This window comes from Dromiciops gliroides, chromosome 3 (assembly GCF_019393635.1).
Source record: "Dromiciops gliroides isolate mDroGli1 chromosome 3, mDroGli1.pri, whole genome shotgun sequence".
Classification (NCBI taxonomy): Eukaryota; Metazoa; Chordata; class Mammalia; order Microbiotheria; family Microbiotheriidae; genus Dromiciops; species Dromiciops gliroides.
In genome coordinates this window covers 473,181,440-473,253,528 of record NC_057863.1, presented here as the reverse complement: position 1 = coordinate 473,253,528, position 72,089 = coordinate 473,181,440, and positions in this window count along the sequence as shown.

Sequence of the window (72,089 nt, the reverse complement as noted above, 5' to 3'; positions counted from 1 at the left end):
TCAATTTGGTAATAAAAAGTCTTTATATACTAATACATATTATGTTATTATATATTATAATGTTATATGTAACATACACAACATACAATATATAGTAATTTTTAAAGAGAGTAGATTATTTAGCGTCATGGAGAAAGAGACTACCAGGGTCTAAGGATGGAGTGGGTAGAAAGGAAGCAGAAACATTGGGTGAGGACCAATTTTTCAAAGAAATTTGGAGATAAAAAATAGAAAGATGGGATGATTTGATCATATTATATTTGGTGTAGTTGCAATTTAATGAATGATTATCATGATATCAGCAAGATAGGATAATGCATCATTTCCTAAATTGTGTCCCACATAGTTGCTAGGGACCTTGGCGTTTTATGCCTTATGATTAAGGGTTTTGTGTGAGAATTTTAGGGCTAGCAATATTTTACTTCTAAAATATTAAATATAGAACCTTGCATGAACCAAAAATACTTGTTACGGGTATTGGGTTTTTAGGATAAAAAGAGGCTCCTTTTAACCCCAAACTTCCCCAATTTATTTATAGAGCAATAATATCTCATGCTAAAAATTGACATTTATGTGATATGATATATTGTCACATTTGAGTTTTAGAACAGCCCTCTGAAGCCAGGGATGCAGGTATTATTAGCCTAATTTTACAGAAAAGGAGACTGAGGCAGAGTTATTAAGTGAATTGTCCATGATAACACAGCTAGTAAATGTTAGAAGTAGAAAAAGTGTTAGAAGTAGGCCTTCTGACTCTAGGTCTAGTAATCTCTCCATAGTTCCAACTTTAACAAATATATTCTATTTATATATTTCAAACCTTAAATTCTCTCATGGCCAAATTAGTTTTAGAAGTGCTGGTCTGAATGAAAGAACACAGGCTGGGAGCCAAGAGATCTGGCTCTCACTACTCATGCTTCTAACTAGATGTGTGAGTGGCCTTCCTCTACATTTTTTCCAATTCTTTGCCTGCAAGATAGATGAAATTAAATTGTTTAATTCCTTGCATTTGCATTTCTAGATCCTAAAACAGTATATAGCATGTGGTAGGTTCTTAATAAATGTTTGTTCATTGATTTGGTAGTACATTTCCTATACTTGTGGGATAATGGTAAGGACAAAATAAATTAAGTGTGAAGTTGCATTGAAAAAAATGGAAAGTGCTCTATAAATAACTTGGAGGATGATGACAATGATGAGGATCATGATCATGATTGTGGTCATGATTATAATAATGATGATGACATTGGCAATGATGGTCACTGAAAGAGCACAGGATTTGGAATTAAAAGACCTATATTCACTCTCTCTCTCTCTCTCTCTCTCTCTCTCTCTCTCTCTCTCTCTCTCTCCCTCTCTCCCTCTCTCTCAAAAATAATAACCATTTTAATTTAAAGTTTTGAGTTCCAAATTCTTTGCCTCCCTCCCTTCCTTTTCCCCTCCCTGTATAAGCAGATAGAGATTATATATGTGCAATTATGTAAAACATTACCATATTAGTCATTTTGAATAAGAAAATGTGAATAAAAAAAGAAATTAAATTAAATGAAAATAGCATGATTCAGTCTGTTTTCAAGCAATATCAGTTCTTTCTTTGGAGGTGGATAGTATGCTTTATCATTAGTCCTTTGGGATTGTTTTGGATCATTGTAATCCTGAGAATAGTTTAGAAATTCACAGTTATTCATGAAATAATATTGCTGTCACTGTGTACAACATTCTCCTGGTTCTGCTCATTTCACTATACATCAGTTCATATAAGAATTTATAGGCCTTTCTGAAATCATCCCATTTGTCATTTCTTATAGCACAATAATATTACACACACATACACACACACACATCACAGCTTGTTTAGCCATTCCCCAATTGATGGGCATTCCTTTGATTTCCAATTCTTAACCATCACAAAAACAGCTGCTATAAATATTTTTGTACAAATAGGTCTTTTTCTCTTTTGGGTGATGTCTTTGGGGTATAAACCTAGCAGTGGTATTGCTGGATCAAAGAGTATGCACAGTTTTATAGCCCTTTGGGCATAGTTCCAAATTGATCTTCAGAATGGTTGGATGAGTTCACAACTCCACCAACAGTGGATTAGCATCCCAGTTTTCTAACATCCCCTCCAACATTCAGTGTTTTCCATTTTTGTTATATTTGCCAGTCTGATAGGTGTGTGGTGATGCCTCAGAGTTTTTTTTTTAATTTGCATTTATCTAATCAATAGTGAAAGAGCATTTTTTCATATGACTATAGACAGCTTTCTTTAAGACCTATTCTCTGACAACTATTTGGTGTAACCTGGAACCATTCTCCCAAAGTCACTAATCTACAGAAGCCCTCTGTACCCTGTTATATCACTGCTAGGTCTATATACCAAAAAAATCAAAGAAAGAGGAAAAAGATGCACATGCACAAAAATCTTTATAAGCAGCTTTTTTGTCAAAGAACTGGAAGCTCACAGGATCTCTATCAATTGGGTGAATAGTTAAAGAAATTATGGCATGTGAATGTAATATTATTATACCATAAATATCAAAATAGACTCTATTAGAGAAATCTGGGATGATTTATGTGAAATGATATAGAATGTGAGCAGAACCAGCACAATTTAGACAATAATAACATTATAAAGAGAAACAACTTTGAAAGACTTTAAAATTCTAATCAATGCAATGCCCAACTGATGATGATGAAACATGTTACCCTCCTTTTGAATAAAAGGCAATGAGACCCAAGATACAGAATAAGGCCTGTATTTCAGACACAACCAATGGAGGAATTTGTTTTGCTTAATTATGCATATTTGTTAAAAGGGCTTTGTTTTTATTGTTTTCCACCTCAGAGCAGAGCGGGACACTTGTGGGGACAGGGATAGAATAACCTCTCCAGAGAAAAGAAAGGGGGCAGGGGAGGGAGTGAGGGGGGAGGGAGAAAGGAAGGAAAGAAGGAAGGAGAAAGAATAGAAGGTTGCTAAAGTATATTTTTAAACACATGCTAAGAAGATAACAGAAGGGAAGACAGAAAGAATCAAAACCAGGACAGCTTTGAAGCTTACATATTGAATTTATGATATATGGGGTATCCCAAATGGCTTAGTGCATTTACATGTGTACCATATTTATAGCTTATTTATAAATATTAATATATACACATGTACACATGCATGTATATATATACAATGCATATACTTATATATAAATACAGGGTTTTCCTAATGTTTTAGTACAGTTTTAAGTTTATACCTTTAAATTTTGGGCAGCCAGGTAGCACAGTGGATACAGTGCTGAATCTGGAGTCGGGAATACTCATCTTCCTGAGATCAAATAAAGACATTTACTAGCCCTGGGCAAGTCACTTAACCCTGTTTGCCTCAGTTTTCTCATCCGTAAAATGAGCTGGAGAAGAAAACAGCAAACCATTCCATTATTTTTGCCAAGAAAACCTCAAATGGCACCATGAAAATACAAATATGACTAAAAACAACTCAACAACAAGATGCTTAAACTTAAAACTGCACTAAGACATTTGGGACACCCTGTATTTTTTTAAAATAAGATAATAGAGTTCTGAAATTTCATAAACAACCTTCTTCTTATGTTATACTGTTTATAGAAGAGTCCATTTTATTTTGGAGTTTACTTTTCTTTTTAGGTTCAAAATTTAAACAATAAAAAATAACCAACCGAAGATATAACTATTTGATGTGTTACCTTAAGTGAGTTAGTTCACGTTTCTATGTCTCTGTTTTCTCATCTAATAAAATGCAATACTAATAGTTACAGGACATCAAACAAGGATATTGTTGTTGTTTTTTTACTTAATAGTATTTTTTCCAATTACATGTAAAGATAGTTCTTGACATTCATTTTTGTAAGATTTTGAGTTCCAAATTTTTCTCCCATCTTCCCTTCCTTCCCTTCTCCCCAAGACAGCAAACAATCTGATATAACTTACATATGTACAATCTTGTTAAGCATTTCCACATTAGTCATGTTGTGAAAGAGGAATCAGAACAAAAGGGAAAAACCACAAGAAATAAGAAATAAAAAAGCAACAAAAAAAGTGAAAATAGTAAGTTTGAAATGCATTCAGACACCATTGTTCTTTTTCTGGATGTGGAGAGCATTTTCTATCATGAGCCTTTTGGAATTAGATCATTGAATTGCTGAGAAGTGCTAAGTCTATCACAGTTGATCATTGTACAATGTTACTATTACTGTGTACTGTGTTCTCCTGGTTCTGCTCACTTCACTCAGCATTAGTTCATGTAAGTCTTTTCAGGTTTTTCTAAAATCTGCCTACTCATTATTTCTTATAGCACAATAGTATTTCATTACATTAATGTAACACAATGTATTCAGCAATTCTCCAGTTGATGGCCATCCCCTCAGTTTCCAATTCTTTGTCATCACAACAAGAGTTACAATAAATATTTTTGTACATGTGTATCACTTTCCCTTTTTATGATCTCTTTGGGATACAAACCTAGTAGTGGTATTTCTGGGTCAAAGGGTATTCCCAGTTTTATAGACCTTTGGACATAGTTCTAAATTGTTCTCCAGAATACTTGGTTCAGTTTACAACTCCACCAACAATGAATTAGTCTTCCAATTTTCCCCACATCTTCTCCAACCTTTATTATTTTCCTTTTTTGTCATATTAGCTCAGCTGATAGGTATAGGTGGTACCTCAGAGTTGTTTTAATTTACATTTCTCTATTTAATAGTGATTGAGAAGATTTTTTTAGATAGCTTTAATTTCTTTACCTGAAAACTGCCTGTTCATATCCTCTGACCATTTCTCAATTGGGGAATGTCTTGTATTCTTATAAATTTGACTCAGTTCTCTATATATTTGAGAAATGAGGCCTTTATTAGAAACATTGGACAAAAAAGGATATTGTGAAGAAAACATCTTGCAAACCACAATCAATTTGATTGTCTATTATTACATCATACATTCTTGGAGTTAGAGTCTTCTCTTGGGTTAGACAATCTCCCTTAGTAAATGGTCATGTCTGAAAATTCTCTCGAAGTGAGGTAGGATATAAGAAGCCCAGAACACACTACTAGAACCCTGGCTTTGGGGAATCAGAAAACCTGGTGTTACCTCCTGGCCCTGCCATTATCTTGTGGTATAATTTGGGTAAACTCCTTCACCATTCTGGACCTCATCTTCCTCAAATGTCAAGTCAAGATTTTAGGATATATCATTTCTAAAGACCCATCTATCTTGGAAAATTTATTATTTTGTAATTTCTATATCTGCTATTGTCATTTCAGAAAAATACCTTTGAAGAACAGTCCATAGATTTCAAATAAGTTGATTTTTAAAACAGTTGTTTAGAATTATATATATATATATATATTCTCATAGAAACCATGTTAATATGTTAGCTATGTCCTCATGCCAGTCCACAAACATTTATTTCAACTATAAGGTACATGTACCACAGTGCTGCCCTACTAATACAAAACTTAATCACCATCTGTAAACAGTGTTTCTATTTTTAAAAAAATGCATTCCACATTCTAGCTGAGGATGCCAGGAATACATCCCTCTCTGATGTATTATTGATAGTAGGATCAGAGATTCCAATTACCCTCCTTACCCTTACCTGCTGGACACAAGAAAGGAATTCCTTCCTACTCCAGTGAAGCGGTAGGGCTGGGAGAGAATGAGTATGAGGAGGGGCCTTCAGCAGTTCAAAGACTGAAAAGTTATAGGCAACTGGACCCCCATCTCTTTGTAACCCTGAAGGATTCTTTTCAGTCTGGGTTGATTTCCTGCCAATTCCCTTTGTTTTCTTCCATATGCTGACATTATCTCCCTACCCGAGTCCCTTTTCATTGCTACCAACTATACTTTCTTTCCTCCCCTGTCCACCATGAAACAGAAGAGTTTCCTAGCTTCTTCCTCTCTCCTTGTCCTGGTCTCTTAGAGGTTTAATATGAGCTGTTACTGTTAGCAACAAAGGATTGCTAAGAAAAGAGGGCTAACAAAAAATAACACTCTTTCCTTATGTCACACACCCTTATTTTCTCCCCACTCATACCATGTTAGACAAATGTTAAAACAGATGTTAAAGGACTGAAATCCAGACTCAGTGAGCCTCTTGGGCATTTTGACACCATTGCAGGATAGGGTCTCTAAGGAAAGAGGTGGCGAAAGGTGGTGGGATCCTGTCCATGAAACTGATAATGAGACCTCCAAAGAGGGTTGACATTCTCCTTATCCTTTGCCACTTCTAGTTCTGTCACCCAAAGGACTTTCCTGGAACCTGCAGTACATTTCAGTGAGACATCTGAGCTTGTTGGATGTTTGAGGGATGTGTGGATAGTAGTTAAATCATAACAGGATAGGGTAAGGAAAAGGGAGAAAAAGGGAAACAGAAAAGAGAAGAAAGGGAAACCAAAAGGAATCAATGTGGAGTGAGGGGAAGAAACTGAAACCCATGAAGGATATGTATGACCAGTCTCTGAGCTCAATAATAAGAGGGAGAGTCAGAATTTGAATACAAGTTTTCTGACTCCAGATCCAGTTTTCCCCACATCCCCCTTACTGAAAGTAAGTATAGGCAGATTTTGCAAGGGGAAAAAGGTGGAGCATTCTGATTGGTATTGGGAATGGTGTCCTTTTCATAGCATAGAAATAGGGAAAACTTAGTTAAGACACCTGGAAGTATCTATGACTAAGGGATAGTCGGGAAGACCTATTACCCTCTCAGTCCCCTCCTTTCTTGGGTGCTCAGAAGACTGCCTTTTTGTTACTGGGGGCAGGGGTGATATGTGTGGATGGGGGGGTTGGGTCAGATGGGTAAAGTTGACTGAGCCAATGAAGTTATGGCTGGAGAAGAAAGATTTAAGGCCTGATGTGAAAAGAAGCTCTGGAGGAGAAATGAATGCCTGGGCAATCAGATATTTGATGATGTTGGAATTATAAGAAAGACCTGGGCTTGGATCCCAAGTCTTCCACTTACTAGGTAGGTATATAGCTGGGCTGTATGGGGTGTTAAGGAATAACTAGAACTTCTGGTATGAGGGCTTGCTAGGGCCTTTTCAAGGCTGTTCATTTACCTTTGGTGTCCACCCACACCTGTGGCTCTAAGAAGCTGTAGTATGCACAGTAACCATACTTCGGTAAAACTGCCTCCACAGACTGGCTAAACCAGGTTGAGAGCAACCTGCAGGCCTCAAATCTGTCAGTGAATTAAGAGGATCTCAACCCCAAGTATATGAAGGCTTCCCCTGGGGAATGGACATATAAAAACAATTTGTTACAACATCCATGAAGGAGCTGAAGCAGGCATTATGGAGGGCTTAGAACTTGGTCAGACATCAAAGATGCCAAGGTGATCCACTGCATCCTGTGCCATTGCCAATCATCCTGACTTTTGGCTTGCCACTGAACTTCAATGACTCTGGAAGAGAGAATGAAGCTGATGACAGTGCAATTCTGACTCATTTAAATCCAATTCAAGAATAAGACATCTACCAGTGATATCATTGATCCTCTTTGAAAATGAAGGACAAAGAACAACGTGTATATAGCTATGTAATTTCTTCGTCTGTAAAATGGGAATATTGTACTTGCATTATATTCAGGGTTGTTCTGAGGACAGTATTCCATAAAACTCAAATCATTATATATATTTGAGTTATTATAATAACTATCATTATTATCCCCACCCCATTATGGAAAATAAAATAGCAGCAGGATGGAGGAGAAAAATTATGCTAGCAAATATGGTAATATCTTACTCAAAACCAGCCCATTTATTTTCATTTTTATAATTAAAAAGAGGACTAATGCAAATGTCTTTGTTTGTGCATATCATATTCAAAAGCCAATAACTAGAGAAACGGGAGCATTCTGTGTCTTTGGAGAAGGCTGGAGAAAGCTTTATAGGATCTGCGCAAATTTAGATAATGTAATAAAATGAATGCATCTCACATTGGAATAATTGAGAGCAGTTATTTTCAAATGCCATAGGGCAATTACCAAATGAAAAAAATAGATCTAAAATTAGTCTGCAGTTCCACTGGAATATCGATATAGAATTTTGGAAACAGTTTTTTTTAGTTGGAATTGAAATGTTTTGGGATAGCAGCTGTCCAGTATAGATGTTTGAAGGGAACCCTTTTGGAATTAGAATTCTAGAGATACATGCTGAATAATGAGCCCTTAATTACCAGATCCTAGGCTTGTGTTACCCTGTGTTCATAATAAAAAGTGATTTGGGGTTTCTGGAATACAAAGGTGTTACAAAAACTTTGATTTGATTTTCTAAGTAATCCCATGAAACTTGAAGCAATTTATTTTCTTTTGGTAACTTATTGAGCCTCTGTTCCCATGACCTGAACTGTAACACATCAAAATGGAACTTAGAGGAAAGGCTGGAAGCATAACCCCCATGTAGTGAGAATGAGTCACAGTGAGCTCTTACTTAGACAAGCATCTGATTGAAGAACAATAATATTGATTTTTCTTTCCTGTATGACACTGCTACCCAATGCTTCTGTGCAATAACTATATTGACTTGGACGTCTTTATTTATGTATTTTCTTTTTCTTCTTTTTTTCCTCTTTTTTTCTTTTTTTTTTTTCCCACGGGGAAATGAGGGTTAAGTGACTTGCCCAGGGTCACACAGCTAGTAAGTGTCAAGTGTCTAAGGCTGAATTTAAACTCAAGTTCTCCTGAATTAAGGGCCTGTGCTTTATCCACTGTGCCCTATTTATGTATTTTCAATATTGAAGCAGAAAGCTACTAGGCTTACAATCAGGAACACCCAGGTTCAAGTTATGCTCCTGTTGATAGGTACTAGTTTAACCTTTCAGTTCCTGAGGCAAATTATAGGGCAGTGCACTTGACTTTGGTTTGATCATTCCTGATTCTCCCTGTAGTTAGTGTTTCCTCTCTAGTCCCAATCATTGTGGATTTATTTATTTTGTTTATTTATTTGTTTGTATGTATTTACCTGTGGAGATATTGTATTTTCTTAGTAGGCTCTTTGAGGGTAGTGACTGTATACCTTTTACATTTATATACAGTGTGTGCTCATAAATATTTAACTGTCTCTCTTAAAAATGTATTCACAGCACCCTTTCCAGTTTATTCTCATTATTACTATTTTCCCATCACTTTCTGAAGTCTAGACAAGAAATAACACAATAGATCAAGCCCTGATTTGTACCATTTGCTAGTTTTTAAGGTATAAATGTTCACATTGAAAAATTTAACAATTGGCTCTTGAACAGGTTCAAGTTAGCTCCTGTACACTCCTCTATAATTCCTAGAAGTTAGCACAGTGCCACATAGTAGACACTTAATGAATACTTGTTGGTAGGTTGATTGAAAACAGTGTGCTAAGAATTGAAGATGCAAAAGCAAGCATGAAAAATGGTCCCTCCCCTCAAGAAATGTAAGATATTTTTGGAAAATGTATCTGCTTTCCTTATTTCTGTAGACAAAATGAAACTTATTTTAGAAGAATTTTGGAAGGCAATAATCTTCAGTCTCTACCTTAATTTCTCTCCCATTTTCCACTATCATACAAAAATGAATTTAACAACCTGATTTTGAGTCCATCAATAATTCTTTGTTATTATGATCTTAATTGTTAGGGAATTGAAGTTTCAGAACAATCAATGGATGAAAAGGGAGATTGGGGATTTGAGATTATATGCACCCATTGTCAGACTGGTACCTATTCTGCAATTTCTAGTCTCAAAGAATATATTGCTTGATTGGCTTGGAACCTGAGATAAGAATTAATAAGGTAATGAATCAAGCAGCAGGCAGAGAATTGGGATTTTCTGCGGTCTTCAAGTAGCATAGTGTATCATATAGCCCTCCAGACTATATATGGAATTAGTCATTAATAAAACCCTGTTTCATCTGGGGATTTACAGGTATTTTCTCTCTCATTATAAACCCACTGCAATTCATGGAAATATAAGTATGCAGAATACCTGATAGTGCTATTATGCTACATATGACTTTTGTTTTGAGTTAATGAATATACAACTTGCTATCTACTTAGACCTGTAAAGAGGCAATGAATGGGATAAGGTAAGTGCCCCTTGCCTAGAATCTTTAGAGACATAAGGAAGTCTTGCATAGATTTTGTAGGTTCTCAGTTCAATTCAGAATATTTTCTAAGAATTTGTTCTCATTTATTTGTTTTTCTAATGAATATTAATTAAGGACCTGGGCAATATACAGACCACTGTGCTGGGTTTTGGGAGAGGTAATAAGTTTATGAGAGACAATCCCCCCTTCCTCTCCCCCACCCCCATGGAGCTTATAGTCTTGTGAAAATGTAATGGTCTTTCTCATTAGTGCAGTACTCTAAGGTTTCCAAAGTGTTTTCCTCACAACAACCTTGACAGAGAGGTGGTTCAAATGTTTATCTTCCCATTTTACATATGAAGAAACTGAGACTTAAAAGGGTAAAGTTTATATAGCTAGGTAGTGGAAGAACCAGGTTTCAAATTCATGTCCTTTGATGCTAAACATACTCATTTCAGTGAATTATGACAAATTTCCTCTTAAGGTAATGTCATCTCAAGAGGAAATAAATACTGAGTTGCCATATCTTTCATTTCAGATATTACTCTTACTTGCCAAGGGGCAATTCCCATTTGAGGAAAACTGGGAAGGGAATGTAATTACTATAATTACATGTTGGGAAAGCTCACTTCAGTGCTGTAGAAGTACTTTCATAGTAGAAGCATGTCTGTTCTAAAATCTGAGAGGGGAGCAGCTAGATGGTGAAGTGGATTAACCACTGGCCCTGGATTCAGGAGGATGTGAGTTCAAATTTGACCTCAGACACTTGATACTTACTAGCTGTGTGACCCTGGACAAGTCTGTTAACCCTCATTGCCCTGCAAAATAAAAATTAAATTTAAAATCTATAAGAGGCAGTATTCTATGAAGAACACTAATATGGACTGATACAGATCATAATAAGTAGCATCAGAAGAGCATAGTGACTATAAAAATGTCAATGGAGCCCAGTAAAAGGGAGTCAAACTCTCAATAATTGAAAATCCAGTAATGATACTAGAGCCTTGGTAATTAAACATGGAGTCCTATTGGCAGGGGGATGGAAGACTATGATGATATTGTTGGATTCAATAACTGTATCATTTGTTTTTGCTGTTTTTTTCTGTTGTTGCAAAGGAGGGTACTATTCTAGCGGGTTGGAGAAGTAGGTTTTCTGAAATGACTATCTTGTAAAAAACATAATGCATTAATACAACTTTTTTCTGACAAAAATCACTGAACTAAATGAAGAACTTGAAATTCTGGGCTTGATTCTGCCACCAAATAGCAGTGTGACCTTAGAATAGTAATTTAACCTACTCAGGCCTCAATTGCTTTACCTGCAAAATGAAGGGGTTGGACCAAGATGATCTGTCAAGACCTCTTCCAGCTTTAAAATTCTGTGATTCTAATTTGGAACAGCGTTGCTATGGAAATGTAGTATTCACCCAAGCAATAACCATGGTAGCAAATGTGTTTATAACTGTTGGAGGAAGAAATCACACCTGTTCCTGAGTGGGCTTAAGTTACTCACTAGCCTTTCTTTGCCAAACTGAAATTGTTCAGAACCCAGGATCCTTGCAAATGAATCCAGCATTCCTATTTTCATCACCAAATGTTTATTGCATGCATGCAATATGTGGAGGAGGTGGGGGTTTTAGTTGGGTTTTGAATGAGAAGAAGGTAGCTTAGCAAATGTGATGTGGGAGGATTTTCTAGGAGCCTAGGATGGTGTGGGAAGAGGCATTAGGGTAGCTTGTGGGAAGAGAATGAAGGAGCTGGAAGATGGAGCATGTGGGGGCACAGAGAACATGGGAGAATTTTAATAAATGGGAGCACATTGACAAAAGACCTTGAGGCTAAGAGTCAGAAATCTAAAACATTAAAGACAAAAGACAGGAGCTATTGGCCAGAGCCATAAGAAAAATAACTGGTGGGAGAGATCTTTATTTGATTTTTCTCTGTTTGTTTTACCAATCCATGTGGCTTAAGATAGGCAAGGTTTGAGAATGGATTTGTACTCATGAGTCCTCAGGGCACAGAAAAGGCAGCTGGGTGCACAGTGAATAAACATGTTGGATTTGGAGTCTGGAAGACATGAGTTCATTCATATCTGCCCTCAGACACTTACTAGCTATATGATTAAGAGGAAGTCACTTCTCAGTTTCCTCATCTTTTAAAATGGGTATAAGAAAACAACTATTTTCTAGGGTTATCAAATACTGAAGCTTAAGCTTAAATATCTTGGTCCCATGATGAGAAGACAGAACTCATTAGAAAAGACCCTGATTTGTGAAAGATTGAAAGCAAAAGAAGAGGATGGCAGAGGATGGAATGGATAGGTAGTGTCATGGAAGCAATGAGCATGAGCTTAGACAGATTTCAGAAAATACTGCAGGATAGAAGGGCCCAGTATGCTATGTTCTATTGGGTCATGAAGAGAGTTGGACATGACTGGACAATAACCCACGGTTATTATGAAGATAAAATGAGACAATATTTCCAAAGCACTTTGCAAATCTTTCTTTTTTTTGGGGGGGGGGAGGGAGGGGGCAGGGCCCTGAGGGTTAAGTGATTTGCCTAGGGTCACACAGCTAGTAAGTATCAAGTGTCTGAGGCTGGATTTGAACTCAGGTACTCCTGACTTCAGGGCCAGTGCTTTATCCACCTAGCTGTCCCCACACTTTTCTTTTTCTTTCTTTCTTTCTTTCTTTCTTTCTTTCTTTCTTTCTTTCTTTCTTTCTTTCTTTCTTTCTTTCTTTCTTTCTTTCTTTCTTTCCTTCCTTCCTTCCTTCCTTCCTTCCTTCCTTCCTTCCTTCCTTCCTTCCTTCCTTCCTTCCTTCCTTCCTTCCTTCCTTCCTTCCTTCCTTCCTTCCTTCCTTCCTTCCTTCCTTCCTTCCTTCCTTCTTCTTCTTCTTCTTTCTTTCTTTCTTTCTTTCTTCTTTCTTTCTTTCTTTCTTTCTTTCTTTCTTTCTTTCTTTCTTTCTTTCTTTCTTTCTTTCTTTCTTTCTTTCTTTCTTTCTTTCTTTCTTTCTTTCTTTCTTTCTTTCTTTCTTTCTTTCTTTCTTTCTTTCTTTCTTTCTTGTTTTTTGGTGAGGCAATTGGGGTTAAGTGACTTGGCCAGAGTCACACAGCTGGTAAGTGTTAAGTGTCAAGTGTCTGAGGCTGGATTTGAACTCAGGTCTTCCTGACTACAGGGCTGGTGCTCTACTGTGCCACCTAGCTGCCCCCCATACTTTTCAAATATTAAAGAGTTATGTAAATGCTGTGGCTGCTACTACAACTACTATGACCTACTAGTGCTAGATTCAAATCCAGCTTCAGATATTTACTATTTGATTCTAGATGAGTCTGTCCCAGTTTCTTCATCTGTAAAATGAAGATAAGAATATTTACCTCCCAGAGGGGTTGTGAAGATAAAATAAAATACTACTTACAAATGCTTTGCAAAACTTCTAGCACCGTTTAAGTGCTAGCTACTTTTCATTATTATTATTAATCTAGAAAAGTTGAAATTCTTGAGGTTGGTGGTGAGGAATCATTGGAAAGAATAACTGCATTGAAGTAGGGAGAAATATAACTGAACAGGTGAGGCAGAAGCCAGTTTAGAGGATCCCAGGGATATCTCTGGATGACTGAAAATGGATCTACCAGGTAATATACAACAACTCAGGGTTGTGGGGGTTTTTTTTTGCATCATTTATTGCTTTTATGGTTTTTATTAATTACAAAAGGTAAAAGTTTGACAAAAAATTTTCTCTACATAATTTAGGCTTAATTTAAAAAATATATATTTTAAAGGGTGGGGATGTGGGCTAGTTTGTTAGATCAATAAGTTAGCATTCAGTGTTTCTCTTTGCAATATGAACCACTATTTAAAAAGGGGGATGGAAGTCTTGAATAGATCAGAAATGAGATTCTCATAAAAATCATAACAGAAGTTGGTCCCCAAAATTAATTGTTTTTAACTTTAGTTTGAAGCATAGACCTAACAAATTAACAAACACAACAAGCAAACGAAAACAGGGAATGCAGAGATATTGATTCCATCTTCAGAGTGGATTCCCGAAGGAAGTATGGTAATGTTTACTTAACAATCCAACATATGCAGAATGCTACAGGTGCCTTCATCTTTCACTGGGCATTTTAAATCTCAAGAATTGGCTTATAGAAGGACCCAGTGACAAAGTAAAATGGAAAATTGAGTCAATCATCCCAGGAGCATAATAGGTTTAGAGCTGGTAAGGACCGGAGAAGTCATCAAGCCCCAAACTCCACTACTTTCCAGTTGTATAGTTGAGAAAAAGGAGGCCCAGAGGGGTAAAAATTCTGCCCCCCAAGGAAACAGAGGTAGATGTCACAGGACAAGATTTGAACCCACATCTTCTGACTCTAAAGTAAGTACTCTGTTCATGTTATGTTGCCTTCCTAATTCATGCTCAAGTTACTTTGCCTGCAATTTTTTTTAATATAAAGGGTGTATGTGTGTGTGTGTGTGTGTGTGTGTGTGTGTGCGCGCGCGCGCGTGAGGCAATTGGGGTTAAGTGACTTGCCCAGGGTCACACAGCTAGTAAGTATTAAGTGTCTGAGGTCGGATTTGAACTCAGGTCCTCCTGAATCCAGGGCCAGTGCTCTATCCACTATACCACCTAGCTGCCCCTGCATGTTTTTTAATGGACCTGTGATTTCATTAGTATAGAGAACTCCCAATAAATAAATTATTCCCTTAAGGTCACACTGGTACCCATCCTGCAATTTATAATCTTAGAAAGTTGCCCAGGGAGACTAACTAGTTGTAAATTTCCCAGATTCACATAGCTAGTATTGGTCAGAGGTAAGATTTGAACCCGGGTCTTCCTGGTTGTGACAGAAGTTCTCTATTCAACCCTACCAGGCATTTTCTCTTATCTATCCTTAGCTTTTGTTTTTTTTTTATTTTTAATAAATAACTTTGGTTTTAATGTTCTCTCACAGGTAGAAGACACAGGGGGCCTGCCTGGTATTGTTCTGTGAAGTATCTCTTAAGAGTTTAATACTGAATCCAATGGGGAGATACTTGCCCCAAAAGATTCTTAATCAGTGTATGACAAAGTATGACCTTTGTATTGGGATGACTATTTGGCTATAGAGGAGGCTGGATTGGAGAAAGACTAATTTGTTCTGTGAATTATTTGTTTCTCCTCTTACTAGTTTAATAATGAAGACTGTTTTTTTTTTTCCCTAGAGACCTCGTGAGAAATCACAAAATGTTTGCTTTGGAAGGGAACTCAGAGAAAATTTAGTCCAAGTCATAGCCCAAATGACTCTCTGCTTTAACATTCCCTGATAGTGGTTGGACAGACTCTGCTTAAGGATCTCTAAGGAGCTGGAAGCCAGTACCTCCCCAGGAACCCATTCCATACCTCTAACTGTTAGGACATTTTCCTCCCTGATATCATTAAAGATGAATTGGGAGGGACTTCTGAGGGCAGAGTCAAGATGGTACAGGAAAGACATTAAACGCACAGAGCTCCTGACACAATTACCCTGCAAACAGCCATAAAACAACTCCTAGAGCAGCAAAACCCACAAAAAGATGGGGTGAGATTATTTTCCAGCCAAAGACAGCTTAGAGGGGGCTGGGCTGGACTTCAGGAAGAGTCCAACACCACGATCATGCCAACACAGTCCCCAGGCAGGCTATGCCAAAGAAACTTACCCCCAAGCTTCTGTCTCAGCTGCAGCACCAGTGTCTTCTGGAACTAAGCTTATGGTTGGGTGAGAGGGCTGAATGTCTGGCCAGGGGGCATGGGGTGGAAAAATACAGGAGTGTCTGTAGGACCTAAGGAGGAATTTGGCTATCCCACACCAGCAGGGAACCAGGAAGAAATCTTGAGTGGTGGGGGAGGGGCACAGGCTCATTGGAGCTAAAAACCACAGCACACAAAGTTTTGCTGGCTGGTTAATTAGCAAGTTAGCTTGAGGTTATCTTCAGACTAGAGAACAGGCCAGGTGAGAGAAAAACCCATCCTTCCTCAAACCGAAACTCCTGGGACCTTCTGAAGCTTGGGACAGTGTAGCTTGGAAGCAGGGTCCCACTGTAAGAGGAAGTTAAAAGTCAAGTAAAAAATAGCAAAATGAGCAAGCAAAGAAAGTTGAGAACTATAGAAAATTTCTTCAGTGACAAGATTGAGGTGCACCCTCAGAAGAAGATAACAACCTCAGGGTCCCTACAGCTAAAGCTTCCAAGAAAAATATGAATTGGTCTCAGGCCATGGAAGAGCTCAAATGGGAATGAAAGAAATCCAAAAAGGAAAACCTCCAGGAAGATTATAGCCAAATTCAAGAGCTCCCAGGTCAAGGAGAAAATATTGCAAGGAACTAGAAAAAAAGAATTCAAATATTGTGGAGCTACAGAAAGGACAAAACAAGATCTAGCAGCATCGACATTAAAGGACCAGAGGTCATGGAATATGATATTCCAGAGGACAAAGTAACTGGGACTACAGCCAAAAAACACCTACCCAGCAAAACTGACTATAATCTTTCAGAGGAAAAATGGGACTTCAATGAAAAAGAGGAATTTCAGGCATTTGTGAACTGAAAGGAATAGAACATTTGACTTTCAAATACAAGACCCTAGAGAAGCATAAAAAAGTAAATAGGAAAAAGAAATCATGAGGAATATTAAAAGATTAAACTGTTTACATTCCTATATGGGAAGATAATAGTTCTAACTTATAAAAGCTTTCTCAGTATTAGGGCATCTGAAAGGAACATACTTAGACAGAAGGCACAGGTCTGAACTGAATATGAAGGTGTAATATCTGTAAAGCATTTATTTTTTGTCTATCCTTGTTTTTTGTGGGGAAGGCAGGGTGGGGTGGCTTATGTCTGGGGCTGGATATGGGCTCAGGCCTCCTTGGTCCAGGGCTGGTGCTTTGTCCACTGTATCACCTAGCTAACCCATGATGATATCTTAAAATAAAGTTAAAAGGTAAGAGGAATGCATTTGAAGAAAGGGAAAGAGAGAGGTGGAGTAGGGAAAAGTAGCTCACAAAGAAGAAAAAAGAAAAAGCTTATGAAGGGGAGGGGAAAGGAGTGGGAGAGTGAGTGAACCTTACTATCATCAGAATTGGCTCAAAGAGGGAAGAACATGCATACTCAAGTGGGTATAATAATATATTGTGCCCTGAGGGAAAGTGAAAAGGGAAGGAAATAAGGAGGGGGAGGGGAAGGAAGGAAGGGCAGATTGGTGGAGGAAGCATTAAAAAGCAAAACACTCCTCAGGAAGTTGAAGATGTTCTGCATAACTGCACATGTATGACCTATATTGAGTTGCATGATTTAATAGGGAGAGTTGAAGAGGGAGGGAGGAAGAAAATTAAGAACACAGAATTAGATCAAAGACCTTAATCTCATCAGAGTTGGCTCAAGGAGGGAATAACAAACACACCCAATTGAGAGGATTAATCTATCTAACCCTGCAGGAAAGTAGAAGGGGAAGAGGATAAGGAGGGAAGTGTGGAAAAGGGAGGGCAGAGCAGGGGAGGGGGTAGTCAGAAGCAAAACACTTCTGAGGAGGAATAGGTTAAAGGAAGATACAAAATAGAATAAATATCATGGGAAGGGAACAGGATAGAGGGAAATAGTTATGATGATTGATTATAATAGCAAAATGTATGATACCTACTTTGCTGGGCTATTATTGAGTTTAAGGTACTATATAAAGGTTATGATGAACAGGATGCTATCAGAAAAACCTGGAAAGACCTACATGAACTGAAGCAGAGTGAAATGAACTGTACACAAAAGAACAGCAATAGTGTAAGATGATCTGCTAGGAAGGACATGGTTATTTTCAGCAATTCAATGATCCAATATAACTCTGTAGGACTTATGAAAATTGCAGTCCATCTACAGAGAAAGAACTGATAGTATCTGAAAACAGATTGAAGTGGATTGAAAGTGCTTACATTCTAAAGAGGAGACTATTTAGATATATACAATACATATATATTGTTAACCAAAAACTCCCAGGCCCATAAAAAGACCTGAAATGAAACAGTCTCATAACTCCTATTAAAAGCATTTATTGTCTGGAAAAAAAGACTTGTAGAAGAAAGAAGATCCTACAAAGGAGCGGAGAGAGAGAGGGTTTTTAGCTGCTCAAAAGGGGAGTTGGTGAGATAATACAGTTTCTAGAAGCTTTTGATCAGGGAGCAAAGGGGGTAGGGGTAGGGGGTGATTAAGGAAGAATATGCCTGTAGATATGATAAGCCAGGGAGTAAGGTGTTTGGAAAGTTCTGAGTTTGTAGTTGCTGCTCAAGGACATTTAAACTGTTCAAGGCTGCTCTGACCTCTGCAGACATCTCCAAGTTCATCTAGAGTTCACTTTGCAAAGGATCACTGGTATGTCAAGCAGTTGTGAGCCTCAGAAATCCTTCTAATTTTCTGGTTGTTGTGTAACTCCATTGTCCTGCTCCCCATAAAGAAAAGAAGCTTCAGCAAGTTATTATACTCATTATAGAGCCCATATCCACAATACATATATTCACATACATATAGATTATATACATAATCTATAAATACACATAGATGGTACATACAGAATAGGTAGAAGATAACTTTAAAAGAAAGGCTCTCATTAAGGGGGGAACAAGGAAAGACCTCCTTTGAAAGATGGTGGCATTGAGCTGAATGTTTTTATTTTGTTTTATTCTAAATTCTAAACTGAAGACATCTCTATACAAAGTAGGTCGGAAAAAAGGATTATGTATGAAGATGTGAAAATCTATTATCATACAGTTTGCTTTAAAAAAAAGATAATAAATTCAACATTTCAAAGCTGTCCTGTTTGTTTCCTTCTGATCTTCCTTTAATTCTCTTCTACGTGCCTTTAAAAATGCTTTAGTGACTCTCTTTTCTTTCTTTCTTGGGGATGCCCCCAAAATAGCTTCCCTCTATCCTTAAAATCCTACCTCATACTTGAAAAACAGAATTCTCATAAATAATTATAGTCAAACAAAAGAAATCCACTAATTGGCGACATCCAAAAATGTACATCTCATTCTGTATAGATGGGGTGGGTAGTGTGCTTTTGTATCAGTCTTCTGTTATTATTATTGGTCCTTGCATTGATTGGAATTTTGAAATATTTCTAAGTTGTTTTTCTTTACAATGCTGTTGTTACTGAATAAGTTGTTCTCTTGGTGCTGTTGAAAGGAGATAGGTGTAGTCTGTTCCACAGTTTCATAGAGAAGGGGCATCAGTAGGGCTGAAGTGTTTGCTGTAGGCTACCTAGGGAAAGTAGGGCCTTCTGGAGGATGAGGGGGAAGATTCAGATAGGTGGAGAAAGGGGAACATTACAAACAGAAAAGACTTTTTCCAGTCTTCTTTTCTAAGTTTATTAATTCCTCCTTTTCTTTTTCTCTGCAATCAATCTACTTCTTCCCCCATGGCACTCCTGACCATTCCAGGAATTACCACTCAGTGCCGGGTTGTGGGTCAGAAAGAGTAGGTGGAAATACTAGCTAATTCTTACAGACTGAACAAGAAGCTAACTTTTGAAAAAATCTCCATGTAGATTAAAAGTGATCATTAGTGTTTCCTGACAATCCTTTGCCAGAGGGTTAGATGAGATCAGCAATTTGTGAGTACACTATGATGTGATCCTACTGCAGACTCAATTAGATCAAAGCATCCTGGCTTCCAATGTCCAGTTTTAATTTCATATCAGTGCCAGAAGGGATGAGAAAAGATATGGAAGCACAAATGTTTCATGCTTATAACTGGGCCATTCAAGACTCCAAATACCTAGGAATTGAAGACCATAATAGGAGCTGTAGGGATTTTTAATTAGCACCTCCATAAATTCATTTTTTTCTCTAACAAAACCTACTCTTTTTCACGTTGGATTTGTCTCAAACAGTAGTTGGTGGTGGTGGCAGTGGCATTTTTTGGATTAATCTATCTATCTACCTATCTATCTATCTATCTATCTATCTATCTATCTATCTATCTATCTATCTATCTATCTATCTATCTATGTGTCCCTTCAATCATTCCTTCATTTGTTTATTTATTTATTCTTTGCTTGCCAGTGATTTTTTTTTTTGCTTATGATTATCAGAGATGAACATTAAATAGAGAATATTGGAACATTCAAAATAAATTCATGAAATCAAATACTTGTTCAACTGGAAATGTGAATGTTTATAAAATGAGTTTTTAAATAAGAAACATTATTAAGGCAGAAGGAAGATTTTATTCAGCTTTGCTTCTTTCAGTTGTTTTAAATGGGTGATGTGTTGCCACAGAAATAGAGTGAATTGTCAGAAAGAAGCATTCATCTTGTATTAGTAGCTTTGCACTTACCCATAATTATTCATTTAATGCCATGAGTTTGGTGGAACTTACCTTACAACCTACACTGTTTATTGAGGATTTTTTTTGTTCCAGACATTTTTTTTTCTTCCCATATGTTTTTTAAATGGTTTTTAATACACTAAAACATTTTCTATGATCACAAGTTATATTTTCCTTTGATTTATACCCTTTGGGCAGCCATTTAATGATCATTCTATAAATGCACAAAGTTCTTTGAATTTGCATTAATTTCTCAGAAATGCTCAGTCAATATCTTCACAATATTTTTGTGCAGCTAGCTCAAAATACCAGAAGAAAGTCCTTGTACAAACTACTGATGCATGTTTAGCACATTCTTTGTTTTTTTAATTAATAAAGTATTTTATTTTTTTCCCGTTACATGTAAAGGTAGTTCTCAACTTTTGTTTATACAAGCTTTACAATTTCAGATTTTTCTCCCTCCTTCCCCTCCCTTCCCTCTCTCCCCTCCTTCCCCCTCCCCTAGACAGCAGGTAATCTGATATAGGTTTTATTTATATATATCTATATAATAACATTCTGCATTAGTCATGTTATAAGAGAAAAATCAGAGCAATGATGAAAAACCTCAAAATAGAAAACAAAAACAAAAGAAATAGTATGGTTCATTCAGCATCTATACTCCACAGTTCTTTTTTTTTTTTTTTCTTGGATTTGGAGATCCTCTTCTATCATGAGTTACCTGGAACTCTTCTGTACCATTGCATTGGTGAGAGGAATATAGTCCATCACAGTAGATCAACACTCATTGTTGATGATACTGTGTACATTGTTCTTCTGGTTCTGCTCATCTCACTCATCATCAGCCCAGGCAAGACCCTCCAGGTTTCTCTGAACGCCTCCTGCTCATCGTTTCTTACAGCACAATAGTATTCCATTGTATTTATATACCACAACTTGTCCAGCCATTCTCCAATGGATGGGCATCTCCTCAACTTCCAATTCCTTGCCACCACATAAAGAGCAACTATAAATATTTTTGTACACGTGGGTCCCTTTTCCCTTTCCATGATTTCTGTGGGAAAAAGACCCAAAAGTGGTATCGCTGGGTCAAAGTGTATGGACAGCTTTATTGCCCTTTGGACATAATTCCAAATTGCTCTCCAGAATGATTGGATCAGTTCATAGCTCCACCAACAATGCATTAGTGTTCTAATTTTCCCACAGCTTCTCCAACATTTATTATTTTCCTTTTTTGTCATTTTAGCCAATCTGATAGGTGTCAGGTGGTACCTCAGAGTTGTTTTAATTTGCATCTCTCTAATCATTAGAGATTTAGAGCATTTTTTCAAATGGGAATAGAAATCTTTGGTTTCTTCATCAGAAAACTGCCTGTTCATATCCTTTGACCATTTCTCAATTGGGGAATGACTTGGATTCTTATAAATTTGATTTAGTTCCCTATATATTTTAGAGATGAGGCCTTTATCAGAAGTACTGGCCTCAAAAATTGTTTCCCAGCTTTCTGCCTCCCTTCTAATTTTGGATGCATTGCTTCTGTTTGTACAGAAATTTTTAAATTTAATATAATCAAAATCATCCATTTTGCATTTTATAATATACTCTATCTCTTGTTTGGTCAAAAACTGTTTTCCTTTCCAAAGATCTGATAGGTAGACTATTCCTTTCTCTCCTAATTTACCTATGGTATCACCTCTTATGTCTAAATTGTGTATCCATTTTGACCTTATTTTAGTATAAGGTGTAAGATGTTGGTCTATGCCTAATTTCTGCCATACTATCTTCCAGTTTTCCCAGCAGTTTTTGCCAAATACTGAGTTCCTATCCCAGAAGCTAGAGTCTTTGGGTTTATCAAACGCTACATTACTAGTGTCATTTACTACTGCATCATTTCCTGTGCCTAGCCTATTCCATTGATCTACCACTCCATTTTTTAGCCAGTAACAGATAGTTTTGATGACTGCTGCTTTATAGTAAAGTTCCAGGTTTGGTACTGCTAACCCACCTTCCTGTGAATATTTTTTCATTATTTCCCTGGATATTCTTTTTTTTTTTTTTTTAGTGAGGCAATTGGGGTTAAGTGACTTGCCCAGGGTCACACATCTGGTAAGTGTTAAGTGTCTGAGGCCAGATTTGAACTCAGGTACTCCTGACTCCAGGGCCGGTACTCTATCCACTGCGCGATCTAGCTGCCCCTCCCTGGATATTCTGGGTTTTTTGGTTTTCCAGATGAATTTTGTTATTATTTTCTCTAGCTCTATAAAATAATTTTTAGGTAGTCTGATTGGTATGGCACTGAAAAAGTAAATTAACTTAGGCAGTATTGTCATTTTTACTATATTAGCTCTGCCTATCCATGAGCAATTGATATCTTTCCAATTATTTGGATCTGTTTGATTTGTGTGAATAGTGTTTGGTAGTTGTGTTCATAGAGTTCCTGGGTTTGTCTTGGTAAGTAGACTCCCAAGTATTTTATATTATCTACCATTACTTTAAATGGAATTTCTCTTTTTATCTCTTGCTGCTGGACTTTGTTGGTCAGGTAGAGAAATGCTGATGATTTATGTGGATTTATTTTATATCCTGTTACTTTGCTAAAGTTGTTAATTGTTTCGATTAATTTTTTAGTTGATTCTCTAGGATTCTCTAAGTATACCATCATCTCATCTGCAAAGAGTGATGGTCTTGTTTCCTCCTTGCCTATTCTAATTCCTTTAATTCCTTTCTCTTCTCTGATTGCTAAAGCTAACATTTCTAGGACAATATTAAATAATAGGGGTGATAATGGACATCCCTGTTTCACCCCTGATCTTATTGGGAAGGCCTCTAATTTATCTCCATTGCATATAATACTTGCTGATGGTTTTAGGTAGATACTGCTTATTATTTTAAGGAAAGCTCCACCTATTCCTAAACTCTCTAGTGTTTTTATTAGGAATGGGTGCTGTACTTTGTCAAAAGCTTTCTCTGCATCTATTGAGATAATCATATGATTTTGGTTGGTTTTCTTACTGATGTGGTTAATTATGTTAATAGTTTTCCTAATGTTGAACCAGCCCTGCATTCCTGGTATGAATCCCACCTGGTCATGGTGTATTATCCTGGTGATCACTTGCTGCAATCTCCTTGCTAACATCTGATTTAAGATTTTAGCATCAATATTCATTAGGAAAATTGGTCTATAATATTCTTTCTCTCTTTTTGCTTTGCCTGGTTTTGGTATCACCACCATATTTGTGTCATAAAACTAATTTGGTAGAACTCCTTCTTCCCCTATTTTTCCAAATAATTTGTATAATATTGGAATTAATTGTTCTTTAAATGTTTGGTAAAATTCACCTGTGAACCCATCTGGCCCTGGGTATTTTTTTTTTAGGGAGTTCATTAATGGCTTGTTCAATTTCTTTTTCTAATATGGGTTTATTTAAGGATTTTATTTCTTCTTCAGTTAAGCTGGGCAGTTTGTATTTTTGCAAATATTCATCCATTTCATTTAGATTGTCAAATTTATTGGCATACAGTTGGGCAAAATAATTCCTAATTATTGATTTAATTTCTACTTCATTGGTGGTAACATCACCCTTTTCATTTTTGATACTGGTAATTTGGTTTTCTTCTTTCTTTTTTAAAATCAAATTAACCAGTATTTTATCTATTTTATTGGTTTTTTCATAAAACCAGCTTTTATGTTTTATTGATTAATTCTATAGTTTTTTTTGCTTTCAATCTTATTAATTTCTCCTTTAATTTTCAGGATCTCTAGTTTAGTATCTAATTTGGGATTTCTAATTTACTCTTTTTCTAGCTTTTTAAGTTGCACGCCAATTCATTAATCTCCTCTTTTTCTTTTTTATTCATGTAAGCATTTAGAACTATAAATTTTCCCCTAAGTACTGCTTTGGCTGCATCCTATAGATTTTGGTATGTTGTCTCATTATTGTCATTCTCTTGGATATAGTTATTGATTGTTTCTATGATTTGTTGTTTGGCCAATTAGAATGAAATTATTTAGTTTCCAATTGATTTTCATTCTACTTTTCCCTGGCTCTTTCTTACATGTAATTTTTATTTCATCATGATCTGAGAAGGATGCATTTACTATTTCTGTCTTTCTACATTTGACTATGATGTTTTTGTGCCCTAATACATGGTCAATTTTTGAAAATATGCCATGTACTGCTAAGAAAAAGGTATATTCCTTTCTATCCCCATTCATTTTTCTCCAGACAACTATCATATTTAACTTTTCTAGTAATCCATTCACCTCTTTCACTTCTTTCTTATTTATTTTTCAGCTAGATTTATCTAATTCTGAGATGGGGAGATTCATATCCCCCACTAGTATAATATTACTGTCTAATTCCTCTTGTAACTCATTTAACTTCTCTAAGAATTTGGATGCTATACCACTTTGCGCATACTTATTTAATATTGATATTACTTCATTATCTATAGTAACTTTTAGCAAGATGTAATTTCCTTCCTTATCTCTTTTAATGAGATCTATTTTTGCCTGAACTTTCTCTGAGATAAGGATTGCTACCCCTGCTTTTTTTACTTTAGCTCAAGCATAATATATTCTGCTCCAGCCTTTTACCTTTACCCTGTGTGTATCTCTCTGCTTCAAATGTGTTTCTTGTAAACAGTATATTGTAGGATTCTGGTTTTTAATCCACTCTGTAATTCGCTTCCGTTTTATAGCAGAGTTCATCCCATTCACATTCACAGTTATTATTACTGACTGTCTATTCCCCTCCATTCTATTTACCCCCTTTGTACTTTCCCCCCCTTCTTTCTCCTCACCAATGTTTTACTTCTTACCCCTGCCTCCCCCAATCTGCCCTCCATTTTTATCACCCCCCTCTCTTTTCTTTACCCTTTTCTCCCTTGCTTTTGTCCTCCCTTTATCGGTCTCACCCTTCCCCTTCCCCTCTAGCTTCCCTAAAGAATGAGCTAAGTTTCTTTATCTCAATGAACGTATATGTTATTCCCTCTTTGAATCAAATCTAATGAGAGTAGGGTTGAAACAATGTTCACCCCTCCTTTCTTTCCCTCTATTGTAATAGGTTTTTTTTCACCTCTTCATATGATATAATTCACCCCATTCCACCTCCCCTTTCCTCTCCTCCCCATAGATTCCCTTTTTAACCACTTAGTTTTCTTTGTATCATCACATCAAAGACAATTTATATTTATACCCTCTGTGTAAAGTCCTTCTCTCTGCCCAAATACATTTACAATTCTTAAGAGTGATGAGTATTATCTTCCCATGTAGGGATATAAACAGTTTAACCTAATTGAGTAACCTTTTTTTTTCCCTCTGTTTACCTTTTTAAAGTTCTCTTGAGTCTTGTATGTTAAGATCTAATTTTCTAGTCAGTTCTGGTCTTTTCATCAGGAATGATTGAAAGTTCCCAGTGTCATTAAATGTCCATCTTTTCCCCTGAGAGAGAGTGCACATTTTTGCTGGGTAATAGATTCTTGGCTGCAATCCAAGCTCCTTTGCCTTCCGGAATATCATATTCCAAGCCTTGCGGTCCTTTAATGTTGAAGCTGCCAGGTCCTGAGCAATCCTGACTGGGCCTCCATGATATTTAAATTGCTTCTTTCTGGCTGCTTGGAGTATTTTCTCCTTCACCTGATAATTCTGGAATTTGGCTACAATATTTCTTGGAGTTTTCCTTTTGGGGTCTCTTTCAGGAGGTGATCAGTGGATTCTTTCAATGATGATTTTATCCTCTGATTCTATGATATCAGGGCAGTTCTCTTTAATAATTTCCTGGAATATGGTGTCTAGATTCTTCTTCGGATCATGGCTTTCAGGCAGTCCAATGATTCTCAAATTGTCTCTCCTGGATCTGTTTTCCAGATCAGTTGTCTTTCCAATGAGGTATTTCACATTTTCTTCTATTTTTTCATTCTTTTGATTCTGCTTGACTGATTCCCAGTGTCTCATGGATTCCTTATCTTCCTACTGTCCAATTTTAATTTTTAAGGCATTGTTTTCTTCAGTGAGATTATGCACTTTTTTTTCCATTTGGCCAGATGAATTTTTTAAGACATTGTTTTCTTCAGTGAAATTATGTACTTTTTTTTTCCATTTGGCCAGATAAATTTTTTAAGGTATTGTTTTCTGCAGTCAATCTTTGTGCTTCCTTTTCCAAGCTGCTGATTCTTTTTTCATAGTTTTCTTGTTTTGCTTTCATTTCTCTCCCCATTTTTCTTCTACCTCTCTCAAGTGATTTTTGAAATCCTTTTTGAGCTCTTCCAGGAAGGCTTTTTGTTCTTGAGATCAATTCACCTTCCCTCGGGAGGCTTCACATGTGGGCAATTTGAGGGTATTGTCCTCATCTGAGTTTGCGTTGTCTTCTTCCCTATTGATACAGAAGCTCTCAATGGACAGGGCTCTTTTTTGCTTCTTACTCATTATTGCAGCTTATTTATTTATTTTTTAAGTTGAGGTCTGCTCTGGGGGCACCAGGGTCCCTGTTTTGGGCTTCTTGTGCAGGGGTATAGGTGCTGTGTGACCAGCTTTTTACTCTGAGGCCTTTATAGTGTGTGCAGTTCGCCTCCTGCACTTCCTGTCAAAGTGCGCTGCATCTGTGTACCTAGTCACACCTATCCTGTTCGTGGTCCTACCGCTAGCAACTTGCCCTCTCAGCTGGTGCAGGTAGGCTTTTCCACTGTCCTTCTTGGCCACCAGATTTTTTGAGCCAGGTTCCAGGGGCCTCAGTTGTTCAGCTGTGGCCTGCAGCTCCTGCTGACTTGCCCTGACCCCCTCAGCGCTGGGCTGCTGCCCTGCGCTGGGCCTCCCTTTTACCCGAGTCAGACTGACCTTTTCCTGAAGTCTTCTAAATTATCTCTGGTTGGAAGACACAGTCTCTTTGCAGGTTCTGTAGTTTCAGAATCTGTCTAGAGGCTTGATTTAATGTTCTTTTTGAGGGAACAGAAGGAGAGCTCAGGCAGCTTGCGGTTTCCTCTCCGCCATCTTGGCTCTGCCCCCTGTTTAGCACATTCTTGAGAGATGTGTAGCTTCTCTCCATCTCTCACCCCCATATTCTAGAAAAATCAGAGTAGTCAAGGTTTATATACAAGTTAGCACTGTGTATTCCACATCTTTAGAAAATCTTGCTAGGCTCATTTCCCAAGCTAATATTCAGAAGAAGTAAGAATTATTTGTTACTGAATGAGAAATAATAGAATATATGCACTTTGAGGAAAAGGGACATTTGTAATTTTTAAAAATATCCATTCCCTAGAATAGTGCCATTCTTTCTCTCAGACTCAGTTTCCTCTGCTGCAAAATGGAGAAATGCCCATCGTGAGACTCAAGTAAATGAATGTATATCCATTTTAGACATTTCTTTTCATTTGAACCTCACAACAACTCTGTGAGGTAGATACAATATGTATTTTTATATTTTACAGCTGAGGAAACTGATTCTGAGGGAAACAAAGTAATTTGTGCTTGGTCATGTATGGAGCAAACTGCCTCAGTTTACCCAAATAACTCGAGGAGACCACCAAGTCAAGCAGAGACAGATTTATTACATCCTCATGAGGACGGGCAAAACCCAATTACACATTGAAGTCTAGCAAAGATATGCCCAATCCTCTAGGTTTTTATAGTAATCTTGAAAAGGACTGTCCCCACGTACACCTCGGGTGGATGAGCTCACAATCTAACATCCAATCCTGTCTCATCCAAGGTGTGTGTTCAGCTCGTGATCAATGTATGGAGACATGCATACGTGTTCCAGGAGCAAGGGGGAAAAGGGGAGGGGGAACAAGGTCAAACCAAAGGAAAAGGAAACAGGGGAGTGAGAGTCAGATGTTTCAAATCTCACAGTTCCCACTGACTCCCCTCTCCAGGCCCCTGTCTCTAAAGATAAGGATGACAGGGTTAAAATTTATCTTCGGCTATGTTGGGAAGTCAAAGAAATAATTGGCAATTAAACTTAAAGGAGACAGTGAGAATTTGACAAGCAATAAACTTCTAAACTAACTATATTGGGTCAGGGCTGGGTACCTTCCAGACCCCATCCTCAGAGTTTAATCTGACTCAAATCCATAATCATATCATACAGTCATATGCTGTCTGTTGTTGTTTGTCCTTCATACTCAAAGAGGACCATATAGATTGTCATATAGATGATGTATCACAGTCAGGATTTATATACAGGTCTTCCTGATTCCAGGTTCATCATTTTTTGCATTACTCCATGCTACCTTAAAAGTGAAGACACTGAAACTAATTCATTCATTGTCAAAAGTAAATAATAGGGGGCAGCTAGGTGGTGCAGTGAATCCAGCATCAGCCCTAGGCAAGTCACTTAACCCTCATTGCCCTGCCCCCCCCCAAAATGTAAATAATAATCCTTTTAAGGGAAATCAGCCTACACTGCATAAAGAAAGATAAGACCTATTTACCTTATTGAATAATTGCTAGTTTCTTCTCTCTCCTGTTAGAAATGTAAACTATAATTCTATTGTATTCTGTCCTAGGCAAACAATATCTCATGACTGTTCACATCTAGGAGCCACATTTTATGAAGGGCATTGACAAAACAAGGCACATTCAGATAATTAGGGAACTGGAAACCATGTCTTATAAGGATTAAGTAAAGAACTAGGAATCTTTCATTTAAAGAAGGCTTCAAGGAAACTTCCAACATTCAAAAGATTGTTATGTGGAAGAGGGAAAACATTTGTCTTCCTTGGTTCCAGAGTACATATCTAGGACCACTTAGAAGGAATTTGAGAGGCAGATTTAGGTTTGTTATAAGAAAACGCAATTCCTAACACCTAAAGCTTCTACAAGGGAAACTGAATTGCCTTAAGAGAAAGGAGTTTTCCATCTTTGGAACTCTTCAAGCTCAGCATAAATGAAGATTTGTTTTACTGGAAATGTTGTAGAGGAATTTATATTCCAGGAAATGATTGGATTAAATGTCCCAAATTAGCATACTGAACTGAAAATCTTAAAAAAAAATAATAGTAATCAACCATAGAGGTATCACATATTAGGAGGCAGCAATGAATATTAAATTATTGGACCTGGCATCAGAACACCTGGATTTGACTCCTTGCCATGTATGAACTTGGAAAGGTATGAAAATCATTTATTAAGCACCTTCTATATGCTAGGCATTTTACAAATATTACCTCATTTGATCCTCAAAACAACTCTGTGTGGTTGGTGTAATTATTATCACCATTTTACAGATCATAAAACTGAGGCAGAGGGGCTTGTCCAGGGTCACACAGCTAGTATGTTTCTGAAACAAACTTGAACTGAGGTCTTCCTGATTCCAGGTCCTATGGTCCATCCATTGTGAAACCTAGTACTTCAACTTTGAACAAGTCCCTTAACCTCAATGAGCTTCAATTTTCCTCATCTGTATGTAACAGACATGCCTTGTGCAGATAGTGGGGCTCTGTCCACTGTCCTTAGAGCTTCATAACCAGGAGAGCATCAAAAAAGCGCAAGTTATGGATCATTAAAAAGAAGGGTTAGGCTGAGTGTGAGGGGAGAGAGGTTGGTAGAAAGGTCTCCTATTCTTTGGTATCCTGAATAGGATTCATCCAAACATCAATAATTCTAGTGAAGAAGAAAATGGAGAATGGTCCACAGAGACTGATGCTGATGCATAGATAGCTTATAAAAAAACCATGGGATTTAAAATATACATATGGAGGAGATGAATGAAGCTGAAATGACTGATAATGACAAGCTCAGGATATGCTAAAGTTGATGAATGCTAAAAGCAACAAAATGCTTTATTAATTATTTAGGAAAAGGGAAAAGTTAGGGAAGGTACACCTTAGGAGTAGATAGAATAATTATAATAGATGACAGTGAGAAAGTAAAATTATTTGTTACTTTGCTCCTGTTCTTAACCAAAGATGATGAAATTTAGATTGGGAGGTATTGAACAAAATTTGTTATTACAGAGCTGAAACTAAGGGGAATGAGAGTTAACCTCAATGAGTTCATATCATTAGGCTTAGATGCATTGAATCCTAGGATTGGAGGGCATGATTACTCTTGGCAATTCAAATTTGAAAAATCACCCAATATTGGAGAGCTGCAAGAAGACATCTATTGCCTAATTTACAAGAAGGGGGAAGAGAAGCAACAGCATCAGGAGAAGGAGGAGGAGGAGAACGAGGAGAACAAGGAGTATTCTTGAAACCATGGACCAGTGAACTTGACTTAATTTCCTGGCTAAATTCTAGAATGTATTATTAAAGAGATGGTTTGTCATTGTTTAAAAAGGGAAATTTTGATCACAGTGGACAGCATGGTTTTATCATGAATAGTTACATAGAGACTAAACTCATTTCCCTTTCTGACCATGCTGACTTATAGATTAGGGGAATGTCCCAGGCATTTCAAAAAGTAATTTGATGGTCTATCATGCCATCTTTGTTGACAAGATGGAGAGATGTACTTGAGATGATAGCATAGTAAGCTAGATGTGGATCTGGTTGAATCACCACCATTTAAGAGTATTCTTGATAGTTTGATGTTTACTTTGAGTGAGATTTCAAGCAGAGAACTCCTGGGATTTATGCTTGCCTTTGTGTCATTCACCAATCAATAACTTAGTTAGAACCACCCTTATCAAATTTGTACATGATACAAATCAGGGAGGGATATCTAACACACTGGATAATTGATGAATGATCCTCAAGTATCTCAGCAGCCTATAAAATAATGGGCCAAATCTACAATTTCATAAGAATATATGTAAAAACCTATCCTTGAAGTTTTAAAATAAATCATTTGAACAAATACAGGATGATACAAATTCATGTGAAAAAAGGGCCTGAGTTTTAGTAAATAGTAAGCTGAATATGAAAGAATTAATAATCTGATGTGGCAGCCAGAAAAAACCCCACCTCCTAACATAATTTTAGCATGCATTGATAAAGGAATAGTATTGATAATGACAGAGGCAATAACACTTTTGTATGCTACCCTGTAAAGATCACACCTGGATTATTGTCTTCAGTTATTGGCATACCATTTTAAAAGGGTACTGGAAAATATAGTAATTACAAAAACATGAGAATTGCATGGTAAAGAGATTGGATACCATGAAAAGCAAAGTTCAGATGAAGGAACCAGGGATGTTTTGCTTGGAGATGAATCAGGGAAGATATGATGTCCAACTTCAAGTATGAGAAGGATTGTTTGTAATATGGAAGAGGGTTGAGACATGTTGAATGCCAGAGGGAAAAATAAAGAATACATGCAGAGAGGCAGATTTCAGTTAAAAATAAGAAAAAACTGAGGGACAGCCAGGTAGCACAGTGGGTAAATCACCTACCCTGGATTCAGGAGGACTTGAGTTCAAATCCAGCCTTAGACACTTGACATCTACTAGCCATGTGACCCTGGGCAAGTCACTTAACGCTCATTGCCCTGCAAAACAAACGAACAAACAAAAATAAGAAAAAAACTCCTTATAATGAGTCATCTTCTTTAGGATATGGAAGATTATTCCATCACTAGAGATCTTTGAGTGACTTTGCAGACAGGGTTTGTGTAGGAAAGAACAACCTTCAAGGTCCCTTCCAAATCTAAGATTCCATGTTTCTATATTTAGGTGTTTGGTGCATTACCTGTACATTAGATGATTAAAATGCCATCTTTCAGAGGCAGCTAGGTGGTTCAGTGGATAAAGCACTGGCCCTGGATTCATGAGGACCTGAGTTAAAAGCCAGCCTCAGACACTTTATTAGCTGTGTGACCCTGGGCAAGTCACTTAACCCCCATTGCCTTGCAAAAAAAAAAAAAGCCATCTTTCTGATATAGTAGATCAAATATCTGCATATTTTCTGCATTTTTATGTGTTGGAGCCCTTGAATAAAGTACTGTTATTTTATTTTTGTTAAATAGAAGGTGAGGGATTTAAAAGAAGAAATATCAGTAATTCAAGAAATATTATTAAATGCTTGCAACATGCCAGGAACTAGAAATCCAGAGAAAGGCAAAAATTTGTCCGCCCTCTCAAGAAGCCAACATGCTATGTTGTGGTCTACTGGATTACCTCTTTTTTAAAAAAAAATAAACATTTTTATTTAAAGTTTTGAGTTCCAAATTCTATCCCTCCTTCCCTCTGCCCCCTCCCTACTCCCTGAGGCAACAAATAATCAGATACAGTTTATGCACATGCAATTATGTAAAGCATTACCACATTAGTCATTTTGTATAAGAAAACCCAAATAAAAGAAAAAAAATTAAAGAAATAAAATTAAAAATAGCATGCTGCAGACTGTGTTCAATCAACACCAGTTTATCAGGCAGATAGTATGAATCATCATTAGTCCTTTGGGATTGTCTTGGATCATTGTATTGCTGAGAATGGATAAGTCATTCACAGTTCTTCATCAAACAATATTGCTGTCAGTGTGAACAACCTTCTCCTGGTTCTGCTCACTTCACCATACATCAGTTCATATAAGTCTTTCCAGGCCTTTCTGAAATCATCCTTTTTGTTATTTCTTATAACACAATAATATTCCATTATAATCATATACCATGGCTTGTTTAGCTATTCCCCAATTGATGAGTATTCCTTTTTATTTCCAATTCTTAGCCACCACAAAAAGAACTGCTATGTTTTTGTACAAATAGAATTTTTTCTCTTTTGGGGGATCTCTTTGATATATAAACCTAGCAGTGGTATTGCTGGATCAAAGGGTATGCACAGTTTTATAGCCTTTGGGGCATAGTTCCAATTGATTTCCAGTAGATTAGTGTCCCAGTTTTCCCACATCACCTCCAACATCCAACATTTTCCTTTTTTGTTATATTTGCCACTCTGATAGGTGTGAGGTTGTATTACCTCTTGAACATAAAAAATCCAACTTCTTCACTTTTTGAAGCTTTACATTTCATAGTAATAATTATTCCAAAGTCAATGCTTATTTTTTAAAGTTAAATGAACCTCGTTCAGCAGACAACATTTCTCATTTATTATTCAGCATGAAAGAGGACAGAAAGGTTGCTAAGGTTTGTAAAATAATGGTGAATATCCTAGATCCTTTGTTTTAGGATGATAGTTGACATTTCTGTAAATTTTTTATCATTTACAAAATACTAACCTCAGTAGAACCCTTTGAGGTAGGTAGTGTAGTGTTAAGTAGTATTCCTATTTTATAGAGGAGGAACCTGAGGCCCAGAAAAGCTAAGTTACTCAGTTAAACTAAGCCCATCATTATTCAGCTAATGTGAAATCCAGTACCATGACTCCAAACTCATCTCTCTTTCCACTAAGTCAATCTGTGGTCTGGAGGGTTTTTTAAATTGAGAGAAGTAAAGCCCATGGCAAGATTGTAACCTCTAATGGAAAAGACAGTAGGAGAGAGAGAGAGACTGGGGCTAAAAAGATGGACAATCAATCCTTACAAACTCCCTATTTGGGGCAGGTATGTGGTTCAGTGGATAAAGCATCAGCCCTGGATTCAAGAGGACCTAAGTTCAAATAAGCCTCAGAAACTTAACACTTACTAGCTGTGTGAGTGTGGGCAAGTCACTTAACCCTCATTACCTGGTAAAATAAAACAAAACAAAAAAACCACCACCACCAAAAAACAAAAAACAGAAAACAAAAAACAAAACAAAAACAAACAAACAAAAAAACACCAACAACTCCCTATCGATATGGAGGCAAAACAGGTAGCATTGATACTCATCCTTTCATATTTAACCTCTAACCAAAACTGTATATTCTTTTTCCCTTCAAGGCTACCATTGCTGACTACTTTATCCTAACTTCACCTTTAGAAACATTGAGGGGTGCTTGTTCTTCCATGTCTGACTCACAGGCCAGACCTATATGACATTTAAAATAACCCTAAGTATACCTAATCTGCTATCTGAGCAGCATACCATCAACCAAAGTGTTTCAATTATCAAATACTATCAAGTGTAAGTAAATGAATTTTCTAAAAATCTGAGGTGTTGATGATATGACATTTACTTCAAGTTCACACAAATTCACACTTACACAAAACCATATTATTACTGATGAATATCAGTTTTAGAAAAGGTGACATCCCATCAGCAGGTGAAAGAAAAGTTCTGAAATAAACATTTAAGCCAACTTTTAGTTCCTTGTCATAACAGGGATAGGATCAGCTTGGATTACAGACAATCAAGGAGACATGTTTGACAATTCAAGCAATTTAGGGAATAGTAAGGGTGTCTAATAATAATATCTGTGTTCCTATGTTTTCATTAGAACAGGGAGCTCTCCATGAAGAAATCCCTTCTACCAAAGCAGATTAGCAGCTGTTCTGTAATTTGAAGTCTTGGCCTGTGTATTGTGAGGCTAAGTGATTTGTCCAACAACCAGTCTGTATAACAGGACTTAAACCCAAATCTTCAATACACTGAGGCCATTCTCTACTACCTCACACTTTCCTTAACAAAGGGCTCTTCCAAATGTTCTCCCTTGATCTCACAATAATCCTATGGTGCAAGAATTTTACAGGTGAGCAAACTGAGGGTTAGAGAGATGGCAATTTATACAGAAGGAGCTAAGACATCATCATCATCACAATGACAATAACAAACCACTTTTACAGAATAACAGACTTTTTAAATGACCAAGACTAGAAGTCTAGTCTTCTGAGATCTAGCATTAATCAAGAACTGGAATTGGTTATATATTTGGTTTTAAAGAGGAGTTAGGATTGAGCCCTGAGTTATGTTATAAACATAGGCTTAAGGTACCCCACCCCCATATCAATTAAATTAAGACAAAAGACACTAAAGCAACTTTCTAACCCCTTCATTAAAGGTTTGAGAGTTTTCAGTTTTCTCTTCTTAAACTGAGTTTGGAAGGGTTACTTTTTCTTTTCATTAAATTTATATATGTGTATATGTACACACAAAAATACCTATATATATTATATATACACACACAACCATATATGAGTATATAAAACATACACATTATTATGTCATCAATATGTAAATTATTTCATGTAATATAGAGTATATATAAATATATAGTATATTAAAACATGTGTGAAATGACTTTTTCAGTTTTTTAAACAATCCTTTCTTCTCCCCAGTGAGCTTTACTTTGTAACAAAGATTTCAAAAGAAAGAATAAAAATAGTTTAGCAAAACTATCCTGTACATCAAAAATATATATTCTACCACCATAGTCTACCACCTTGCAAGGAAATCAGGGAAGAACCTTTTCCTTATTCTTCTTCAGGGCCAACTTTAGTCATTATAATTATATATTCAATTTTATTTTATTATTCTTTAAATTTACATTGTTAAAACTGTGTGTATTGTTTTCCTTATTCTTCTGACTACATGTTGCCTCATTTCATATGTTTACCCATAATTCTCTGCATTCTTTTCTTATGGTCATTATTATTTTTTTGTGTGTGGGGCAATGGGGGTTAAGTGACTTGCCCAGGGTCACACAGCTAGTAAGTGTCAAGTGTCTGAGGCTGGATTTGAACTCAGGTACTCCTGAATCCAGGGCCAGTGCTTTATCCACTGTGCCACCTAGCCGCCCCTCTTATGGTCATTATGATGTTCATATTCCACAAGTTTTTCCCTTTTCTCTCAGGCAGCCCTCCTTCGTATGAGTATCCAGCATAACACATGCTTAGCTACTTCATGTATAAAATTATTTTACTGTAGTGGGAGGGGATCTTCAATCACACATATTCATTAGACTATAAGCTCCTTGAAGAAGCAACTAGATGGCACAGTGCCAGGCCTGGAGTCAGGAAAGACTCATCTTTTTGAGTTTAAATCTGGCCTCCAACACTTATTAGCTGTGTGACCCTAGGAAATTCACTTAACTCTGTTTGCCTCAGTTTCCTAATCTGTCAAATAATCTGGAGAAGGAAATGGCAAACCACTCCAGTATCTTTGCCAAGGAAACCCCAAATGGGGTCACAGAGAAATGGACACAACTGAAATGACTCAACAACAACAGATCCTTGAAGATAAGGATTGTTGGAGTTTTTTTTTTTTGTCTTTGTCTCATCAATGCCTAGTAAAGTTTCTGTCACATAAGAGGCACTTAATAAATGCCCATTGTTAATTGCTGTTGTTAGGTATGATACACATACATACTTCCTTATCTGAACCTGCTTCATACAAGAGGTTCAAATGTCAAATGCTCAGTATAGCTTTTAAAGCCCTCCATAAACATTACCCCTTATACCTTTCCAGTCTTCTACTCATGTATTCTATTAGCCAGTGACAATGACCTCCTCACTGTGGCTTGTCAAAAAAAAAAAAGCCCTCCATCACCTTACTTCAGCACATTTTCATTGGCTGTCCTCTTTGCCTAGAATGTCCTTTTTGCTCTCTTTGTCTCTACCTCTCAGCTTTCCTCCCTTCCTTTAATCTTTTTGTTCGTAAAAGTATTTTATTATCTTCTACTTACATGTAGAGATAGTTTGCAACATTTGTTTTTATAAGATTTCCAGTTTCAAATTTTTTCTCCCTCCCTCCTCGCTCCTCAAGACAGCAAACAATCTGATATAGTTTATATATGTACAATCACAGTAAATATATTTCTACATTAGTCATGCTGTGAAAGAAGAATCAGAGGAAAAGGGAAAAACCTCAAAAAAAGAAAAACAAAAAAATAGAAATAGTATGATTCAATCTGCATCTAGATGACACAGTTCTTATTTTTGTTTCTGGATTTGGAGAGCATTTTCCACCATGAGTCCTTTGGAACTATCTTGGACCATTATATTGCTGAGAAGAGTCAAGTCTATCATAGTTGATCAACACACAATGTTCTCCTGGTTCTACCCATCTCACTCAGCATCAGTTCATGTAAGTCCTTCCAGGTTTCTATGAAATACACCTGCTTATCCTTTCTTACAGCAAAATAATATTCCACTACATTCATATACCACAACTTGTTCAGCCATTCCCCAATTGTTGGGCAAGACCTCAATTTCTAATTCCTTGCAACCACAAAAAGAGCAGCTATAAATATTTTTGTACATGTGAGTCCTTTTCCCTTTTTTATTGTCTCTTTGGAAAAAAAATACCTAATAGTGTTATTGCTGGGTCAAAGCGTATGCACAGCTTTATAAACCTTTGGGCATAGTTCCAAGTTGCTCTCCAGCATGGTTGGATCACAGCTCCACCAACAATGCATTGGTGTTCCAATTTTTCCACAGCTTCTCCAACATTTATTATTTTCCTTTTTTGTCATATTAGCCAATCTTATAGGGGTCAGGTGGTACCCCAGAGTTGTTTTAATTTGCATTTCTTTAATCAATAGTGATTTAGAGAATTTTTTCATATGGCAATAGATAGCTTTGGTTTCTTCATCAGAAAACTGCCTAGTCATATCCTTTGACAATTTCTCAATTGGGGAATGACTTGCATTCTAATAAATTTGAATTAGTTCCCAATATATTTTAGAAATGAGGCCTTTATCAGAAATACTGACTATAAAAATTGTTTGCCAGCATTCTGCTTCCCTTCTAATTTTGGATGCATTGCTTCTATTTGTACAAACCTTTTTAATTTAATGTAATCAAAGTCATCCATTTTGCATTTCATAATACTCTCTATCTTTTGTTTGGTCATAAACTATTCTCCTTTCCATAAATCTGAGAGATAAACTATTCCTTCCTCTCCTAACTTACCTATGCTATCACTTTTTGTTTAAATCATGTGCCCATTTTTACCTTATTTTAGTATAAGGTGTAAGATGTTGGTCTATGCCTAATTTCTGCCATAATATCTTCCAGTTTTTCCAGAAGTTTTTAACAAATACTGAGTTCCTATTCCAGAAGCTGGGGTCTTTGGGTTTATCAAACAGTACATTACTAAAGTAATTTACTGCTGCATTTCCTGTGCCTAACCTATTCCACTGATCCACCACTCTATTTCTGAGCCAGTACCAGATAGTTTGGATGAATGTTACATTATAGTAAAGCTTCAGATTCGGTACAGCTAACCCATCTTCCTGTGCATTTTTTTCATCATTTCCCTTGATATTCTTGACTTTTTGTTTTTCCATTTGAATTTTGTTTTTTTTTCTAGCTCTATAAAATAATTTTTAGGTAGTCTGATTGGTATGGCACTGAATAAGTAAATTAACTTAGGTAGAATTGTAATTTTTATTATATTAGCTCAGCCTATCCATGAGCAATTGATATTTTTCCAATTATTTAGATCTGCTTTGATTTGTGTGAAAAGTGTTTGGTAATTGTATTCATAGAATTCCTGGGTTTGTCTTGGCAAGTAGACTCCCAAGTTTTTTATATTGTCTATCATTACTTCAAATGGAATTTCTCTTTCTATCTCTTGCTGCTGGACTTTGTTGGTCAGGTAGAGAAATGCTGATGATTTATGTGGATTTATTTTATATCCTACTACTTTGCTAAAGTTGTTAATTGTTTCGATTAATTTTTTAGTTGATTCTCTAGTATTCTCTAAGTATACCATCATATCATCTGCAAAGAGTGATAGTTTTGTTTCTTTCTCACCTATTCTAATTCCTTTAATTACTTTTTCTTCTCTTATTGATAAAGCTAACATTTCTAGTATAATATTAAATAATAGGGGTGATAATGGACATCGCTGTTTCACCCCTGATCTTATTGGGAAGGCCTCTAACTTATCTCCATTACATATAATGCTTGCTGATGGTTTTAGGTAAATACTGCTTATTATTTTAAGGAAAGCTCCACCTATTCCTAAGCTCTCTAGTGTTTTTATTAGGAATGGGTGCTGTATTTTGTCAAAAGCTTACTCTGCATCTATTGAGATAATCATATGATTTTGGTTAGTTTTCTTATTGATGTGGTTGATTATGTTAATAGTTTTCCTAATGTTGAACCAGCCCTGCATTCCTGGTATGAATCCCACCTGGTCATAGTGTATTATCCTGGTGATCACTTGCTGCAATCTCCTTGCTAATGTCTGATTTAAGATTTTAGCATCAATATTCATTAGGGAAATTGGTCTGTAATTTTCTTTCTCTGTTTTGGCTCTGCCTGGTTTTGGTTTCACCACCATATTTGTGTCATAAAATGAATTTGGTAGAACTCCTTCTTCACCCATTTTTCCAAATAATTTGTATAGTATTGGAATTAATTGTTCTTTAAATGTTTGGTAGAATTCACCTGTAAACCCATCTGTCATTGTAGGGTTTTTTCTTAGGGAGGTCATTAATGGTTTGTTCAATTTCTTTTCCTAAGATGGGCTTATTTAAGGATATTATTTCCTCTTCAGTTAACCTGGACAATTTGTATTTTTGTAAATATCTATCCATTTCATTTAGATTGTTAAATTTATTGGCATACAGTTTGGCAAAATAGTTCCTAATTATTGCTTTAATTTCTACTTCATTGGTGGTGAAATCACCCATTTCATTTTCAATACTGGTAATTTGGTTTTCTTCTTTCTTTTTTTTTTTAATCAACTTAACCAAAGTTTTATATATTTTATTGTTTTTTCCCATAAAACCAGCTCTTAGGTTTATTGATTAATTCTATAGTAATTCTATTAATTTTATAGTTTTCTTTCTTTCAATTTTATTAATTTCTCCTTTGATTTTCAGGATTTCTAAATTAGTACTTATTTAGGGATTTTTACTTTGTTTCTTTTCTGGTTTTTTTAGTTGCATGCACAATTCATTGATCTTTTCTTTCTTTTTTTATTGATGTAAGCATTTAGAGATATAAAATTTCCCCAAAGCACTTCTATGCAGCCATCCCAAAGATTTTGGTATGTTGTCTCATTATTGTCATTCTCTTGGATATAGTTATTGATTGTTTCTGATTTGTTGTTTGACCTACTCATTCTTTAGGATGAGATTATTTAGTTTCAAATTAATTTTCAGTCTACCTTTCCATGGTTCTTTATTACATGTAATTTTTATTGCATCATGATCTGAGAAGGATGCATTTACTATTCATGACTTTCTACATTTGACTATGAGGTTTTTGTATCCTAATACATGGTCAATTTTTGAATATGTGCTATGTACTGCTAAGAAAAAGGTATATCCTTTCTATCCCCATTCAATTTTCTCCAGACATCTATCATATCCAGCTTTTCTAACATTCTATTCACCTCTTTAACTTCTTTATTATTTATTTTGTGGCTAAATTTATCTAATTCTGAGAGGGGAAGATTCAGATCCCGGACTAGTATAGTTTGGCTATCTATTTCCTCTTGTACCTCATTTAACTTCTCCCCTAAGAATTTGGATGCTATACCACTTGGTGCATACATGTTTAGTATTGATATTCATGATCTATTGTGCCTTTCAGAAAGATGTAGTTTCCTTCCTTATCGCTTTTAATTAGATCTAATTTTGCCTTTGCATTGTCTGAGATAAGGATTGCTATCCCTACTTTATTTTACTTCAGCTAAAGTATAATATATTCTGCTCTGTGATAAAATAATGGGATTTGGCAGACACCCAGGGGCCTTACCTGAAGATTGATTTGGAATTGATTGAATTGGGTGAGACTGAGAAACTGACTGAGAACCTGCTGAGGATTGATAAAATGGAGACAATGACTGGCTGGCTCTGAGTGGGGTCTTGATCTCAATTGCTGTGGACTACAACATCAACAGGAGACCACCCTCAACCAATCAGCTTGAAGGACCTCCCCTTCAAGGAGGGAGACAGGAAGTAGGAAGGTGAGGGTGGCTTGATGGATTGTTCTTTTTTTCATTCATGACTTCAGTGTGGTGGCAGAACTTCACGTGGGCTGCTAGGGAAAGGCAAAGTTTTCTTTCTGTCTATTCAACATAGATCTAAGCTAGGGTTTTCCATTCTATAAGAGATCTGTTCTCAATCTCTCTCTCGTCACTAACTTCTAATACACTTTAATAAATATTTAAAAGCCTAAACTCTTGCTGAATTTATCAGTAAATCTTAGCTAGTTTCCCCCCCAAAAAACTGGGTGGGGGCAGGCAAGGATCTACATTAGATTTTAGACATCACAGCTCCAAACTTTTACTTTTACTTTGTTTGTATCTCTCTGCTTCAAATGTGTTTCTTGTAAACAGCATATTGTAGTGTAATGTTTGGAATGACGCCACCTGCTGGAGACTTACTGTAGAAGAGTTCCACCCATGAAGTGAAAGTCTTTGAGGGCAAGACCAGGAGTCTTTTCTTTGGCATCAGGAAGTGACATGGGCTAGTGGGAGGAGGAAGGAAGAGACTGGCGCTCAGTCTCACTCTCTTTCCTTTGGACTCTGGTGGAGAGTGGAGCTAGAAATGTGCTCTCCCTTTAATAGATAGATGAATGTAGGCCTTTCTCTCTCTGTATCAAATTCTTATTCTCCTTAATAAATGCTTAAAAGTCTAACTCTTGCTAAAGCTTATAATTTATTGGCGACCACTCATTAGATATTTTAGACAGACTAGCTAGAATTTTAGCCCTTAACAGAAGGATTCTAGTTTTTAATCCACTCTTCTATTCACTTCTGTTTTATAGAAGAGTTCATTCCATTCACATTCATAGTTATTATTACTAACTCTCTATTACCCTCCATTCTGTTTATCCCCTTAGTACTCCCCCCTTCTTTCACCCTATTCCTCCTCACCAAAGTTTTGCTTCTTACCCCTGCCTCCCCAAATCTGCCCTTCTTTATCAGCTCCCTTTCTTTTCTTTACCCCTTTTCCCTGCTCCTGCCCTCCATTCTATCAGTGCTCTCCTTTCCCCCTTACCCTTTTACTTCCCTAAAGAATAAGCTAAATATCTTTATAAAAATGAATGTATATGTTATTCCCTCTTTGAACCAAATTTGATGAGAGTAAGATTGAAACAATACTCACTCCTTCCTTCTTTCACTCTATTGTAATAGGTTTTTTGCACTTCTTCATATTATATAATTAACCCATTCTAACTCCCCTTTCCTCTTCTTTCCATAAACTTTTTTTCACCCCTTAATTTTCTTTTTATCATCACATCAAAGACAATTTATATTTATACCCTCTGTGTATATTCCTTCTCTCTGCCCAAATAGAGATACAGTTCTTAAGAGTTATAAGTATAATCTCCCCCTTGTAGAGATGTAAACTATTTATCCTCATTGAATAACTCTTTTTCCCCCTGTTTACCTTTTTAAACTTCTCCTGAGTCTTATATGTCAAGATTGAATTTTCTATTTCATCAGGAAACCTTGAAAGTCCCCTATTTCATTGAATGTCCATTTTTCTCCTGAAAAAGAATACTCACTTTTGCTGGATAGTTGATTCTTTGTTGCAATCCAATTTCCTTTGCCTTCCAGAATATCATATTCCAAGCCTTGCAATCCTTTAATGTTGAAGCTGCCAGGCCTTGTGCAATCCTGACTGTGGCTCCATGATATTTAAATTGCTTCTTTCTGGCTGCTTGGAGTATTTTCTCCTACACCTGATAATTTGGAATTCTTTGGAGTTTTCCTTTTGGGGTCTCTTTCAGGAGGTGATCAGTGGATTCTTTCAATGACAATTTCATTTTCTGATTCTATAATATCAGGGCAGTTCTACTTGCTTAATTTCTTGGAATATAGTGTTTATACTCTTTTTTTAATTGTGGCTTTCAGGCAGTCCAATAATTGTCAAATTGTCTCCCCTGGATCTATTTTCCAGGTTAGTTGTCTTTCCAATGAGGTATTTCACATTTCCTTCTATTTTTTTTCAGTCTTTTGATTCTATTTGAATGATTCCTGGTGTCTCATGGAGTCATTGGCTTCCATCTGTCCAATTCAAATGTTTAAGATTGTTTTCTTCAGTAAGTTTTTGCATCTCCTTTTCAATTTGGCCAAATAAATGTTTTAAGGAATAGTTTTCTTCAGTTAATCTTTGTACTTCCTTTTCCAAGCTGCTGATTCTTTTTACATAATTTTCTTGTGTTGCTTTCATTTCTCTCCCCATTTTTCCTTCTGCCTCTATCAATTGATTTTTTTTAAATATATGAGCTATTTTATTTTTTCCGTTACATGTAAAGATAGTTATCAACTTTTGTTTATACATGCTTTACAATTTCAGATTTTTCTCCCTCCCTCCCCTCCCTCCCCCCCTCCCCTAGACATCAGGTAATCTGATATAGGTTATATCTATATATCTCTATACATATACATATAGATATATATATATATATACGCACTCATATATATATACACATAATAACATTAATCCTATTTCTGCATTAATCCTGTTACAAGAGAAAGAATCAGAGCAGTGATGCAAAACCTCAAAATAGAAAACAAAAACAACAGCACTCAAAACAAAAGAGATAATTATCAATTGATTTTTAAAATCTTTTTTGAGCTCTTCCAAGAAGGATTTTTGATCTTGAGACCAGTTAATCTTCCCTCTCGAGACTTCACATGTAGGCAATTTGAGAGTATTATCCTCATCTGAGTTTGTGTTTAGTTCTTCCCTTTTGACACAGAAGCTCTAAATGATAAGAGCCCTTTTTTTTGTTTCTTACTCATATTCCAGCTTATTTTTTTAAAGTTGAGGTTTGTTCCTGGGGCACAAGTGTGACTGTTTCAAGTTTCTTATGCTGGGAGAATAGGGGTTGTGTCACTGGCTTTCTACTCTGAGGCCTCTATGGCTTGTGGATTTCTCACACTGTCCTGGGCTTGCTCCCTGAACTTCTTCCAGGTGCTGAGATAGCCAGGCCCAGTTGTGCCTGTCCTGTGGGTGGCCCTTCAGCTGGCAGCCTACCCTCTCTGCTATTGCTGGTGGTTCTCCCAACTGGCCCGCTGTGCCACCAGCTTGCTGAGCCAGGATCAAGGGGCCTCAATTGCTTGGCTGTAGCCAAGAGTTTCCTGCTGACTTGCCCAGCCCTGCTCCATGCTGCACTGCAATGTTGTGCTATACTCCCCTTTTGCCAGAGTAAGACTGACCTTTCCTGAAGTCTTCTAATTTATCTCAAGTTGGAAGATTGTGTCTCTCTGTCTTTTTGTAGGTTCCATAGTTTCAGAATCTGTCTAGAGGCTTGATTTAATGTTGTTTTTGAGGGAAACTTGGGAGAGCTCAGGCAACTTCCTGGCTTCTCTCTGCCATCTTGGCTCCATCTCTTACTTCTTTAATCTTAAGCTAAAATCATACTCTTGTAAAGAAATCTTTACCTTATAATTTTTTTTTGCAGGGCAATGAGAGTTAAGTGACTTGCCCAGGGTCACACAGCTAGTTAAGTGTCAAGTGTCTGAGGCCAGATTTGAACTCAGGGAGTCTTGAATCCAGGGCTGGTGCTTTATCCACTGTGCCACCTAGCTGCCCCTCCCTGATAACTTTTAATGCTAGTGATTTCTCTCTTAAATTATCTCCAATTTATCATTGATATATCTTATTTGTATGTAACTATTTATATGTTTTCTCCCCCCATTAGATTGTGAGTTTCTTGAGGGTAGGAACTGTTGTTTGCCTTTCTTTGTAATCTCTGCACTTAGCCAGTGTTTGACACATAGTAGGCATTCAGTAAATTCTTACTGACTTCCCAATGGCAAAAATTCAGGGTTTTTTTTTTTTGGTGGGACAATGAGGGTTAAGTGACTTGCCCAGGGTCACACAGCTAGTAAATGTCAAGTGTCTGAGCCTGGATTTAAACTCAGGTCCTCCTGAATCCAAGGCCAGTCTTTATCCACTGCACCAACTAGTTGCCCCCAAAATTCAGTATTTTAAAAAATAATCTATTCTCTGCTTACCTGATCACTGGCCCCTCTCTTCTTCCTGACACAAGGAGAAAATTGTCTTTTCTTGCCAGCCAAAATGTATCAAATATTCCCTCTAGTATTTCAAGTCATGAGAAAATAATCATACCATGCTACCCAACAACAGAAATTTGAAGATATCCAGAGATTAATGTTGAATAAAATAACAAAGGTAATCTGACAGATGTTAATGATGTATCATTATGCTACAAATAATTAGGCATAAATGAGAAGCAATTAACATAAATGCCTGTAATTAGCAATATTTAATATTGCCAAATCATGTTTTAAACCATCTCTTTCTAAGCTATAAACTCCTTGAGGTCAAGAAAGAGGTCTTATCTAAATTTTGTGTCTTCTCCCAGGGACTGGCACAAGGCTCTTTATGCAGAAGATATGTCTTTTAATTGATTGGCTGCTTCTCTAATTTCTTCTGTCTCTATTAACAGTGGTATTGTTGGCAGTTTTCTTTGATGCCTGATGCCATAGTTTAATTGACATCATAGACATACATTCCAGTTTACATTCATCAAAAGACAAAGATATGGGGCAGCTAGATGGTGCAGTGGATAGAGCACCGGCCCTGGATTCAGGAGTACCTGAGTTCAAATCTGGCCTCAGACACTTGACACTTAACTAGCTGTGTGACCCTGGGCAAGTCACTTAACCCCAATTGCCTCATCAAAAAATAAAAAGATGCAGATACTGGAGAAATTGGGTTCTTGTAATGAGATGGAGCCTGAGGGTTGTTGAAGTAAGAAGATAGAGCACAATGAGAATGGAATCTGGCTGTACACAATTTGGGAATCTTGGAGGCAGAAGGAAAGGAGAAAACGGGTGTGGTACAAATGACATATCTTTTCCATTAGGAAGTTCTGCTGTCTGTTACCACTGTTCATTTCTAAATTCAATTCCCTCTTGGCTGTCAGAAGAAAAAATTCCTTTCTGAACTACCTGTGAATGGCCCATCATTTTGCTCCTCTCTGGTGGAATGATATAATTGTTATTCCTTTCAAAAAGGTCAAGTAAAACCATGATGATCTGAGAAGCCAACCTGTCTACTCTGCCTCTGACATCTACTTGACTGTTGTCTTCCTAATTTACATAGTTGATTTGTTCTTGTATCAAGTATTTACCTGACATGATCCTTTCAGGCCAGAGAATTATAGAATCTTAGAGCTCGAAGGGACTTTAGAGAGGGATAATACTAGGAATCCCAATTCCACCAAAGAGGTGGAAAGTATTCAGTCTCCCTCTGGGGACCAAACTTTCCTGGGATAGTAGGAAATGGACAAGTAGCCAAAGAGTGAGGGTTAAGTATACATATATACTTATAAATGAATGGGTTTATTCTCTGATAGTCTGTAAACTACTTGAGTGCAGTATTTCACATTTATCTTTGTATCTTTAATGCCTAACACAGTACCTGGTCTGTAGTATGATTAATTCTCATTGGTTGATTGAAGAAGCCAAAAGACAAATGACAGTGGGACCCATCAGGCTATAATTAAGTCCATTTTGTAACTGACTTCTCTAGCTATTGACTAAGACTGCCTGCTGCCCCTAGAAGTACTTGATCCTAGTCAACTATATAACTGGGTGTTAGCCATAACTTTTAATTTTGATTAGATTCCTGATTGTTATCTTGTATTTTCTCCACCTGTTTTGTCCCCTCTAACAAAACTGCAAAATAGTAGTGAGTAAGTGTTATTAAATTCCTTGAGAAAAAAACAAACAAACAACAGCCTAGGTTAAGCCTGGCCTATCAGACTAACCATATGTCTTCTGGCCTAAAATCTAACCTTCATTATGCATACCCATCAGTAATAAAATCACTGGTCTGTGTAGAGCATTCTTGAAAGAGCCAAAATCTTCATGGTATCCCTATGTACAGATGCAGAAAATGAGGTCCAAAAAATTAAGTGACTTGTCTGAGGTCACATAGCATATAAGTGGTAAAGTAGGGATTGGAATCCATATCTTAGGACTCAAAGGTAGAGTTATTTCTACTTCACCAATTTGAATCTTTGTTCCCTTGCTGGAATATATGATTAGAAATCCTAGCCCAATGCTACCCATGAAAAGCAATGACTGGGGGTATGGGAAGGGGAGAAAAGGGGAGCAATGGTCAAATCCTTTAAAAGAAGCCTTAGGGAGGAGGCTAATAAAAGGGTGGCCCAGACAGAACTGAGGTGAGAGAAGGAAATTGAATTCTGGCTTCCCCTTAAACTGTGCCAGCCAATTTAATCTGTGGCTAGACTGTGGATAAGTTTGGATCTGAAATATAGTTTCTCTCTCTCTCTCTTTCTCTCTCTCTCTTTCTCTCTCTCTCTCTCTCTCTCTCTCTCTCTCTCTCTCTCTCTCTCTCTTTCTCTTGACTTTAATATTCAGGGTTCATATCTGTTTTTAGTTTATAATAGCTTATAAGATGTTCACATAAACCAAATTTCTAAGAAATAGCTTTCTAGTTTTCTTGGAAATTCTTGTTCTGATTTGCTCTCATGAAATTCCAAAGTCAAGGGTTACTACATTTCAGAGCTGGAAGGAACCTCAGGAATGATGTGTTCCCAACTCATAACTGAACAATATCCCAGAAAAGAGATTGTTTAGCCTTTGATTGAACATCTCCAGTGCTTATTAATTCTCTACTTCTAAAACCAGCATATTCCACTTTTGAATAATTCTAATTTGGCTTCTGATTTGGAAGATCTCAGTACTACTGAGTCCCCTCTTCATCAAAAAAAAAAGGCAAGACATAATAGTCATAGGGTGCTGAATAGAAACTTTCTCTGCATCAAAATTATTTCTAAGGACAGTTTGGGGTTTTTTTTGTTTGTTTTTGCCTTTAACTATAGGTAGACAGGGAAAACATCTTTAGAGAAATTCTTTTGTCTTCTATGACTGTTCATCATAACTTTTTTAAAAAATTATTTTATTATTTTCCAGTTACATGTAGAAATAATTTTCAACATATGTTTATATAGGATTTCAAATTTCGAATTTTTCTCCCTCCCTCTCCTTCCTCCCCCCTCCCCTAGACAGCAGGCATTCTGATATAGATTGTATATACATAATAAAATTAAATATATTTCTGCATTAGTTATGTTATACAAGAAGGATCAGAGCACAAAGGAAAAACCTCAAATCAGAAAAACAACATCACCAAAAACAGAAGAAATAGTATGGTCCGATCAGCATCCATATTCCACAATTCCTTTTTTTTTCTTTCTGGATTTGGAGAGTCTTTTCCATCATGAGTCCTTTGGAAGTTCCTTGTTCCATTGGATTGGTGAGAAGAATCTAGTCTATCACAGATGATCAACACATAATGTTGATGATACTGTGTATAATGTTCTTCTGGTTCTGCTCATCTCACTCATCATCAGTTCATGCAAGTCCTTCTGGGTTTCTCTGAACTGCACCTGCTCATCTTTTCTTATAGCACAATAGAATTCCATTACATTCATATACCACAACTTGTTCAGCCATTCCCCAATTGATGGACATCCCCTCAATTTCCAATTCCTTGCCACCACAAAAAGAGCAGCTATAAATATTTTTGTATATGTGTGTCCTTTTCCCTTTTCCATGATCTCTTTGGGAAAAAGACCCAAGAGTGGTATTGCTGGATCAAAGGTTATGCACAGCTTTATAGCCCTTTGGGCATAATTCCAAGTTGCTCTCCAGAATGGTTGAATGAGTTCACAGTTCCACCAACAATGCATTAGTGTTCTAATTTTTCCACACCTTTTCCAACAATTATTATTTTCCTTTTTTGTCATATTAGCCAATCTGATAGGTGTCAGGTGGTACCTTGGAGTTGTTTTAATTTGAATCTCTCTAATCATTAGAGATTTAGAGCATTTTTTCATATGGTAATAGATAGCTTTGATTTCTTCATCAGAAAACTACCTGTTCATATCCTTTGACCATTTCTCAATTGGGGAATGACTTGGATTCATATAAATTTGATTTAGTTCCCTATATATTTTAGAAATGAGGCCTTTATCAGAGGTACTGACCATAAAAATTATTTCCCAGCTTTCTGCCTCCCTTCTAATTTTGGATGCATTGCTTCTGTTTGTACAAACCTTTTTAATTTAATGTAATCAAAGTCATCCATTTTGCATTTCATAATATTCTCTATCTCTTGTTTGGTCATAAACTGCTCTCCTTTCCAAAGATCTGAAAGGTAGACTATTCCTTTTTCTCCTAATTTACCTATGGTATCACGTCTTATGTCTAAATCATGTACCCATTTTGACTTTATTTTAGTATAAGCTGTCAGATGTTGGTCTATGCCTAATTTCTGCCATACTCTCTTCTAGTTTTCCCAACAATTTTTGTCAAATACTGAATTCGTATCCCAGAAGCTGGGGTCTTTGGGGTTATCAAACAGCACATTACTAATGTCATTTACTACTGTGTCTCCTGTGCCTAGCCTATTGCACTGGTCCTCCACTCTATTTCTTAGCCAGTACCAGATAGTTTGGATGACTGCCACTTTATAGAAGAGCTCCAGATTTGGTACTGCTAACCCACCTTCCTGTGAATATTTTTTCATTATTTCCCTTGATATTCTTGACTTTTTGTTTTTCCATATGAATTTTGCTATTATTTTTTCTAGCTCTATAAAATAATTTTTAGGTAGTCTGATTGGTATGGCACTGAATAAGTACATTAATTTAGGTGGAATTGTAATTTTTATTATATTAGCTTGGCCTATCCATGAGCAATTGATATCTTTCCAATTTTTTAGATCTGCTTTGATTTGTGTGAAAAGTGTTTGGTAATTGTGTTCATAGAGTTCCTGGGTTTGTCTTGGCAAGTAGACTCCCAAGTATTTTATATTTTCTACCATTACTTTATTACTTTATTTTATATTTTCTACCATTACTTTAAATGGAATTTCTCTTTCTATCTCTTGCTGCTGGACTGTGTTGGTCATATATAGAAATGCTGATGATTTATGTGGATTTATTTTATATCCTACTACTTTGCTAAAGTTGTTAATTGTTTCAAGTAATTTTTGAGTTGATCTCTAAGTATACCATCATATCATCTGCAAAGAGTGATAATTTTGTTTCTTCTTTGCCTGTTCTAATTCCTTTAATTCATTTTTCTTCTCTTATTGATAAAGCTAACATTTCTAGTATAATATTAAATAATAGGGGTGATAATGGACATCGCTGTTTCACCCCTGATCTTATTGGGAAGGCCTCTAACTTATCTCCATTACATATAATGCCTGCGGATAGTTTTAGGTAGATATTGCTTATTATTTTAAGGAAAGCTCCACCTATTCCTAAGCTCTCTAGTGTTTTTATTAGGAATGGGTGCTGTATTTTGTCAAAAGCTTACTCTGCATCTATTGAGATAATCATATGATTTTGGTTAGTTTTCTTATTGATGTGGTTGATTATGTTAATAGTTTTCCTAATGTTGAACCAGCCCTGCATTCCTGGTATGAATCCCACCTGGTCATAGTGTATTATCCTGGTGATCACTTGCTGCAATCTCCTTGCTAATGTCTGATTTAAGATTTTAGCATCAATATTCATTAGGGAAATTGGTCTGTAATTTTCTTTCTCTGTTTTGGCTCTGCCTGGTTTTGGTTTCACCACCATATTTGTGTCATAAAATGAATTTGGTAGAACTCCTTCTTCACCCATTTTTCCAAATAATTTGTATAGTATTGGAATTAATTGTTCTTTAAATGTTTGGTAGAATTCACCTGTAAACCCATCTGTCATTGTAGGGTTTTTTCTTAGGGAGGTCATTAATGGTTTGTTCAATTTCTTTTCCTAAGATGGGCTTATTTAAGGATATTATTTCCTCTTCAGTTAACCTGGACAATTTGTATTTTTGTAAATATCTATCCATTTCATTTAGATTGTTAAATTTATTGGCATACAGTTTGGCAAAATAGTTCCTAATTATTGCTTTAATTTCCACTTCATTGGTGGTTAGATCACCCTTTTCATTTTTGATACTGGTAATTTGGTTTTCTTCTTTCTTTTTTTTTAAATCAAATTAACCAAAGTTTTATCTATTTTATTGTTGTTGTTTTTTTCATAAAACCAGCTCTTAGGTTTATTGATTAATTCTATAGTTTTCTTTCTTTCAATTTTATTAATTTCTCCTTTAATTTTCAGGATTTCTAGTTTAGTATCTAATTGGGGATTTCTAATTTGTTCTTCTTCTAGCTTTTTATGTTGCATGCCCAATTCATTAAACTCTTCTTTCTCTTTTTTTATTCATGTAAGCAGTTAGAGCTATAAATCTTCCTTAAGCTCTTCTTTGGCTGCATTTCATAGATTTTGGTATGTTGTCTCATTATTGTCATTCTCTTGAATAAAGTTATTGATTGTTTCTATAATTTGTTGTTTGACCCACTCATTTTTTAGAATGAAATTATTTAGTTTCCAATTGATTTTCTGTCTACCTTTCCATGGCTCTTTATTACATGTAATTTTTATTGCATCATGATCTGAGAAGGATGCATTTACTATTTCTGCCTTTCTACACTTGACTATGATATTTTTGTGCCCTAATATATGTTCAATTTTTGAAAATGTGCCATGTACTTCTAAGAAAAAGGTATATTTCTTTCTATCCCCATTCATTTTTCTCCAGACATCTATCATGTCTAACTTTTCTATTCCCCTCTTTCACTTCTTTCTTATTTATTTTGTGGCTAGATTTATCTAATTCTGAGAGGGGAAGATTCAGATCCCCCACTAGTATAGTATTACTGTCCATTTACTCTTGTAACTCATTTAACTTCTCCTCTAAGAATTTGGATTCTATACCACTTGGTGCATACATGTTTAATATTGATATTACTTCATTATCTATAGTACCTTTTAGCAAGATGTAGTTTCCTTCCTTATCTCTTTTAATGAGATCTATTTTTGCCTTTGCTTTGTCTGAGATAAGGATTGCAACCCCTACTTTTTTTTACTATAGCTGATGCATAATATATTCTGCTCCAGCCTTTTACCTTTACTCTGTGTGTATCTCTCTGCTTCAAATGTGTTTCTTGTAAACAGCATATTGTTGGATTCTGGTTTTTAACCCACTCTGCAATTCATTTCTGTTTTATGGGAGTGTTCATCCCATTCACATTCACAGTTAAAATTATTAACTGTTTATTTCTCGCCATCTTCTTTTCCCATTTGTACTCTTTTTTCCCTTTCTTTCCCCCTATTCCACTTCAAGAGTGTTTTGCTTCTGATCACTGCCTCCCTCAATCTGCCCTCCCTTTTATCAGCTGCCCTTCTTTTTCTTGCCCCCTTTTCCCCAACATTTGCCCTCCCTTCTATCAATATCACCCCTTTTTCCCTTCCCCTTTTGTTTCCTTACAGAGTAAGCTAAGTTTCTTTATACAAATGGGAGTATATTTTATTCCCTCCCTGAACCAAGTCTGATGAGAACAAGGTTGCAACAATGCCCACCCCTCCCTTCTTTCCCTATGTTGTAATGGGTTCTTTTTGTGCCTCTTCCTATGATACAATTAACCCCATTCCACCTCTCCCTTCCACTCCTCCCCCTAGTCTTCTTTTATTCTGTCCCTTAAGTTTCTTTATATCATCACATCAAAGTTGATTTAATAACAATACCTTTACAGAGATACAGATCTCAAGAGTTAAAAGTATTATTTTCATTTATATGGACTCAAGCAGTTTAACATCACTGAACAATGCTTTTCTCCCCCTTGTTTACCTCTTTATATTTCTCTAGAATCTTGTATTTGGAGATCAAATTTTTTGTTCATTTCTGGTCTTTTTTCTCAGGAAGCCTTGGAAGTCCCCTAGTTCCATCTTTTCCTCTGAAAGAGAATGTTCAGTTTTGCTAGGTAGTTGATCCTGGGTTGTAATCCAAGCTCCTTTGCCTTCCTATATATCATATTCCAAGCCCTGCAATCCTTTAATGTTGGAGCTGCCAGGTCCTGAGCAATCCTGATTGTGGCTCCATGGTATTTAAATGGCTTCTTTCTGGCTGCTTGGAGTATTTTCTCCTTCACCTGATAATTCTGGAGTTTGGCTATTATATTCCTTTAAGTGTTCCTTTTGGGGAACTTTTCAGGAGGTGATCGGTGGATTCTTCCTATGATGATTTTATCCTCTTATTCTACAATTTCAGGGCAGTTCTCCATAATAATTTCCTGGAATATGGTGTCTAGACTCTCTTTTTGATCATGGATTTCAAGCAGTCCAATAATTCTCAGATTATCTCTCCTGGACCCATTTTCTAGGTCAGTTGTTTTTCCAATGAGGCATTTCTCATTTTCTTCTACTTTTTCAGTCTTTTGATTCTGCTTGTCAGATTCTTGTTGTCTCATAGAGTCATCCACTTCCATCTGCTCAATTTTCATTTTTAAGTCCTTATTTTCCACAGTAAGCTTTTGAACTTCTTTTTCTGTTTGGCTAATTTTTTTCTTATTTGGCCAATTGTATTTTTTAAGGAATTGTTTTCCTCAGTCATTCTTTGTGCTTCTTTTTGCAGTGTAGCTCTCATTTCTCTGATTTCTTTTTCCATTTTTTCTTCTACCTCTCTTATTTGGTTTTTAAAAGCCTTTTTGAGCTCTTCAAAGAGGGCTTTTTTGTCTTGAGACAAGATCATCTTCCCTCTTGAGTCTTCACTTGTGGGCATTTTGACTATATCATCTGTGTTTGAATTTTGGTCTTCCCTTTCACCATAGAAGTTGTCTATGGTAAGGGTCCTTTTTTGTCTCTTGCTCATGTTGTAGGCTATTTTTTTTTTTAGATTTTTTTTGCGTGGTTTTTTTTTAAGTGAGGCAATTGGGGTTAAGTGACTTGCCCAGGGTCACACAGGTAGTAAGTGTTAAGCGTCTGAGGATGGATTTGAACTCAGGTACTCCTGACTCCAGGGCTGGTGCTCTATCCACTGCGCCACCTAGCTGTTCCCGTTGTAGGCTATTTTTAAACCTATCAAGTTGAAGTTTGCTCCTGGGGCACAGGGTTCAGGGTTGCAAGCTTCTTACTGCTCTCAGCTGCCCCACTCTCGGCTGCCCCACTCTCAGCTGTGTCGAGTTGCAACAGTGTTGAGCTGCCCACTGAACTGAACTTTGCTGAGGTGAGCTGCCAGCTGAGACGAGTGGTGCTGAGCCACAATGAGCCGAGCTTTGCTGAGGTGAGTTGCTCGCTGGGACACTGAGTCGCCCTCCCCTTTTACCCCAGGTGAGACAGACCTTTTCTGAAGTCTTCTAAATTATTTCATGTAGCAGGATTTTGTCTCTCTTTTTGTAGGTTCTGTAGCTCCAGAATCTTTTTAGAGGCTTGATTTAATGTTGTTTATGAGGGAAATATGGAAAAGCTCAGGAAAGTTCCTAGCTTCTCTCTGCCATCTTGGCTCTGCCCCCACCATAATAATTTAAAATAAACATAGGGTATGAATTTTTCTTCAGCCATCTGCATTCGATCTAGTATTTGACTTTCCATGGAATTCATTAAAGCATCTTACTATCTCCCTTTCTTTTAAAAAAAATAAAATTTATTGATATATGTTTAACATAACCATATTTCCCCCATTTTCCCTCCTTTTCCTCCTCTCAGAGACACCCCATATAATAAATAATATTTTAAAACCAAAAAGTGAGAAAAGAGATAAAAATCAGCAAAACTGATCAATGCATTACAAAACTATCAAACTTTTGTACTATATTTTTGAACAGAGTCACCATCTGCTCCTCCCCCCAAAAAACACTAAGAAAAATAAAGTTTAAAAAGTATGTTTTAATCTGCACTCAGACTCCATCAGTTCTTTCTCTATAGGTAGATAGCATTTTTCATCATGAGTCCTTCAGAATTGTATTAGATCATTGTATCGCTGAGAATAGCTGTCAAATGACTTAATTCATCGTCAAAAAATATTGTTGTCACTGTATAGAGTATTGTCCTGGTTCTGTTCACTTCACTTTGTATCAGTTCATCTAAGTCTTTCCAGGTTTTTCTGAAGGCATCCTGCTCATCATTTCTTACAGTACAATAGGATTCCATCACAACCATATACCATAGCTTGTTCAGCCATTCCACAGTTGATGGGCATTCCCTCAATTTCCAATTCTTTGCCACAACAAAAGGAGATGCTATAAATTTTTTTTTGTACATATAGGTCCTTTTCCTTTATAAACTTTGGGCATAGTTCCAAAATGTTCTCCGGAATGGTTGGATCAGTTTATAACTCCACCAATAATGCATTTGTGTCCCAATTTTTGCACATCCCTCCAACATTTGTTATTTTCCTTTTCTGTCATATTAGTCAATATGATAGGTGTGAGGTTGTTCCTCAGAGTTGTTTTTATTTGCATTTCTCTAATGAAGAGTTATTTAAAGCTTCTTATTTAAATTTCTTTGTATTTTTTAAAGAAGCAATTGAGGTTAAGGGACTTGCCCAAGGTCACATAGCTAGTAAATGTCTGAGTCAGGATTTGAACTCAAGTCTCACTGTCCATAGAGTATTTTTTCATATGACTGTAGATGGCTTTGATTTCTTCATTTGAAAACTACTTGTTCATGTGCTTTGACCACTTATAAATTGGGGAATGATTTGTAGTCATATAAATTTAATTCAGTTCTATATATTTTTTAAATGCTAGCCTATAATTTTTCTGAAGCTATTAATTTTCTCAATATGGTTGCTGATTCTCTGGGATTTTCTAAGCCTATTGCATCAGCAAATGGGAATAGCTTTACCTCATTTTTATCTAGCTTTATAGATTTAGTTTCTTACTCCTACTGCTAGCCTTTCCAGAACTATTTCAAATAATATTGATGAGATCAGGCATCCTTGCTTTATTCTTACATTTATTAAGAAAGCTTCCAGTTTAGCTCTATAGCATATGATGCATGGTATTGATTCGTGATAGATATCTTTATGATGCTAAAATAAAGGTCCTTCTATGCCTCTAGTTTGTAGGGTTTTAAGCATAATTGATTATTCTTTGTCAAAAATTTTTTCTGCATCTTCTGTGAAAATCATGTGGGTTTATATGTTTTCCTTTTAATATGATTGTTTTCCTAATGTCAAACTGCCTTTGTATCCCTAGTATAAATCCAAATTGTTTGTAATGAATGATATTTAGAATGAAACATGGTGGTATGTTTGATAGGGTTTTATTGAACTTTTTTTTTTTGTTTTGTAATTTTGTGGGGCAATGAGGGTTAAGTGACTTGCCCAGGGTCACAAAGCTAGTGTCAGGTGTCTGAGACAAATTTGAACTCAGGTAATTCTGAATCCAGGGACAGTGCTTTATCCACTGTGCTGCCTAGCTGCCCCTATTGAACATTTTTGAGTCAATATTCATTGATGATATTAATCTATAGTTATCTTCTCTGGTTTAAGTAATAGGATTATATTTTTCTCTTAAAAGGAATCTGGTGCAGTGAATCTGAAGTCAGGAGGACCTGAGTTCAAATGTGACCTCAGACACTTGACGTTTACTAGCTGTGTGACCCTAGGCAAGTCACTTAACCCCAATTGCCTCACCAAAAAAAAAAAAGAAAGGAATCTGCTAAGGGATTTTTTTTCTCAATTTTTGAGAATTATTTGCATAGTATTTGTAGTAATTGTTCTTTAAAGATTTAATAGAATTCTTCTATGAATCCATGAGTACCGGTAGGTTTTTCCCCCCCTTTTGTATTTTCTTTATGGCTGGTTTTATTTGATTTTCTGAGATTGAATTATTTAAGTTTTTTATTTGGTCTTAGTTTGTATATTTTACATTTTTGAACATATTTATCTATTTCTTTTTTGTTTTCATTTTTGTTAGAATATAATTGTGCATTGTTGGTTTTGATAATCATTTTTATTTCTTCTGGCATTTTGTGCTTTCAACTTGTTTGAGATTTGGCAATTTGATTTTACTCTCCTTTCTTTTTAATAAGATTGGCTAAAGGTTTATCAGTTTTATTAGTATTATACTTATTCTGCTTGATGGAAGAGGGCAGAACTCAGTGGTGAAAAAGGCAAATTTATGGAAAGGTCTTAATCATTAGAGTGAAACAAAAGCAGAATGGGCTGCCTGTGGGAGGTGACAGGTTTCTCCCCCGCCCCCACCCCCGTGATAGCTTTTAGCTTAGGTTGGATCACCCCTTCTCAGCTATGTTATAAAGAGAATTCATGTTCAGGTATGACTTGGGGTAACTAGGATGGAGTTTTGCAAAAGTAACTGTTTTGGGGGAGACTTGTGACCTGGTTTGCGGGGCTAGCTCACCCAAAGAATTTGTTATGGGCCCAGAGCACCCCAGAAGTTCTCTGGGGTACATCAAAGAACCTTCTCCTTGAGAAACTAAACCATAGGACAGACACACCTAAAGAGATAAGTGGAACCTGATCAGGACTGAGCTAGTATCATCATTTCAATTCATTAATTTTTATCAATGGGCTATTATTTGATTTTTTTCTTTTTTTCTTGTGGGGCAATGAAGGTTAAGTGATTTGCCCAGGGTCACATAACTAGTGTCAAGTGTCTGAGGCTGGATTTGAACTCATGTCTTCCTGAATCCAGGGCCAGTGCTTTATCCACTGTGCCACCTAGCTGCCCCACCCACTATTTCTTAGAGATTGACTTGGCATGGATATTTTTCTCTGCCTGGGAGTTTGATCTTCATGAGGCCTGGGAAACTGAGACTTTCTCTATGAACGAGAAATATTTATTAAGTGCAAGGCCCTGGAAATTTAATTGAGATAGGGACTGGAGCTGAGATTTCATTGACAGAGAGAACTCCAATATGAGGAAATTCCCTTCACCAAAGCAATCAGCCACCTTCTCTGAAATTGCAAAACTGAAAGTTTTAGATAGTTGCCTAAAGAAACTGAGATATTAAAGAGCACACCCACAGTCTGTATCAAACTTGACCCAGTATGTGTCAGGGTTGGGACTAGAAGCTAGGTCTTCCTTGATTTGAGAACAAACCTCAGTGGTTATACTGTTCAGATGGAGGAGGCCAGAAGGGTTAAGACATAAACTAAAATCAATAGTAGCAAAAAAGGGTAAACAGAGAAACTAAAGATCTGAGTTCTTATCAGCCAGATTGTTCAACTTCTTATCAACAAACTATCAACCGAAGCCTAAGGAGAGGCAGCTAGGTGGTGCAGTGGATAAAGCACTGGCCCTGGATTCTGGAGGACCTGAGTTCAAATCCAGCCTCAGACACTTGACACTTACTAGCTGTGTGACCCTGGGCAAGTCACTTAACCCTCATTGTCCTGCAAAAACCAACCAAACAAACAAAAAACAAAAACAAAAAAAACCCCAGAAACCTAAGGAAATGGTAGCCAGGGACCATAAACCATTAACAGTCATTAATAATCCTGGATGACAGGAAACAGAAACTTTACCTAGAAACCAGATCTTAAAGTAAAGAGAAATCCTAAACAGAGACCTGTGGGGATCTGACAAGTTTAAACATGTTTTAGGAACATGCATAGAAAGACCAAATGTGTCCTTAGGTTCACCTTATGATGTATAAACCCCCAAAACACACCACTTGTGAGAAATGTAACTGCCTTGGGGGACATCTTAACACCCCAGGAATTCCAAAATAGGATATGGATCTCCCACAAGGAGGACATTAAGATAAAGATAAGATACTATAAATATAACCATTTTCATCCCCTATTCGAGATACCTTTCTTCTTTAGAATGTTCTCCCTGGGGTCATCATAGTCCTTTAATAAAACTGGAAACTGAGTCACTGAATCTTGTAATTCTTTGGGATGCCTCAGGATCAATTTGAATTAAATCCATCCTATATCAGTTCCATATTGCTTCTTGGAGGTGTAATATTACATAAGGAATGAATGTGAAATGATACTTAGCTTCAAGAGGTCTACATTCCACTGTGGAGAAATGGAATGTACATATGTGAATAAATATAAAATAATTTGGAGACAGAAAAACAGAGATGGAGACAGAGGGAACCAGTTCTTAGTAGGATCAGGAAATGTTCCTTGTACAAGCTGATACTAGAGATAAAGCTAAGCACTCCCACTCTCCACCTCTACCACACCTTCATAACCAAGAATTTCTCTAAGTCCCATTTAGAATTGTCCAACAAGACCTGGGAGATGTATCTTTTTTCCTTGTCTTTCCTTTTTGGAGGCCTTTTTTTTTTTTTTTTTTTTTTTTTTTTTTTAGTGAGGCAATTAGGGTTAAGTGACTTGCCCAGGGTCACACAGCTAGTAAGTGTTAAGTGTCTGAGGTCAGATTTGAACTCAGGTACTCCTGACTCGGGGCTGGTGCTCTATCCACCGCGCCACCTAGCTGCCCCCTGGAGGCCTTTTTTTAACAAGTTGTAGCCTCTATTTTCTACCACTTTTGCATCTCTTTCTCTGTATTAATACATCTCCTTCCTTTATTGGTTCATTTTCTCTTTTGTATGTATCTTTTCTATCTGACTGTAATGCTACTGTTAGGAGTTATTAAAATAAGTATTTCATGTAAAGCAGTTATCTCATGGAACTAATTTCTCATTTTTGATGAACAATCATTTGCATATTTGTCTTTGAGCTAAAATTTCCTCAGTTTATGCTTAATAAATTTACATTTTAATTTTCAAAGAAGTACTTAGGAGTTTGTGAGTTGTTACATGCCCTCTGTCAAGACTGCACTATGGACAAATTCCAAAGATGTTTAGTTTGTAAGATTCATGGAACATTCATAAGAGAGTCTGATGTTGCTGTCAGTGACAGCTGAGGATTATTAGCTCTGCAGTGGTGAAGCAGGCTTGAAAAGCAGAGTTGAAAAGCAGGCAGTTCCTGGCAATCCTTGAGCAAACAAATGTCTTCCCCTTTGTTCCTACAGCTCCAGATTCCTCCCCAAATCTGTTTTATCTGCTGTGAGGCCTCAGACTTATCTGTGTATATATAAGCCCGGTCTGATCCTTTTAACACATTTCAGCCTGGGTTGTTCATTCCATGCCCTATGGACTGAATTCCAGCTGGGAGGCCATGGCTCATACTTGGCAAGGCTTAACTCAAGTTCTTTGTTAGTAATTGTAACTCCTTGTTTCCTGCCCAATTCGCAATTGGATGAATAACAATTGAGATTTACAAAACGCCACCTCACTCATTAGACCATAGCAATGTCATAGTGGAGAGAGTCAGAATGACCTGGTTTCCTCATAGTTAAAATGGGGATAAAGATTTTCCTCAAATGTTATTGTGAGGAACATTTAAAATAATTTATCTGAAGCACTTTGTAAACATTAAAATGCCATATAAATGTGAGCAATTATTATGAGGTTTTTTTTTTTTTAAATCTCACAGAGCAAATTATTCCCTAAACTTGAGGGGGTTTCAGAGATCCCTTCTGACTCTAAGATTATATGGTTCTATGATTCCTTTCCCTGCCTCTTCCCTCCCTTCCTTTTTTCCTGTTCCATGATCCTTTCCTCCCCTCTCCTCCCTTCCCTTAAGTTCCCTTCTTCTCCCCTCTTTACTCTGCTGCACTAGTCAAAATATTTTCATCCCCTCATGTGTTTCAACAGAGATCTCCAAAATAGTTAGGCAGACATTCAGTAAACATTTCCCAAGCATCTAGTATGTGCCAAGAACTGTGTTAAGCATGAGAGATATGATAGAAAACAGAAGACAAGGGGCAGCTAGGTGGCACAATGGATAAAGCACTGGCCCTAGATTCAGGAGGACCTGAGTTCAAATCTGGCTTTAGACACTTGACACTTACTAGCTGTGTGACCCTGGGCAAGTCACTTAACCCTCATTGCCCTGCAAAAAAAAAAAACAAACCCAAAGACAAAAACAAAAAGCAGAAGACAGTCCCGTCTCTTAAGGAGCTCACAATCCTATGCAGGAGACAATATGTAAACAATTAAGTTCAAATAAGATGGATACAAGATAAATTGGAGATAATCAGTAGTGGGAAGGCACTAGAGTGAAGAAGGATTGCCAAAGGTTCCTGTAAAAGGTGGAATTTTAGCTGGGTCTTAAAGGAAGCCAGGAGGTGACTAAGAGGTGCAAGAACAATTCCTGCATCTGGAGACAGCTATGTCCCTGATGATCAATTTCTGGTCAATTTCTAGCCCTTAGCATATTGATTGCAGGGCACAGGAGTATCCCTGAGAAGTGGTAGTGTTCTTCTTTTCTTAAAGCTGAGATATGATAGGTGTCCATAGATTGCCTTATCTAGCAGAAAAGGAGAAACTTGATTGGTCATCTCCTACTTCCTTTGCTTCTTCCTTCTCTGAGTCTTATTCCCCTTATTTCTGACCGCTTAAGATTTACTCTGTCTAAATGCACAGCACTGGCTAACTTTATTTCTCCTAAGTTGTAAGATGCTAATTATTTAACTTGTTGTTAGTGTCTTGCTTCTGTCCAAATACCATCAAACATTTTCTCAAACTGTCCTAGAGTATGGCTGCCAAAAGAGGACTTGTTTCAGAATTGGCCTAAATGTTCTAGAAGCAAATTCCATGAAGACATAGAGACAGTGGACAAGCTCCAGAGAATGGTACATTTCATTTACATTAAAGATTTTTAAATAGAATCTCCATTTCGTACATCATCAAAACTGGAAAGGACCTTAGATATTGTCTAATTCAACCTTCTCCTTTTACAGATGAGGAACTGGGGGCCTGGAGAGGTAGAGTGACTTGTTGGGGGTTATATACTACCCTCAGTGAATGAGAAAGAACCAAGGTATCCCGCTTCCCTATCCAGAGCTCCTTCCATTGTGACACAGTGCATAGATATAGGTAGGGTGAAAGACTTTGGGGATCAGGATGAAATTGGGATTTCCTGGTATATAGTATCTAGCTCCTGAAGTAACAAACTCAAATGTTTAAGAAACACCTACATTAGCCATGCACTGTCATTGCAAAATTTCAGCATAAGCTAGTCTTGAAAATGAATCAATCTTCAGGCCTCATCAAACCGGTAACTTACCTTTATGCTTCAGTTGCGGCTATTTCTTTTGAAGAATTTTCTCTCCCTGAGATAGAACACCTGTCTTGCTCTCACAGTTCTCAGATAAACATCAGTTCTTTCTATGTGACTGAATATTCACTTCCTGGTTAGTGAAGTAGTCACAGAAAGGGAGGGAAAGTCAAGATGAATAGGTTATGCCCTTGGTCAATAACCTAGCTTCCTGATAACTTACTCATCCATGAACTGGAAATTATGATTTTCTCACCCAAGGAACAGTTAATCAGAGGGAGCTTAGTCTTATCCCTTGCATGAAGAGCAGTACCAAGTCCTGAGTCAAGAGGGATGATAGGCTCCCCTGTGGTCCCAGGGGTACCATTACCCTCTGTATCCCCAACCCCTGTCTAGTCAGTATAAATAGATTTGGAGGAAAAGATCAGCTTAGTTAAAGCAACTCCTGGAGGGGAATGACTAACAAGGAAAGCTTACATACACTTTGAGAGAGATTTAGGTAAAACTTGTCCTTGGAGTCCTATCACCCCATTAAAGAGCTTTCTCCTCTACTTCTATTGCCTTCCTCTTAATGTTCATTCATGCTATTCTCAACTATTTCCTCTGGCCCACACTGACCTATGTTATACTGCATTCTCTAGAACCTAGGACTCAAGATTGTGAGAATTATAATGACACCCCCTGCTGGGAGGGACATTGTGAGTTCTGGCCTGAAAAGAAACCATGTAACTTTAGCGTCCGGAAGTGACATTTGCTGCCCTGTGGGTCCTATCAATCAGAGCTACCAACCAATTAGCTTGAAGCTCTGTGTGTGTGTGTGTGTGTGTGTGTGTGTGTGTGTGGACGGCCCTGTTTCCTGTTTCACAGGAGGCTTCTGGGAGGAGCGAGCACTTTTTCGTGGCTGGATGGGATCTTGGCGGCAGAGACAGGCAGGATAGGGAGAGCAGGAAAATATCATTCTTTATCCACGTGTTTCTCTTTACTAACCCCTAATATACTTTAATAAATACTTAAAAGTCTAAACTCTTGCTAAAGCTTCTAATTTAAGATAACTACTCATTAGATTTTAGAGATCATAGATAGAATTTTAGGCCCTTACAGGATTCAGTGTTGTGGAATGGCAAAAGCATTGATTAGAGAGTCAGAAGACCTTGGTTCAAATTCTACCTCTGACACTCACTGATGGGACTTTGAGCAAGTAATTTTTCCTTCCTGGTTAAACCTCATTTTCCTCATTTGTAAAATGAAAGGATTAGACTAGATGACTTCTGAGGTCTCTTTCAGCTCTTTATCTGTCATCCTATGATATAATCTGATTTTTTTCTTTGTAATTGATTTACTAATCTATATTATAAGATTTCACTTACACTGAAGAATCTCAAATTATTTTAGAAATAGTGAACTTATGCTCAATTCCCTCACTGTGTTTCTTTGGGGTAGAGGCAAAAGCTATTAACACATATTAATGGCTTTTTTTTTTTTTACCATTCCCAAGTAAAATATCTGCATTTTATCCTTCTGTTGATAATATCTTAACCTCAGGAATAATTCTGTGTTTTGTTTTGTTTTTTTAACTTTTTTTGGTGAGGCAGTTGGGGTTAAGTGTCTTGCTCAGGGTCACACAGCTAGTAAGTGTTAAGTGTCTGAGGCTGTATTTGAACTCAGGTCCTCCTGACTCCAGGGCCGGTGTTCTATCCACTACACCACCTAGCTGCCCCCTCAGGAATAATTCTAATGGTGGGGATTTAAAAAATAGCACTGCGCTGCTGAAAAAGAGATTTGAAGGCAGGGAGGCCACTATAAAGATGCCTCATTCATTAATTCAACAACCATTTAGCTCCTACTCTATGTGGTGGCAGCTAGATGGCTCAGTGGCTAGACTTCTGCTGCACTTCCTAGTTATGTGACCGAGGGCAAATCACTTAACCTCTGTTTGCCTTGGAAACAGCTGTATTGCTCAGTAGATAGTGCACTGGGTCTGACATCAGGAAGATCTGAGTTCAAATCCAGCCTTAGACACTCACTAGCTGTGTGTCCCCAAATAAGTCATTTAACCTCTGTTTTGCCTTAATCTACTGGAGAAGAAAATGTCAAACTTCTCTAGTACCTTTGTCAAGAAAACCCTATGGACAAGTATTGGTGAGCTTTGGTCCATGGGGTCACAAAGAGTCAGACACAAGTAAACAACAACTACATGAGAAGCACAGTGTTTAGACCTAGCATAAAGGTAGTGAAATTATGGCCCCTGTCTCCTGGAGCTCTGATTCTAGCATCTACAAGGCAGTCTGGCTCTGACTTTGATCCTAGATTTTTGCCATTAGTAGGACTGACAGAAGTTCACATGGGAAGGTTGCTAATACTAGCTATAGGTGGCCTTCTCATTTTAAAGATGAGGAAACTTGGGCCTAGGGAGGTTAAGTGACTTACCCAAGGTAATACATGTAGCAACGTGGCTGAGCCAGGCTTTGTGGTGGAATATTGGGAATGAGGGGGATTATATATGTAGATACATATTGAACATATGTATGCACATATTTATGATAGTTTCATAGGGAAGTTTCTCAGGTACAGTTTTCCTAGGGAGATCTCCTTTATGAAGCACAAAAAGGGAACTAAGAGATTCTTCTGTGAGAAATAAAATCTTATGATAATGTAAGATTTAAATTTGTTTCTTTATTGTTGTTTTGCCAGAATGCATGCTAAGCTTTCTGTTAATTTAATAACTCTAGTGCTCTCTTCCCAACACAGCTGAGTTGCTAAAACTTGGCCTATGTGTCTTCACAGAATCTGCTTTTAAAATGTTTGGATAATGAGCTAATTGAAAACTTCCCCCCACAGACCAGTTCTGAAACAAGCCCCCATTTTGGCAGCTGTGCTCTAGGAGAGTTTGAAGAAATGTGTGATGGTGTGTGGGCAGAGCCAAGACACTAACAATACGTTAAATAATTAGTAACTTACAATTAAGGAGAAATAAAGAAAGTAGGCAAATAATAGCAATCCTAACATTTTGAAATGCCTCACCAGGAATGGAAATACAAATATAATTGTCTTAAAGCTGAAAGAAGGTGCATTTCCAAATTACATTCTAGAACTAGAGTCAAAATGTGGAGATTTAATAGGGGAAATCATTCAGTTGGAATTAAAGAAGGAAAGAAAAAAAACAAACCACCAGGAGCAGTGGCGGGAGGAAGAACAGATGAGTAGAAAAATAATTGAAACTTATGTTTCAGAAAATATCACCTGCTCCAGCCCCCAGATTATGAATCATGTTTTTGACCAATGTTTTGAGTTTTGTCTGTCTCTTGATGCTTCTCCTTTCTCAAATAGATTTTCATTTATATCCCTGCATTTTGGTCTCAAATTAAGCTACTTCAGATTCATAGAGACAGCTAGATGGCTCAGTGGATAGAGCACGGGGCCTCTTGGAGTCAGGAAGATCTGAGTTCAAGTCTGGTCTCTCATACTTAAGCTATATAACTTTGAGCAAGTCATCTAACAATGGATATTGAACAGGGAGCCATAGTATTTAAATCGACCAACCTAATTTTACAACCAGTTTGAGGTGACCAAATATAAACTAACAACCTTAATTAAAGTAGTGCAGTTCTGTATAACAGCATCAGTAATTCAATAATTTGGATTGTTATGCCAAAAAAAAAAAAAGGCAATCAGGGTGAAGTGGCTTACCAAGGGTCACATAGCTAGTAAGTATCTGAGGTTGGATTTGAATTCAGGTCCTCCTGACTCTGTTTGGCTTTCCTCAGCTTCAATATGGGTACAATAATAGTACCTACCTCCAAGGGTTGTTGTGTGGCTCAAATGAGATAATAATTGTAAAGTACTTAGCACTGTGCCTGGCACATATATAGTAAGTGCTATTTTAAATAGTGTTCAGTCATATCCAGGTGTTCATGGTCCCATGTACCAGACCGTCCATGGGGTTTTCTTGGTAAAGACACTGGAGTGGTTTGCCATAGATAGATAGATAGATAGATAGATAGATAGATAGATAGATAGATAGATAGATACATTCCCTTCTCCAGTGAATTGAAGTAAACAGAGGTTAAGTGACTTGCCCAGAGTCACACAGCTAATATGTTTCTGAGACTAGATTTGAACTCAGGTCTTCCTGACTCCAGGCTCAGTGCTCTATCCACTGAGCCACCTAGTTGCCCCCTATATAAATCTTATTTATTATTACTCAAAGAGTATTACAGGTGGAAGTCACCATAGAGATTGTCTAGGCTAAACTCTTGGTTTTGAGAAGAGGAAACTGAGGCTTGGCAAGTAGTTTGTCCAAAGGCACACAAGTAGTAAGAATGAAAGCTGGGATTTGAAAACAGGTCCTCTAAAGCCATGTTTAATTATCCTTCCTCTATATAATAGTTCATTATGCCATAGCTTCTTAAATTGTGGGTCGCGGGCCCATATGGGGTCTTTTTTATTTTTGGTGAGGCAATTAGGGTTAAGTGACTTGCCCAGGGTTACACAGCTAGTGAATATTAAGTGCCCGAGGTCAGATTTGAACTCAGGTCTTCCTGACTCCAGGGCCAGTGCTCTATCCACTGCACCACCTAGCTGCCCCTCCATATGGGGTCTTATAATTGAAGGGAGGGGGTATGGAAAATATGGCAGCAGTAAAAGGTTATGTATTCCTATTTTATATACCTATATCCTCAGGGTCATGTAAAAATTTCTTGGGCAAAAAGGGGTCATGAGTGGAAAAAGCTTAAGAAGCCCTGCTTTATACAAGAAACACATTGGTAGAAGGTCTGGCTTCTAGGAGTTGATAAATCATTGTTGATTTGGTCTGTGGGCATTCTGCAAACAGGTCATGGTCACAAGTAGTAGCTAAACAAGGGAGTGAGGACAGTTTTTACAGCTTCTTCAGAGACATTTTGATGTGGTTTGATTTTCATGCAAATTGGGCAGGATTCCTGCCTGTGTCCTCCAGCCAACATACAAATCCGGGTTCCAGCCACAAACAAGCAGGGATTCTTCTGTAACAGGATGTAAGGTCTTTGGGAGAGAATATTTTGTTCTTTGTTTTTGCATCCCCAGATCCTGGCATAGCTTCTGCCACACTCTGGCTAAATAGAAGCTTTCTGATTTATTGTTTATAATGTATTCCAGATAAGGGAGAATCTAGTAGCTACAGAATATCCTTCCTCCTTTAATTTCTTCTTTAATGTGTACTAAGAGTCACTGATTTAGAGCTGAAAGCATCCTTAGATGTCATACAGTCTGGCCTTCTCATTTTAAAGATGAGGAAACTTGGGCCTAGGGAGGTTAAGTGACTTACCCAAGGTAATACATGTAGCAACGTGGCTGAGCCAGGCTTTGAGCTGAGTTGCTCTCACTCCAATCTTACACTCTTCATGGCTTAAAAGGATCTGGTAAGGAATATAAAATAGATGCTGTGTAACTTCATCCATTCTCCTGGTCTTCTGGTCTTTCTCTCAAACTGGTTAGAAATCTCCTGAATATCTCCAGACCAGTCTATGGTCTACGTAGACTCTGGATTCCAGACTATAAGGTTCTGTTGGGGGTGACTTGCGACCTGGATTGGGGGGCTAGTTTACCCAAAGAATTGGAGGCTCATCACAAATATTGTAAGATAAAAAGAGATTTATTAGGAAAGAGGAATATATATCCAGGAGAAAGAATCACTATGGAGACTGTCCCTCTGAGTAAGAGAAGAGCTGGTCTTTTTGTATGTTTATAAACAAAAGCTGTATGCAAAGCAACTGGGAGGGACAAAACAACTGAGAACTGGGAGGGATGGGAGTATGAATAGCACCCATCCATATCAATATATCATCTTTGTTCTTTGCATAACAGGGTCTTTGTGCTCAGCCACACAGCATTTCTGAGGTGGGAAGCAGAGCTGCTTTTCCCTTGGGAAAGTTTCAGGATTCCTTGGAGGTTGGGATCCTTCATCCCACAATAGTTCTATCAACACAGAATCTTTTAACCCCACACACTCTCATCTCACTAGGACAGGGAGGCAGTGTGATAGAATGGGAAGAGTGCTGCATCTGTAGTTCTAGTACCTGGCTCCTGGCACTTATGACCTATGTGATCATAGATAAATCATTTAACTTCTCTGTGCCTCAGGTTTTTTTTCTCATCTATTAAATGACATATTGGAACAAGATAGCCTCTGAGGTTGCTTTTAAGTTGAGATCTATATGATTAATCAATAAGCATTTGTTAAGCACCTACTATGTATCAAGTTGTTGTTATTCAGTCATGTCTGATTCTTCATGATCCAATTTGGAATTTTCTTGCCAGAGATAATGTGTGGTTTGCCATTTCCTTCTTGAGCTCATTTTACAGATGAGGAAACTGAAGCAAACAGGGTTAAGTGACTTGCCCAGGGTCACACAGCTAGTAAGTGTCTGGGGCCAAATTTGAATTTAGGAACATGAGTCTGCCTCCAGGTCCTGTACTCTATCCCCTCTACTACCTAGCTGCCCAGTTACTGTGTTGTAATCTGAACTTATTCTGAGGACTGAGACACCTTGTTAAATCAATGTAGTATCAGCCTGAAATTGTAATAAAAACAGTCAATGCAACAAAATGGAGATCATTAATTGGGCAGAGAAGTTGCCGCTTGTGGTGTCACACAGGAAGTGTTGCAGTACCCAAGAAAGGAGGCTTGGAACAGGGTTTATGTAGGGTACTAACAGAGAAAGACTATGTCTTCATTGGGCTCCTAGGTATCTCATAGTTTCACCAGATAAATTCTTTTTCTTAACAAGCAAAAGTCCATAAATATAGCTTGGAAATTTCAAAAGGGAAGAGTTTCGGGAATTTACAAAATAATCAGAGTCCAGAATAACAATGTCTGGTCAGCCCCAGGCAATTTATTGGCCTGGAACCAAAGCAGGTGAGGATCTGTCAGTTCTCAGTCAATCCTGTTTGTCAGCAGCTATGCACATACTTGGTATTGACTAGGGAATATTTGGCTGTTCTAATCCCAACACCTAAGCAAAGGTCACTGTGTTCCTGTTAAAATACTATAGCTAAAGAATATTTTTCCTCCTCTAACTTCTTCCTCAAAGGGTCTGCAGATTCACAATGGAGTTGGCATGATAGAGGACTCAAAAATTTCCTCTAAGACAACTGAAACTCGAGTTCTCAGCAACTGTAAATTTCAGAGTTTCTGAGGAGAAATATCAGCAGGAACTTGGAATGTTGGCAACATCTTTGATCAGTGTTTCTCACAGTGGCTGGTGAGGAGGTGATGGTGGAGTCCCCAAGGAGTGGCAGAACAAAGCTGCCAGGCTGATGACAAATGGGTGTTTGGGGCTAGTAGCAGTTGTTAGTGGAGGCTGAGAAAACTCCCTCCCTCTGTCTGATTCCCCTTTAGGATATATTGATTAAGTTACCTCAGTGTATTCAGAACTGCTTATTATCTCCTTATCCCCTTTGCTACAGTTCCTCAGGAAGCCAGGATAGTCTATCCAATGAGGCTGGAAAAAGGAAAAATGTTACTGTGATTCCTTCTCAAGAGTATGAAAATCCTAAAACAAGGAATTAGGGAATGACCAGATAAAAACAGTAGATAACAACAGGATGTTATTACCCATAGAATCAGGGGCCAGTGTGAAAAGAGAATGGTTGTGTTTGACAGGCAGTGATGCCCAAGAACTGGAAGGGTCATGATGGACAATTTCCTCACTCCATTGATGCATAGAATTTAGAGCTAGAAGGGATCTGGAAGGCCATCTAATCCAACCCACTCATTTTATACTGAGGCCCAGAAAGGTTACAAGACTTTGTCAAAATCTCATAGATAAAAAAGAGGTAGAGCTGAGATTCAAAGCCAAGTCTTCTTGCTACAAACTCAGTGTTGTGTTTGTTTTATTTTTAATATTTTAATATATATATATATGTATATATATATATATATGTGTGTGTATATATATATATATATATATATATATATATATATATATATATATATATATATATATAAAATTCCTAGAGATCAGTCTGGATATGCTCAGTTCAGGAAATAGTATTCCTATAGGCACTCAATAAACATTCAGTCAGATGATGATGATAAACAAGTAACATTTATATAGCAGTTACTATGTGGCAGGAACTATTCTAATAAGTGCTTTATCAATATTATCTTATTTGATCTTCATAACAATCTTAAGAAATAGGTGCTAATATTATCCCCATTTTATATATTTGTAAACTGAGGCAGGCTGAGGTAAATGATTTGCCATGGGTCATACAGCTAGTAAGTGTCTGAGGTATGATTTGAACTTAGAACTTTTTGACTTCAGGCCCAGCACTCTTTGTGCACTATGGTGTCACCTCGCTGCCAGTTAGGTAGAACATTTAGTACAGCTCCAAATTATGAATGAATAGAAAGGTCTTTGGAGTGTAAACAAAGGTAAGGGTGAATGGGAGTAGATGAGCAAAATGAACCAGCATTTCCTGCCTAAGAAAACTTGCCATTTCCTGATGGGACTCACCACACATTACCTCCTGTGATCAGGTGATTCATTGTTCAGAGACTGTTGTTTCTATGGAGACCAATGAGCATTAGTGGAATAGGTATGTTTTATATAGATGAAAACAATCCTTATTTGCTAATAATCCCAAATAGATTAATCAAAAAGCATATTTAAATATCTACTGTTGGGGGCACTTGTGACCTGGATTGGGGGGCAAGCTCACCCAAAGAATTGGAGGCTCATCACCAATCTTGTAAAATAAAAAGAGATTTATTGAGAAGAATATATGGCCAGGGAGCAGAATCATTATCATTGTCCCACTTGAGTAAGAGAAGACTTGGTCTTTTATATGTTTACAGAAAAAAAAAAAAAAGGAAGGGAATTACAACAACTGGGATGGGAATTTTGAATAATGGGCTATCAGTAAGATATGCAGCACCCATCCATATCCATATCTTCCATATCATCTTGCAGTACATGGTATTGCTTATCAGTATACCAGGGTCCAGCTGGGCAACACCTATTCCTGAGATGGGAGGCAGAACTAGTTTTCCATTGGGAAAGTTTAAGGATTCCTTGGGAGTTGGGGTCCCTCATCCCGCAACATCTACTATATACCAATTATTGTGCTTCTAGGAAATGGGAATATAAAATTTTTAAAACATCAAACAATTCCTGCCCTCGAGGAGGTAATATTTCATGGGGGTGGGAGGTGGGGGAGGAGGGAATACCATGTACACATATAAGAAGGTATAAAATATAGACAAAATGAATAAATGTAAGCAATTTCAGGGGCACTAGTACTTAAGGAGGGGAGAATTTCAAGAAAGGCTTCATGTAGAAAGTGGTGCTGCTAGAGATTCTAAGAGATAGAAGTAAGAGGAGGCCTATGAAAAAAGATGGTATTAAAAGCTAGGGAAATCTCTAAATGTTCAAAACCAAATAAAAAGAATACATGGTGGGGGAGGATAAATTTCCTAGATTTAATCATGAAGATAAAAATCACACTCACACACACACACACACACACACACACACACACATTTCCTGAGCTTAAGTCCTTGTTCTACTTGGTATAAAGCTCAGAAATGTTCAACTCTGAAAGGAGCTCAGTCTCATAAAACCACATGAATTTAGAATAACTGAGTGTGTGTGTGTGTGTGTGTATGTTTGTGTGCCTGCCTGTGTTTGTCAGAGGTGTCTGGGAGGGAAGGAGGACAATTAGAATTAATAAAATATAAGAGTTGTGGGATATGCTAAAAAATGCAGTTTTATTGTTTTAAAATACATTGGGAAAATAGGCTAATAAAGTGGTGCCAAGTAGAAGTCCTATGAGGACTACTATAATAAAAGAAGAATATTTCTTACCAGAACAGTAATTTTTTCATGTACAGAAGTGGTGCCAAAGTATTTGAAAAGTTTTTTTCCCTCTGCCAACTGCCCTCTCAACCCTTAAGAAATCCCTGCCCAAGAGCCCCATTTGCTAGAGCTTCTTGGTCCAGACCACTGTTTCTGGAGGACCTGTAGCCAGGCTCACTTCACTCCCTTAGGTTCAATTTGATCCATTCACTTGACTTCTCCAGAATTCTTTTCTTCCT